Below are 72,089 nucleotides of genomic sequence, written 5' to 3'. Positions count from 1 at the left end.
CTTGCCTAACAATGGTGTTGGGAGCCATCATGATGTAAAATGACAACTTGCGTACACATCATTCATTAATGACGGTGTACCTAACCGGTCAACACCACATATAAATGGTGTACCTACTCGTCACTTTGCGTACACATCATTCACATATCAAGATAGAACAATTGACTCATTTCCTAAGGGGTGGTTTCCCCCACACAAGGTTAGGCACGATACTTACCTCAATTTGACCAACTCAATACTTAATTTTGCTTTTCCTTTACCAATTCACCATCGCTTGGCCCAATCTAGCTAAAGAAAACTTAAATACATCAAACAATGCAAGAGAAAATAATTTCAATTAACAAAGCTATGATCCTTATACAATTTGTAAAAAGTCAACAAAAGTCAACTCCCTGGGCCCTCACCTCGGAACCCGATAAAATTTATAAAACCCAAAGACCCATTCAATTACGAGTCCAACATACTAGTTTTACTCAAATCCGACTCCGAATCGATATTCAAAACTTAAAAATTCACTTTATGAAATTTTAGGCAAAACCTCCAAATTTCACTTTAAAATCATCAATCAAATGCCTAAAACGAAGATGGATTTATGAAATATAACCAAAATATAGTATAGAACACTTACCCTAATCCATATAATGAAAATACAAAAATTGTCCAAATCCGAGCTCCCCAACTCAAAATATAACCAAATGAACAAACTTTTGATATTAAGTATTTTTGCCCAGTTGTTCTGCCCCGATTTGCATGGCAAATGATCTTAAAACTCGCTTTTGGTGCCTCCAATGGATTTCTTGTGAAACTTCAGTCAATTTAGGCTTTTGAATCACTCTATTTAACTTTATAATGAAGGAGATATGTTGGTTTCAATATTTGGAAATAGTGCAGATTTTTAAATACGAAGTCAATGGCAATGTCGTAATTAATCCGAAAAATCAGGCAGCCTACTTCTTAGCAAAATTATCATAAAATCCTCATACGATGTCCAAATTTGAAGTTTCTTTTTGCTATGGCTCCTTAATTACGGTACGGATCTAATGTTTCAATCAAAACATAAATCAGAGATCATTTGTTTAATGTTGTACCATTTATGCTTGAAGAAACGACATCGAAACATAAGAAAAACGAGCGCAACACAACCCAAACCTATCTGAAACTCACTCGAGCCCCTCGAGACCCTGTACAAAAATACCAACAAGTCCCATAACAAAACACGGACCTACTCGAGTCCTTAAATCACGCATAACGACATCGAAACGCACTTCAAATCAAACTTAATGAATTTTCAAACTTTCGACTTCTAAAAACTCGCGCCAAAACATATCAAATCAACTCGGAATGAACTCAAATTTTGCACACAAGTTCTAATACATTATACAGAACTACTTGTGACCCCAAACTATCGAGCGAAGTGCAATTTCTCAAAACGACCGTTCGGTTTGTTACATTCTCTTCTACTTAAATATATGTTCGTCCTCTAAGGTGCTCGGAGTCGTTCCAAAGCCATCAATCGCTGCATGAGCCCACTATACATACACCCAGGGGTGATTCCCCATCACCCAAACCTATGTAGGACTGATAATGAAACTTAATTGAAGGTCCCACCTCATCCTTAGTCCATAACCTTAGGACAGAACCCAAACATCAACATCTAAAATTCATCATAGGACCCGAATCTCGCATCATCTCACTGAATAAACATGAACAAGCTGAATCGAGCCATAATTCCAATCCAGGGTACAAACACACGATGTTCCACATAACTCAAATGCCCATAGAAATAACTTTTGACCACCATAGCTGCCCAAATAACATTCTGGATGTCAGCAATACACTTGACATTGAATAGAACCTTGTTTCGGACCTCCACAATGCTGCCCATGATAAAGAAACATTCAGGGACTCATAACCGCCCATGAAGTGAACAAATCAAGAAGCTCTCTCATCCGTCAAGGTCCATTGCCCAAATCTTAGCAGAAACAGCCTCATACTTCCAAACACTCCTCAGCCCCAATATGATAGTGCGAATCCCAGGTCTAAGAACCTCATTTCAGCCAATATAAGCATTCCAACTAACAACTCATCACGAAACCACATGGATTCTCATGCCACACAGCTCGTACACCAACTCAGCAATAACTTAGTTATGTAGTACAAATAGAAGGAAAGCAAGATATAAGGATTATCTAACAAGTACAACATGTGTAACAACAAAAGTACAATTTCATTAAATCATCCGATATAGGGAAGACAAAACACCAAATAAACACAAGGAAAGGGTATCCCGCATAACATCCGATGCGGTGTGCTGCCCGCTCCCATATACTAATCAAGCCAAAGTGTTAGGGTTCCCTGATCACATAAATACTGATATCAAACATAGTAGAGTGCACAAGTGTAATTGTGGGAAAAATAAATAGAATTAACAAAACATGGAAGAAAGAAAGCACAAATAAGGTGCAATGAACCAATCAACATCACGAGGGCCATTTTGCCCACATCGCCATAAGGCCTGAACGAAATTACAACATGCAAAGAGAATAATCATACAACCTCATAGACCATCACAACATAAGAGAGTATCACATAACATAGGCCAGGGGCACAAATAATATCTATTCTGCCTGGTAACATATCCGTGATAACAATCTCACAAGAGCACACAAACTTGACCTGATATAAAATACATATTCTCGTTGAACTTTCAAATAACCCCCAACCGAATCCTGATCCTTCCCAATTAGGTAAATATCCTTCCAAAATCAATAGCAACCTATCGATAATACAAGCTATCAGTTATCATATTCTCACATTCCTTAACAATTCACAAACAAGAAATAGCCAGCATATGGGGACATCCAGCCCCCCAAAATCTCAGGAATACCAAAATTTTCATACTCAAACTCACCTACGCAAATCAAATGGCTGATACATCACTCACGCCCCCATCATCTTACTGAAGAACCTATATAGATTTTTTGGCCGCATAACAAAACTTGAACCTCAAAAGCCTCAAGACCCAGTAATCACCATGCTAATAGGCACACATCTACAACCCAAAACTCAAGTTCCTTTCCAAAATGCACACTCTTCATATATGCTATCCAATAATGCAACATTCTATTAAATTCTGATATCTATCCAGGAGAAAACCATAATGTACAACATTTTCCTTGTACCCATAGGAGACAACCGACTCAAGCCGTGGCCAATGCCATCGAAAGCTCTCTGAGATTTTCCTGTACGCAACAAAGTCATCAGGACGACACCTCCCCACTCAACCGAGTCACACAAACCATCCAATCCAAGAGTACTGCCACAAATGCTGGTAGAGAATTGCCATTTAAAAAAATCATTTACCTCCATTGCTATGCTGACCCAACACCACAGAGCTGACCTATTTCTTCGGATACTCCTTATCTTTCCGCTAGGATAATACTTCTCCCCGTCAATGTGCAATGGTTCCAATCAAAACCCAAGTGCATATAATCCTAGTACAAACCACGTAGCCTAAAAGCTTATAAACCACCGCATTTCCTTTGAGGAACCCCGTTCTACCGCAAGCACGTTTGCCCATGCTAAATAGACCTTCTGTGAATCTGGAGTTGTTTTTTCAACTCCCTTTGATACTTAAATGTAGATTCATTAATGACGCAGAAAAACCATAAGTCCCAATATCATCCCATGCAAGATCTCAGGCCTTAGTCATATACAAATTTTGGAAACCTTCCAATACCACATATATACATGCCTCAGGCCATAACTGATGTAAATCTGACTCTACAATCTGAATGCCGCTAGTGGACTCATTCTCTTTGCGCGAAGCCATAGAAAAACAGCATCTGATGATCTACAAAACTAACCTTCACAGCTCGCACAACACCAATCACAAGGTACTCCAATACCACCAACTATCCTTAATCAACGTCCACCTCATGACCTTGTCATAATCTCGACGATTAGTCAACCAATTAAACCTTCTCAAGCTCGTACTCATCAACCAAATGTTGGAACCCGGTGCACCTCCATATGAACAATTGAATAGCTTCTCAAGACCTCTGTATCTTCAGTCTGGATGACACGTTGAGACAATATATGAGCATCCCTGACTCCCTCATAGCCCGTCTGGGGCATGTCAGACACTGAGAGCACAATATAATACATGAGTGGATGTAAAGGAACATAAGTTATATGCTTCGAGTTGAATCAATATCGCATGATAAGCAATGGAAGATATGAGATTATCCTAATAGTTCAGTAGCCTCTCGAAAATAAGTACAGACGTCTCCGTATCGATCTACAAGACTCTACTAAACCTGCTTACGGCTCGTAGTACTTATAAACCTAGAGCTCTGATACCAATTTGTCACGACCCAAAATCCCTCCGAAGTAGTCGTGATGAGACCTAGTCTCTAAACCAGGTAAGCCTAGAATTAAGAAAAATAACATTGATATTCACTAACTTCAAATTAGATATTTCTGAACACTTACAATTTCCAAAACCGATAGTACAAATCATAAGCCTTTCTAGGAGTAGTTGGACATAATAAATACATTAATGTTGTAGACATGTGATTTTTGACCCTCCCCAAGATTTTTTATATATTAGCGTAAAATATTTAATTTAGGCATAATATTGATATTTTAAGTAATTTTGACTCTTTTACTTTATTTTATTACAAGAAAACAAAAAATCACAAAAATATGTTCATTAATGTTTTGTAGTCATTTTTAATAAAAACAAATCTTAAAAAAATATATACAACAATAGTATCGTATTTTTATTTTAATATGATATTTGAAAATACCAAAAATAAATTTGTTTTAATGGTTAGTTTTATTTTAATAATTATTTGAATAGTAGGAATAATTAACAAATGGGCCCGTATTTTTAATCTCATTCACAGCGAAAGAATAGAGCTTGGGCTAGAGCAACCCATCTTTAGGCCTGATTTTGGACCTAGCCCACAATTTCCAAGCCACAATTCCTAGGCCCATACCCATTAACCTAAAACCCTACCAAAAACCTAGACTCTACCTATAAATTAGTACCTAAAAATCTAAAAGGGGATGAACACAAAAAGAGGCGGAATAGAACGAAATAAGGTTGAACGAAAAAAACAAAGGAAAAAAGTTGAACGAAGGGGAGGAACAGAAGGTAACAGAAAGGGCTGAAAACGAAAAAGAATGAACGAAAAGAACGAAAAAAGCTGCGCATGAACGAAAAAGGAACGAACAAAAAAGCAAGCAGCAGCTCTAAGGCTGCGCACAAACGAGGCCCCCGCGCGTCTTCTTCTTCGCACCACATCACCCCCTGAAACCAACGACCCCAATCTCCATATCTCCATAGCTGCAGACCCAACCCCATCAGACCTCCATCTCGTCGACACCCCTAAAACCCCAGCAGCAGCCATAAACGGACCCCTCCCCGTCATTCATCTTCTTCCACATAAGAAAACCAAGGAAACCCATCTTCTGCGCGATAAACCTGAAGCAGCTAAACAGAGCTCGACCAACCGACAACATTCAGTCCAAACGGAAAACAAGTCGAGAACAGTAAAGAAAACAAAATAAGTAAAAGCTGAAAACAACACGGGTCCAAAAGCTCATTTCGAGTTCTTTTCCGGCGAGATCTTCGGCCCGTCGAGGTTGCTAGTCTAAGGTCCATTCGTGGGTGACCTTGTTTTCAACGTGAATGATTCGAAGCTATACAGTCTGTTTAATCAGGTCGGTCGCAACTCGTTTGAATTCTCAAAGCATTGAATTTGCATTTTTTCATAAGTTCTATTATGTCGCTTCTAATCTGTTTGAATTTTCATTTTTATAAGTGCTATTATGTCGTCTCTATACACAACCACCTTTATATATATGGGTAAAACTTTTAGAAGTACAATTGCCTAATAATTCTTTGCTTGAGTTTTCCATATTTAAATCATGTTGCCGAGTTGTTACTCGTATTTGAAGTTGGGATATTACAGTGGATGGATGTTTTGGTTTTGGTTTGCGCTAAAAGGAAATTGACTAATTTCAAATAGCCATTTTGTGGCTTTATATTTAGAAAGTCGATTAGTTTTCCTATCAAAATTAGCCTCCCGGGTGCAAAGTTTGAAAGGTCTCGCTACATTTTGTTGATCTTCTGATGGATAAGTCTTATTCCATTGCTAAATCATATATGGTAGTATTGAGTGTTGGTGATAATTGTGAAGATATGTTAAGAAATAGCGCATTAGTATTTGTCAAATTTGACTGTGCTCAATTGTTATAGTTGAATACAAATCTCTGCTTTAAAGAAATCGAGGCGCGCCGTGTCGAGCAAAATCCCAAAATGCATGGCCCTCGCTTAGTTAATATTTTAATCCTTAGAATTCGAGGCGTTCCATTGAGCGAATGCCCTCGCATTAATATTAACTTAGTATAAAATAACCTTAAACACTCGTAGTTTGCTTTAGGCTTAACTTAGACTACTTTTGTGACTGTGTATACGTTCGCGTAACACAGTTGCGAATTTAATTCTAAAACTAACTCGAGGTATGCGTTCGCGCAACTTTGTCCAAATCCTCCTAATAATTAATAAAACGTCATTAATCGTGGGCACGTTCGCGTGACATGATTTTTGATGCGCCAAAGGAAAATAGTATACGTACGCGTAACTCAATTCTTTAATTAAGAATAATCAAGTGATTTAAAAACGGTTAATAGACAAATGCACACAGGATCTAAAATCAGTAACTAAACAATTTTAATAAGCCAAGTATGATCAAAGCGACCGTGCTAGAACTACGGAACTCGGGAGTGCCTAACACTTTCTCCCGGGTAAACATAATTCCTTACTCAAATTTCTGGTTCGCGGACTGTTAAACAGAGTCAATCTTTCCTCGATTTGGGATTCTAAACCGGTGACTTGGGACACCATAAATCTCCCAAGTGGCGACTCTGATTTTTAAATAAATAAACAATCCCGTTTCGATTGTCCTTTAATTGGAAAAACTCCCTTATATTTATACCCTTTACGGGGTGTAGTAAAAAGGATGTGTGACAACTCTGGCGACTCCGCTGGGGATCGAACCCAGAATCTCTGGTTCTGGGTTCAAGAATTCGACCTTGTTAACATGATTTTTACTTGGCTTTATTTATTGTTGATATTACTGTATTATGTGAACCTTTTGTGCTAAATGCTGTCTGTTTACCGCTTTAATATTATTTGAATTGTATATAACTGTCTTCTTACGCCACCCCATCTGAGTCTTCTGGAAATGGTGCATAAGTTCGTGTAGCCCGTTTTTTCTATAGAAATTATACCAAATAGAACGAGGCTGGGCAAGCGACAAGGTCGGGTAGACTTCAGTTCTCCTGGTACGTCGCCCCCTCCTCGGCCTCAGTTGTCCGCTCGGGTACCCCAAGTCTAGACCAAAACCCCAGGATTTAAACCTAGAAAAACACAGCTCCATACCGGATCCCTAGTAGGAATGTTTGTTTGCATCATGTGCATTTGACTTAGGGGACTCAACACAGGGGTTGGGTCCGTCTAGGACAAGTATACTCCAAAAAATAAAAGACCATTCTGATGCATCTTATGTGCTACATGTTGCATTTATTCAAGGGGCAAAGGGTAATTTGGCGGACCAATGATAGCCGAAGGAAAATGAAGAAATGAAAAAAAAAACAAAGAAAAAAGAAAGACAAAAGAAAAAAAAAAGAAAGAAAAAGAGAGGGTGAAGTGTGAAAATAAAGCAAGTAGGCCCCGATTATATTTTCTGTCACATTTTTGTTAAGAAAAAAGCATGAAAAATTCAAAAAAAAGATTTTGAACTTTTTCATCATTTGTCGGAAATCAGAAAATCAAAAAAAGGGGAAAAAGAAAATCCAAAAAAAAATGATTTTGCATGTTTCATCATTTTTCAAGAAAAAGCAAAAAATCTATTTTTTCTAAATTAGTTGTTTTCTTTTAATTCTCATCCGTATCCAATCGGCCCGAACTACGTATACCTGATTCTCGTCTTTCGGGGCGTGATACGTAGGCAACCCACATAGGATCCGGCCTTCCTAGTAAATCTTAGATTCTTGGATTTGCGGGGTCTTATCCAAATTTTGTATTTCTAGCCATCTTTTGGCCAAATAAGCCATTTTGCAAAAATAGCCTAAATCATTTCTTGCATGTTTCCAACAGGAAAGGGTTTTGTCTCACATAGCGTTCTAGGCCTTTAAACTATTTGGTTTTAATTTTCTCATACAGATGTGGAATTATTTACCAGAGTTTGAACATGACAGATACCCCAAGATCACTGCATTTGGGAGTTGCCTGAGGAGTTTTTTATGTTTTAGAGTCTTTTGTTCATGTTTTACTTTCTAGTCCTGTACAATAGTATTCAGTCATTTAGTTAATTTTTGAGTTTGTAATAGTCTAGTTAAATTTTGCCGAGTGTTTTTTTATTGTATTTGGAAATGTGTTACAAGTCAAAAATCCAAAAACAAAAGCAAAAAAAAAAAAAGAGAGAGAGAGAGATGTTGCATTTTATATTTCCGTTAAAAATTTTATTACTTGAAAAAATTTGAGGTTGTTTCTCCTTTAGGCAATTAAAATCTAGAACTTAAAATGAACTATTTTTATGTTTCCTTTAGTATATTAGGACCGAAATTCAAAAAAAAAAGAGAGAGAATTTTATTTTAGTGCTTCTTTAAAAGCTTTCTTTAAGGTGTTAATTCCAAAATCCAAAAAGATTTTCTGTTGAGGTTTTTCTTTGGGAAATTGATGAAAAATGACTTGAAAAAAAATTCTTTTATTTTTATTAGAACTTTAGGACATTGTACATATAAGAAAAAGAAAACAACAATACTTTTTCTTTGGTTTATTTTCAGAGTTTCTTCCTTAGGTAATCAAAAATTCAAATCCAAAAACAGTTTTTTTTTTATCTTTTTCATTTCTTGTTTCGAAGTCTTTTTCTTCAGGATATCAAGTGAAAATTCAAAATATTTTTCTTTGGTCTAGCCTTTAGATTTTCTTCTTAAAAAAGAAAAAAAATCAAAAATATTTTTTCTCTTGTAGGGATTTCCTTAATAATTTCCCATAGAGTATTTGTTTCAAAAAGAAAAATATGTGCTCATTAAGCTTGAGTTTAGAATAAGTTATAGAGCATTCAGTCTAGAAAATTCGAAAAAAAAAATTTGCTTCTTTTATTTCTCTTTTCTCATCGGATTAGTCACTAAGGTAAATAGAAAATAAAGAAAAAGAAAAAAAGAGAACGCTGGTTTGTTTACTTTATTTCCGATATTTCAGAACTACGCAAAGATCTGATTCATGCGGCATCATGATACATATAGGGTTCGATCGAATCATTTTTTTATTATTAAAAACATTAAAAAAAGAATAAAAGGGGTGAAGTCATGGGATGTGAGAAATGAGAAGGAAGAAAAAGAGCGATAATCAGAAAGAAAAGGGGAAGGAAAATGAGCAAGCTAAGAAGTACCAGAAAACAAAGAAAAGAGAGGTTGAAATGAACAAATTGGGATGATGCCAACTGACCTTTTTACCCTCGAAGTCATTCTATAACTGTTAATTGTGGCTAGGTGCATTGCACGCAATGTGATATTTTTACTGTTAAATGCCCTAACGCTAACGTGATGGCCTCATTTTGTTATATTCATAGCAGAAGGGTGGTTGGTTTGTGATTTTTAAAGTGATAACTCTTCTCTACAATACAAAGTCAAAAGGCAATGACAGACAACAACAGAACTGAGTTGGTTGATACCGGTGCCCGAAAGTAGTTGGTTGAACATGACAATAGGTTGGTTGAAGAGGTGAGGATGTTAAGAAAACACATGTCGGACATGTATCAGGCCTGGATGACTGGGAGGGCACCACCCCCGCCACCACCTAGCTTCCTAAATGCTACCCTTACCCAAACACCTGTCACAGTGCCAGATGATCCCCCATACTCTCCAGATTCACCCTCTTACCATGGCTTTCCCAACCACCATAGTAGCTTCGTCACTCATCTTCCAATTACCTTTCCTAAAAATTGTCCTCCTGTCTTTTTCACCATCCCCAACAATGAACACTCACTCAAAGCTCACGATGCCCGATATAACCCATCAGAGGTTGCCAACAAAGTTCCCAACTCACATAAACAGAGTCCTCGGGATAAGTTGCATGTTGAAAATGAAAGGTTCACAGGAAGGGAAAGGAAAGAGGGGATACCCAGGAGGCTGAAAGGCATAGGACAATCCTCGAAGAATAAACAAGGAAGGGAAGATCAGGGTAGCATGTCCTACAAAGAATTATCTATGTCCCCCGACGTTCGTCTGCCTGTGGGGTTTAAAGTGCCAAAGTTTAACTTGTATGATGGGTGTGAGGATCAGGTGGCCCATTTCAGGGATTCTTGCAATAAAATGAGAAGTGTTGGAGAGAAAGATGATTTGTTGATGGTGTACTTTAGTGAGATCCTGAATGGGGCAGCATTGGAATAGCATAATCGTCAAGATGTTGGTAAATGACCTATATTGGGTGACATGGCTCAAGATTTTGTTCGATACTTTCAATACAGATCAGGTGTTACCCCAGACCGCTCCTCCCTATCTAAAATGGAAAAGAAGCCGGAGGAAAGCTTTAGAGAATTTGGACTCAGATGGAGGGAGCAGGCTGCTCGAGTCAATACCCCGATTGGGGAAGAAGAAATGGTTGAGCTTTTCCTAAAAGCCCAGGGGCCCACCTACTTCAGTCATTTGATCTAGGCCTTGGGAAAACCTTTCAATGATGTGTTAAAATGGGGAAGATGGCAGAAGAGGGAATCAAATCAGGTAAAATCATGAGCTGTTCGAAAGACATTCAGAACATCCCAGTAAGCTTGGGAGGAAGAAAGAGAAACAGAAAAGATGATCCGATGGGCTTTCCCGATCAACACTTCCAGCCTCGACATCGTCCCCATGGATATCCTAATGCACCAGATGATCCTCCCCAATCCCACTTCTCTCCATGGAACTCCCAAAATCGTACATCACTCTCTCAGTACCCATCTCCACAAAATGTCTATCCACCCCCACGAGCCTACCGAAAACCCCCTGGATCAGGTTTTCGGCCCAATCAAGCATTTAAGAATGAGAGGTTGCTGAAAAACAAAAGGCTTTCACCCCATTGGGAGTGTCATACGCCAGTTTGTTCCAAAGGTTGAAGCAATTGGACATGTTGAAGTCGATTCATATAAAAATGCCAAACCCTCTGTCAAAGAAGTTTGATTTTTCTCAAAGGTGCGCATACTGCTCAGATGCCCCAAGACATGACATAGAGAAGTGTTGGAATCTGAAGAAAGCAATTCAGAAGCTTATTGATGTAGGTGACATTGTCGTGTAAAATCTAGATGCAGCAGACACTAGCCAAAGTTCATCGCCTGAGACGCATATGGTGAGTATGATTTGTTTTGAAAAGGAATATGAAAATTCTTCTAAGATCCTCGAAGGCCCACGCGCTATAAAGTTTTCAGTGCTATCAGAGGTTGATCTTAAGAAAGAGCCACTAAAGGAACCCAAAAGCAATTTGTTAAGAACAATGTGATGGAAGTTCGTGAAGGTCCTAGTAATATTGATGCAGAATTCAGTGGCTAAGATGCCGAGCTTGGTAGTTTGAAAGACGCTCCTGCCTTGGTTAGCCAAGGAGGAGTTTTGGTGGTTTATTTTGTTGTCATTTCTGTTGTCCGGGTTATTTCAGGGTTGTAATCCAGATATTGTCTTGTGACTCAAACTCTTCTATCCTCTTATTTTGCCTAGTTTGTTTAGTCTAGTAGCCTGTTTAGTGTTGTCTAGGTTTGTTCTAGGTTTGTAGCCCCAGTTTAGTTTGTTTGTTTTGTTGTCCAAACCCTGTCACCATCTGTCTAATGCAACTTTCTGTTTTCAGTGATTTCGAGTCATTTTCGTTTAGTTCTCTTTTTTTTATAGTTCTTTTCCTGTTGACTCTAGTAACATGACATGTATGCGTAATTCTCGGCCTGGTCTTAAAAATTCAATTTAGTCATGAAACAATGAATGAAACAATTTTGAAGATTATAGGGACATTTGAGGGAAATAAGTAAAGACATGTTGAGATTACTTCAAGCCTGAATTGTGTGAAACTGGGGCAGATAGAACATAAAGAACCCCTATTGAAATGCATCCTGCCGCATCAATTTGAAGATAAAAGCAAGTTTGACCCAAATTTGTAGAGGGCCGTTCGTGGTAATGAGAGTGAGAGTATTGTCTAATGGTGCTTTGGATATACCAAATGTAGAAGGCAAATGTGTGGGTGCGGTCATCAAGTCTGGCGCAACCAAAAGATGTTACGAATGTTTTTCTTGGTTTGTTTAATTGTATTGTTTGTACTTGGCATGTTTTGAAGGTTGGAATGACGAAGGCATTTTGTTCTGCTATCTAAACACTTTATCCCTCGTCACCCCTTTTGAGCCTTATTTTTTTTCATACCCCTCTTTCGGAATCAGTAGCGAATATCAGAAACACAAGCATGAAAGATAAGAAAGGGAAGAAAGAAAAAGAGAAAGAAAAGGAAAGAGAAAGAAAGAAAGAAAAAGAGAAAAAAAAAGAAAAAAGAAGAAAAGAGAAAAGAAGAAGAAAAACAATAAAAAGAACGAGAGAAAAGCAAAAGAGAAGAAAAGAGAGAAGAAAGAGAAAAGAAAAAAAAACACAACAACAAAGTAATTTCTATGACATGAACTACGTTCGACCAAATTCCTTTAAAGGATACGTAGGAAGTCTCACGGTTCGGTCCCATCAAAATAAAAATTCAAAAGTCCCCAAGTAAGAAACTGGGGCAGAAGTTATAGTTGTTGTAAGAAATCTGATTCTGAAAGTTGTAATTTTGAACTCATGTGAATTATTTTGAGCCTCTGATATCCTTTATTTTTAACCCTATCCAAAAGTCTACGTTACGGTCCAAAGAAAGACCTTCTTATCAGTCTTTGAGAGATGCCAAGTCAAGCAAGTGGAGGTGATTCATATCAAGGGCAACACTCTGGTCCAAGCGGAAAAAATATTGAAAATGAGAGAGTCTTATTGGTGAAAACCCCCAAGGGCACCATAAGACAACGGGAGCTAAGAGAAATCCAAAAATGAGAGAGTATTATTTGTGAAAACCTTCACAGGCACCGTAAGGAGTGTCACACCTCCTTTTTCACTACACCCTTAAGGGCGTAAAGGAGTTTTCCACTTAAAGGACAATCGGAACGGGATTTAATTATTAGTTATTTAGAGTCGCCACTTGGGAGATTAATGGTGTCCCAAGTCACCGGTTTAATCCCGAACCGAGGAAAGATATGACTCTGTTAACAGTCCGCGAACCAGAAATTCGAGCAAGGAATTCTGTTAACCCGAGAGAAGGTGTTAGGCATTCCCGGGTTCCATGGTTCTAGCACGGTCTCTCAACTGTTGCATTTGATTTTATCTGATTTCAAAACATGTTTTAGCTTATGTGACTTTTATTCGTAAACCACTTTTATCATTATTTTTTAAAAAATTGCAACATTGCGAAAATGCGTCTCGTACCACGTTGCAATCAATGCACCCGTGGTTGTTAACACATTTTGGCTCCGTTGAGATTTGGATTTGGATCGCATCAATGCGCACCCGAGTTTAAGAAGGTAATTTTATTAAAATCGTGCTTAAAGAATCTAACGTAATATTATTTTGGGGAAGGCCGTGAAATTCGCTAAACGGCCTTTCCGAATTCTAAGTATTTTCATATAACATTTATTGAGGGCCCTGCATTTTGTATTTTATTTAAAAGGCCAACCTAAAAGTGACTACGATTTTCTATTTGTCTCTAAAATAAAATAAAATCCTAATTAATTATTGTTATTTTGATGCTACTTTACTCTTTAAAAAAAATCTTGTAATATCGTCAAAACAAAGCACAAGTGGGCCTGGCATGCCCAAACCATGCCCTGCAACTTTGGGACTCAAGTTGAGTCTTAAGAAATATCTTAATTGGGTTGTCAATTGGCCCAATTATTTACAAATCATGGGCAATCACCAAAAGACTAATGTCTGAATTTGAACGGAAAATACAACAAATTGTAAGAATTAAGCTGGTACTACTGAATTGCTACTTCACGGGACCCAGGAATCGATTGCACCCTTTTTATTTTTGAACTTTAACTACAAATTACATCACATTACCAAATTGAGTTTAATTCTCATTTTTAATAACATTTACCAATCCCTTTGAACCTATTCTTCACAATTGCAAAAAACTAACGAGATTCAACTACTGAAACGAACATCTCAAATATGTTCCGTAACTACAAGGCCAAGTGGGATTGATTACTAAACTTGCAACCATTTTCGAACCTGTTTTCACTACCACAGAACTCAAGGAAGTGTTTAACTCATAGTAAAAGTATGAAACAAAACAAGGGCTGCACAGTTTACTGAATTCAATTTGCAAAGTGCTCCAACCTATTTCAATCTCAAGGACTACACAATTATAGATTTCAACTCAATGACTAAAACTGAGGTTCTAAATATTAGTCCACACTACTTAATCACAGTCCAATTACAGTCCATTTACACATGAGGATTTAAAATTCAAATAACGAGCCATCTTATGCATTAAAACTAAACAGAAACAGAAAAATCCTAGAAAAAGAAAAACGACTTTATGCAGCATTTCAAACAGCATTTCATCATGTATTTCCTCAACTCAACTCAATTACATCGATTCTTCAAGGTCATATGAAATCAGAAGGTATACCTGGAAATGGGAATTTAATCAGAAGAAGGAGAAGGAGTCAGCTATGGCAAATAATCAGCAGCAACCACAACAAAAATACAATTTCCAGCAGTAAGAGCAGTAGGAAATAGCCCAGAGAATAAAGTACAACCCAGAAAAGATTTGAAATCAGCCAAATGAGTGGTCAGACCAGAAACAGTTCCAAAAATAGACCAAAATCGCGAATATTACTCAGAATACACTCACACTTCCAGCAGAAATCCAAGCTCGATCACAACCTAGTTCAATTGGACTCAAGCCTACCCAAAATCAATTTGTATACCTGTGAGACCTCAAACACCAAATTTGAAATAGGAAAACTTGAGATTAAACTTGAGATATCAAAGGAACAGTAACTTGTTTGTGGTTTTTTTATGAGATTTCCTATGTTTTTTTTGGGGGGTTTTCTATAGAGAACTAAACAGACACTAAACTTGAAGTTTGCAAGCTGGATCAGATCTTCTAAGGGATTTTTTTTTTGGAGGGAATTTGATGGCTGAAAAAGAAGACCCCCTCCTCAAGGCACTTGATCCCCTTTTATAGGTGACCAAAGAGGGCAAATCAGATTTTAGGTTTTCTTTTTTAGTCCCTCCCTTATTTTCAGTTTAGTCCCTCTATTCTTGACTTGCTAAACAAGTAAATGCATCACAATTACTGAAATCTAAACTTGTACCCCATTCTAGAAGGCCCTAAGGTGTTCTTTTACCTATACAATACCTATACTACCCTTATCTTGGTTTTGAAATTACTATTTTTAATACAACTACCCTTTTCCATGCCTAAATTACCCTTATTCCCTCCCTGAAATTACTACCCAAACAAACTAAGCTTCAAACCTCTAACTAACTGATTCAAACCCTCTGTTAGCCTTAAACGGACCAAAACAAATTAAACTAATTAGAACTAACTAGACGACTAATCCACTGAAGCCAATCATGAACTAATTATTATTTAACTAAAAGAAAAACAGGAACTAATTCAAGCGAAACTTAATAAACTAATTAACAAATTATAAATCGAACTAGTATCATGAATGGGAACATATTCAAACAAACAACTAGACTTAATCAAATCGTGATACAAGATTAGAGCAATATTGACAGAAATTAAAACATAAACTAACTAGACATTTAAACACGGAATTCACACATGCAGAGAATCATAAAAAGAAAAAGAAATTGAAGATGAAAGAAAAATACCAATACGAACCCACTAACCACGAAGAGCTCCGGCCAGTGCTTTTCTTTTACATCTCCGAAATTTCTGACCCTTAACATCCCTAACCATGTGTTCTTATAAGAAAACACCTGGTTAGGGTTGTTAGTGTCCGAAATCATGGAGATCCTGCCTTAGGTTTTTGGTCAGAAAATGAGAAGATGGGGAAAGATTCGAGGGACACCAACGACATGGCTAGAAAGAGGGATTCATGGGGAATCTATGGTGTGAATTTGGGACAGATCGGCGCAGGTTGTGTTCGTCGGCGGTAAGGATTTAGTGGCAGCGCAACTAGGGTTTCATTTGTTCTCTGAGAGATGGGGGGGACGAAGGAGACGAGATGGGGGTGGGGAGGCCGTTCGGACATTTATATAGTTAAGAGTGGGGGCTTCTGGACCGTTCGATCTAACAACCTCAACGGTTGAGATCTGGTGTACTGAGAAACGACATCGTTTTAGTGGCTTAAAGAACGGACCGGGTTGGGGGAACTAATTGGGCCTGGGTATGGGCGAATTTGATTTGGGCCAAGGCAAATTTCGATTCACAAACCAGCCCAAGATTGGTCTTTTGCAAGACCAACTCTTTTAATTAAAAGCTTTTCTTTTATTTCTTTTTATTTCCTTATTTTTTGTTTGTTTTCACACTTTGTATTTTTTTGTATTATTTTTCTGATTTTATAAAGGTGCGAAAAAAATTAAAATAACAATTACACTAAACTAATTAATGCCTAAAATTACTTTAAAAACTATTTTGCGACAATTTCACAATAAAAACAATAAAAATGCTAAAGTGAACTATTTTTGTCATTTTCTTCATATCTTATTCTAAAAAAAATTAATCCCTAATTAATACTAACATATGAAATTTAAACCTAAATGCAAATGTGTATTTTTTGTATTTTATATGAATTGACATGCACAAATAAAATGCAATAATTATCAGAAAATGGCACCAAAATGCACAAAAATTGTAAAAATAAAGAAAAATCATTTTGTTTGAATTTTGGGAATAATTGGCTTAGGGCAAAAATCACGTGCTCACAGCTTCCCCTTTTTGCCCGGAAACACGAAGAGTTTTCGTGCAAAGACAAGTAAGCGAAAATGAGGGATTTTTGCCCATTCACATATTCCGTGTGAAGCATTTTTGAAAAATTTGACCGTACCTTGCTTCAGAGGTTGCCTACATATCCTGAGCTAAACAGGAATCAGGTCAGTGTAGTTCAGGAGTGTCTGACAGCTGGGACTACCAGGTGCTGTGATTTCACTGCGGTTGCTGCTGCTGCTACGTCTCGCTGACCTTCCTTATTACACCATGTCGACAATAAAAGAAGTTAGCCTAAGCTACGAGCTACGAATTACAAAATCCTATCTAAATTCTTCAACCTTGTTCTTGTACTTCCTTGTTGTCTTGTTATCTTGCGTTTTCCTATTGCCTTGTTGCCTTGTGTTCTCCTGGTGAAATCCATTGTGGTTACTTCCAATTACTAACTGAGATGTTGTTCCTTCTCTCTAAATTGCTGAACTTGAATAAACTTGAACTTGAATGTATTCCTCTGTTATCCAGGCGGGATTCTGACTTCCGAAACTTGAAATTGAATGTATTCCTCTGTTATCCAGGAGGGCTCCTGACTGATGAATTTGAGATCGAAATGTATTCCTCTATTATCCAGGCGGGCTCCTGACTTCATAAAAATAGACAAAACAAAGAAAACTTTCTGCCCCAGTTTGGAAACTGGGTACATGTTACTAGATAATAATAAGAATTTGACTAAAACTTGACTTGAAATACCTCTGTTATACAGGCGGGCTCCCGATTTCCGAAACATGAATTATATACCTCTGTTCTTCAGGCGGGCTCCTGACTTCAAAAAGACAAAGAAATCGATTGAGAACTAAAAATTTGAATTGTATCACCTCTGTTCTTCAGGCGGGCTCCTGATTGCTGAAACTTGAATTGTATGTCTCTATTCTCCAGGCGGACTCCTGACTTCTGAATTTTGAAATTGAATGTCTCTATTCTCCAGGCAGACTCCTGACTTCAACTACAACTTAAAATATAACAACCTCTATTCTCCAGGCGGGCTCCTAACTTCGACTACTTAAAAGTTTAATACCTCCATTCTCCAGGCGGGCTCCTGACTTCGACTACAACTTGAATTGCATGTCTCTATTCTCCAGGCGGACTCCTTACAAACAATTTTTCTGCCCCTGTTTCAATCACCGAAAATTTTGTTAGTTTAAAAATGGTGGTTAGTCGATGGCATTCCTGCTGCATCGTCTTTCCATTTCCTTGCTTTGTATTGCCTTACTTCCTGACCGACTTCCACGTTCCCCAATTTCTGACAACCTGAATGCTTTTGTACCCATACTGTTGTTTCACCTTTCCGGCCCTTTTTGCGTGAACCTTCGCATTTCCCACAACATTTCCCAAATATTCTGCCGGTGAAACTTCCGGCGACTTCCTCTATTCCATTTTACATCATATTGTTGTTAACATGCTTTGACCACAATATGCTTTACCATTTTCGGAAGCTGGTAGTAGGCTTTGAAATCCTTTCCCATTTGCATTGAACAAAACTGACATTGGAACATTTTAGACAAACAAACCTCCAAAAGAATAAAATGCAATGATTTTATGAGTTAAGGATAAGAAGAATCCAAAACTAGATGACTGTTAGAAGGGAAAAAAAGAGAACCTATCTGACCGGAACAGCTAGCACCAATGGTCATGACATGCATTTTGGACTAATCGGCCCAATCTGTCCAACTAAACAGCTTTCAATCGCCATACTTTGTTGCCCCAGAATTTCTATCACTTGATTACTTTATCCAAACCTTAACTTTGTTCATTCCTGCGATTCCTTGAAACAATTTTTCACCCACAAACCTTTTGCCAATTAACCACTTCTCAACTCACTTTCTCCTCAAGGTACCCGCGAGGGTTTTCACCAACAAGACTCTCTCATTTATTTTTCTCTCAACTCCCGTCGCCTTATGGTGCCTGTGAAGGTTTTCACCAATAAGACTCTCTCATTTTTTTTGAACCAGGGTGTTGCCACTGCCACGAATTACCGTTACCTGCTCGACTTGGCATTTTCTTAAAAATTTATCAGAAGGTCTTTCTTTGGACCGTAATGTAGGCTTTTGGATGGGTTAGAAAGAAGGGTATAAAAGGCTCAAAACAATTTCAAAATGGGTTAAAACTACAACTTTCAGAATCCAATTTCTTTCAACAATCACAACTTCTGCCCCAGTTTCTTACTTGGGGACTTTTGGATTTTTATTTTGGTATGACTGAACCTCAGAGAGGCTGCCTACGTACCCTTTCGGGATCAAGTCAAACATAGTTTACTTTATCGTAATTACCTTTGTTGTGATTCTTTTTCTCCTTTCTTTTGTTTTCCTTTCTTTTCTTTCTTTTCATTTTCTTTTCTTTCCTTTTCTTTTCCTTCTTTTCTTTCTTTTTTTCTTCCTTTTTTTCTTTCCTTTCTTTTTCTTTTCCTTCTCTTCTTTTCTTTTTTTTTCCTTCCCTTCCTTTTTTTCTTTTCTTTCTTTTCTTTTTCTTACCTTTTCTTTTTTTTCTTTATGTTCAGCACCTGCGTTTCTTGATCGTGCCGTTGATTCCGAAAGAGGGGTATGAAAAATAAGTAAGGTTCAAAGGGGATGACAATGGATAAAAGTGTTTGGATAGCAGAACAAAACGCCTTCGTCATTTCAATCTTTAAGACATGCCAAATACAAACAGATACATTCAGAAATAGAGAAATCATATATAATATCTCTTGACTATATCGGAATTAATGACCATTTTTACACATTTTCCTTCTACATCTGTCAAATATAGTGCACCATTAGACAACACTCTGGTTACAACAAATGGCCCCTGCCAGTTTGGGGCAAATTTTCCTTTTGCTTCAGCCCAGTGAGGCAGAATCCGCCTCAGTACTAACTGTCCGACTTCGAACTTCCTCGGACGCACTTTCTTGTTGTATGCCTTTGCCATTCTTCGTTGGTACAGTTGACCATGACACACTGATTCCAACCTCTTCTCGTCAATCAAACTCAACTGCTCAAGGTGGCTTTTCACCCATTCATTATCATTGATCTCAGCCTCCGCAACGATTCACAGAGACGGGATTTCCACCTCTGCGGGTATTACTGCCTCGGTGCCATACACCAATGAACAATGAGTCACTCCCACCGAAGTACGAACGGTGGTGCGATACCCCAACAATGCAAAGGAAACTTTTCATACCACTATCTCGAACCTTCTACCATATTTCGCAATATTTTCTTTATATTCTTATTGGCCGCCTCAACCGCACCATTGGCCTTAGGGAGGTACGGAGTAGAATTCCTATGGGTAATCTTGAACTGCTCACATGTTTCCTTCATCAAATAACTATTTAGGTTTTCCCCATTGTCTGTAATGATCACTTTTGGTATCCCAAATCGACAAATAATGTTTGAATGCACAAAATCCACCACAGTTTTCTTGGTTACAGACTTGAACGTTTTAGCCTCTACCCACTTGGTAAAATAGTCTATAGCTACCAAAATGAACCTGTGCCCGTTTGACGCTGCCGGTTCGATTGGCCCAATAACATCAATGCCCCATGCAACAAAAGGTCATGGTGCAGACATCATATGTAGTTCCGATGGTGGAGAATGAATCAAATCTCCATGCACTTGGCACTGATGGCATTTACGCACAAAACTGATACAATCCCGCTCCATAGTAAGCCAATAATAACCTGCCCGTAGGATCTTCTTTGCCAGAACGTATCCGCTCATAAGCGGTCCACGTACCTCAGTCATGATAGATGTGGCTTGCCTTGCATCCATGCACCTCAACAGCCCGAGATCTGGAGTTCTTTTATATAACACTCTACCACTAAGGAAAAACCCGCTTGCCAATCGCCGAATTGCTCTTTTCTGATCACCGGTGGCCTGCACCGGGTATACCCCTATTCTGATATATTCCATGATGTCGTGAAACCACAGCTCGCCGTAAAACTCCTCCTCTACCATATTACAATAAGCATGCTAATCCCGGACCTGAATCTGCAAAGGTTCTACATAAGCCTTGTCCGGGTGATGTAACATCGACGCCAAAGTAGCCAAAGCATCGGCGACCTCATTATGAATCCTTGGAATATGCCTAACCTCTACAGACTGGAATCGTTGGCAAAGCTCATACAAACATTGCCAGTACGGTATAAGCTTTAAATCCCGTGTTTCCCATTCTCCTTGAATTTGGTGTACCAGTAGGTCTGGGTCACCCATGACCAAGACTTCCTGGACACCCATATCTACAGCTAATCTCAGTCCCAAGATACACGCCTCATATTCTGCCATGTTGTTCATACAATAGAAACGAAGCTGAGCTGTAACAGGGTAGTGCTGGCCTGTTTCAGAAATGAGTACCGCTCCTATTCCCACGCTTTTCATATTTGCAGCCCCATCAAAGAAGAGTTTCCATCTCGGTTTCTCTACTTGTTCCAATTCTTCAATGTGCATCACCTCTTCATTAGGGAAATAAGTTTTCAAAGGTTCATAATCTTCATCAACTGGATTCTCGGCCAAGTGATCAGCTAATGCTTGTGCTTTCATCGCAGTCTGTGTCACATAGATAATGTCGAACTCTGTAAGCAGGATCTTCCACTTTGCAAGCCTCCCTGTGGGCATAGGCTTCTGAAAAATATACTTTAATGGGTCCAAGCGAGATATGAGGTAAGTAGTGCATGATGACAAATAATGTTTCAACTTTTGTGCCACCCAAGTTAGGGCGCAACACGTCCTCTCCAGATGAGTGTACATGACCTCGTAAGATGTGAACTTCTTGCTGAGATAATAGATAGACTGCTCTTTCCTGCCCGTAACATCATGCTGCCCCAGTACACAGCCGAATGAATTATCCAAAACCGTCAGATATGGAATCAAAGGCCTCCCTGGTTCTGGCGGGACCAACATGGGTGGATTCGACAAATACCCCTTTATCTTATCAAAAACCTCTTGACATTCATCAGTCCATTTAACTGCAACATCTTTCTTTAACAATTTGAAAATCGGCTCACAAGTTGTAGTGAGCTGAGCAATGAACCTACTGATGTAATTCAATCTTCCCAATAAACTCATCACCTCAGTTTTATTTCTTGGAGGCGGCAATTCCTGAATAGCTTTGATCTTCGATGGATCTAGTTCAATACCCCGACGGCTGACTACAAATCCCAACAACTTCCCAGATGGCACACCGAAAGCACATTTTTCAGGATTGAGCTTAAGGTTGTACCTGCGAAGCCTTTGAAAGAACTTTCTCAAATCCATGACATGGTCGGACTGCTGTCTAGACTTTACGATCACATCATCCACGTACATCTCGATTTCTTTATGTATCATATTATGGAATATTGTTGTCATGGCCCTCATGTAAGTTGCCCCAGCATTTTTCAAACCAAACGGCATGACCCGATAACAATACGTTCCCCACGGCGTGATGAATGCCGTCTTTTCTGCATCTTCCTTGTCCATTAGAATCTGATGATAACCCGCGTAACAATCCACAAAAGAACCAATCTCATGTTTGGCACAATTGTCAATCAGTATGTGGATGTTTGGCAGTGGAAAATTGTCTTTTGGACTTGCCTTGTTAAGATCCCGATAATCGACACACACCCTAGTCTTGCCATCTTTCTTCGGCACATGCACAACATTAGCTAACCAGGTGGGATACCGTGTAACCCGAATGACCTTTGCATCAAACTGCTTGGTAATATTTTCCTTAATCTTTACACTTATGTCCGTTTTGAACTTTCTTAGTTTCTGCTTGACTGGAGGGAGTGCCGGATCAATGGGTAATTTGTGAACCACTAAATCGGTACTTAGACCCGGCATATCATCATACGACCACGCAAAAACATCCTTGTATTCGAACAATGCTTTAATTATCTCCTCCTTGAGTCGTGGCTCCAGATAAACACTTATTTTTGATTCGCGAACATTGTCTTGGTCCCCTAGATTAATTGCTTTTGTGTCACTTAGGTTAGGCTTGGGTTTTTCTTCAAAGTGACTTAATTCTTTACTAATTTCCTCATAGGCCTCGTCATCATCACATTCCACTTCATCATCATACTCAATTTCTTGTATTGTTATTTCTGAGTTAGATTGGCTTTTAAAATTGGGCCGAAGATTCCTCATGCATGTCATGCCATTGATATCAGCATAAAAAGAACTGTACAGAAAAGAAAAGAAAAATGAAAGCACAGTAGGAATGAAGAAAGAAGAAAAAGTACATTTCATTGAATATAAAGATAATAGGGTTTTAACTCATCCAAACGGACGGAACATAGCAACTAAATTACAAACCCTGGAATAATCCAGATAAACAAAAGGAAAACAAAACCCACTACCATGACTCCCTCTGAATTGGAAGAGGAGTAGCTTCCCAATTGTTGACATTAGCACGTGGTCCGATGTACTGTATATCTTCTTTGCTTGATCTTTCCCCGGCCTCGACCATTTTCACTTCAGCAAATACCTTCTCGAACACCTTATCCAAATTCCCCTCTGCACCAATCAGTGGACCCGACACCTTTGCCAATAACTGCTTTTTGACACCCAGCCTAACGAAGGACCTAGACAGGCATGGAATCGGTTTGGGAAGAACCCAAGCTTTCTTTTTCAATTTACGATCTCTTCTGACATCTGCCGCTATTGGATTGAACCCCAGTCCGAAGGTGTCCAGATTTTTGGGCAAAGAAACAGGTTGAACAATGCCATGAAGCTCAGCCCCCAGACCTTTTCCTGGCACGAACCCATTACTCAACATTTCTGATACTACCATGACGGTCGCAGCTACCACCCTGGGACATGGAATGCTTTTACCCTCCGGCACTCTATTCACCGGGATCGTGTCGAAGACCTGATAAACCCATGGCCCCTTATCATCATCAGTTCCTATAAAGGGCACAATGGCATAACTTACAGCGCATGTGGGATCTTCCCCATGTAACACGATTTCTTGTCTGTCCTACTCGAACTTGACCATTTGGTGCAGTGTGGAAGGCACTGCTTTGGCCGCGTGGATCCATGGTCGACCCAACAAAAGATTGTAAGACACTGCAACATCCAACACCTGAAATTCCATAGTGAACTCGGCTGGGCCAAAAGTCAATTCAAGTATAATATCCCCCACTATGTTTGTTCCCCCTCCATCGAAGTCATTCTATAACTGTTAATTGTGGCTAGGTGCATTGCCCGCAATGTGATATTTTTACTGTTAAATGCCCTAACGCTAACGTGATGGCCTCATTTTGTTATATTCATAGCAGAAGGGTGGTTGGTTTGTGATTTTTAAAGTGGTAACTCTTCTCTACAATACAAAGTCAAAAGGCAATGATAGACAACAACAGAACTGAGTTGGTTGATACCGGTGCCCGAAAGTAGTTGGTTGAACATGACAATAGGTTGGTTGAAGAGGTGAGGATGTTAAGAAAACACATGTCGGACATGTATCAGGCCTGGATGACTGGGAGGGCACCACCCCCGCCACCACCTAGCTTCCTAAATGCTACCCTTACCCAAACACCTGTCACAGTGCCAGATGATCCCCCATACTCTCCAGATTCACCCTCTTACCATGGCTTTCCCAACCACCATAGTAGCTTCGTCACTCATCTTCCAATTACCTTTCCTAAAAATTGTCCTCCTGTCTTTTTCACCATCCCCAACAATGAACACTCACTCAAAGCTCACGATGCCCGATATAACCCATCAGAGGTTGCCAACAAAGTTCCCAACTCACACAAACAGAGTCCTCGGGATAAGTTGCATGTTGAAAATGAAAGGTTCACAGGAAGGGAAAGGAAAGAGGGGATACCCAGGAGGCTGAAAGGCATAGAACAATCCTCGAAGAACAAACAAGGAAGGGAAGATCAGGGCAGCATGTCCTAAAAAGAATTATCTATGTCCCCCGACGTTCGTCTGTCTGTGGGGTTTAAAGTGCCAAAATTTAACTTGTATGATGGGTGTGGGGATCAGGTGGCCCATTTCAGGGATTATTGCAATAAAATGAGAAGTGTTGGTGAGAAAGATGATTTGTTGAAGGTGTACTTTAGTGAGAGCCTGAATGGGGCAGCATTGGAATGGCATAATCGTCAACATGTTGGTAAATGACCTATATTGGGTGACATGGCTCAAGATTTTGTTCGATACTTTCAATACAGATCAGGTGTTACCCCAGACCGCTCCTCCCTATCTAAAATGGAAAAGAAGCCGGAGGAAAGCTTTAGAGAATTTGGACTCAGATGGAGGGAGCAGGCTGCTCGAGTCAATACCCCGATTGGGGAAGAAGAAATGGTTGAGCTTTTCCTAAAAGCCCAGGGGCCCACCTACTTCAGTCATTTGATCTAGGCCTTGGGAAAACCTTTCAATGATGTGTTAAAATGGGGGAGATGGTAGAAGAGGGAATCAAATCAGGTAAAATCATGAGTTGTTCGAAAGACATTCAGAACATCCCAGTAAGCTTGGGAGGAAGAAAGAGAAACAGAAAAGATGATGTGATGGGCTTTCCCGATCAACACTTCCAGCCTCGACATCGTCCCCATGGATATCCTGATGCACCAGATGATCCTCCCCAATCCCACTTCTCTCCACGGAACTCCCAAAATCGTACATCACTCTCTCAGTACCCATCTCCACAAAATGTCTATCCACCCCCACGAGCCTACCGAAAACCTCCTGGATCAGGTTTTCGGCCCAATCAAGCATTTAAGAATGAGAGGTTGCTGAAAAACAAAAGGCTTTCACCCCATTGGGAGTGTTATACGCCAGTTTGTTCCAAAGGTTGAAGCAATTGGACATGTTGAAGTCGATTCATATAAAAATGCCAAACCCTCTGTCAAAGAAGTTTGATTTTTCTCAAAGGTGCGCATATTGCTCAGATGCCCCAAGACATGACATAGAGAAGTGTTAGAATCAGAAGAAAGCAATTCAGAAGCGTATTGATGTAGGTGACATTGTCGTGCAAAATCTAGATGCAGCAGACACTAGCCAAAGTTCATCGCCTGAGACGCATATGGTGAGTATGATTTGTTTTGAAAAGGAATATGAAAATTCTTCTAAGATCCTCGAAGGCCCACGCGCTACAAAGTTTTCAGTGCTATCAGAGGTTGATCTTAAGAAAGAGCCACTAAAGGAACCCAAAAGCAGTTTGTTAAGAACAATGTGATGGAAGTTCGTGAAGGTCCTAGTAATATTGATACAGAATTCAGTGGCTAAGATGCCGAGCTTGGTAGGTTGAAAGACGCTCCTGCCTTGGTTAGCCAAGGAGGAGTTTTGGTGGTTTATTTTGTTGTCATTTCTGTTGTCCGGGTTATTTCAGGGTTGTAATCCAGATATTGTCTTGTGACTCAAACTCTTCTATCCTCTTATTTTGCCTAGTTTGTTTAGTCTAGTAGCCTGTTTAGTGTTGTCTAGGTTTGTTCTAGGTTTGTAGCCCCAGTTTAGTTTGTTTGTTTTGTTGTCCAAACCCTGTCACCATCTGTCTAATGCAACTTTCTGTTTTCAGTGATTTCTAGTCATTTTCGTTTAGTTCTCTTTTCTTTTATAGTTCTTTTCCTGTTGACTCTAGTAACATGACATGTATGCGTAATTCTCGGCCCGGTCTTAAAAATTCAATTTAGTCATGAAACAATGAATGAAACAATTTTGAAGATGATAGGGACATTTGAGGGAAATAAGTAAAGGCATGTTGAGATCACTTCAAGCCTGAATTGTGTGAAACTGGGGCAGATAGAACATAAAGAATCCCTATTGAAATGCATCCTGCCGCATCAATTTGAAGATAAAAGCAAGTTTGACCCAAATTTGTAGAGGGCCGTTCGTGGTAATGAGAGTGAGAGTATTGTCTAATGGTGCTTTGGATATACCAAATGTAGAAGGCAAATGTGTGGGTGCGGTCATCAAGTCTGGCCAACCAAAAGATGTTACGAATGTTTTTCTTGGTTTGTTTAATTGTGTTGTTTGTACTTGGCATGTTTTGAAGGTTGGAATGACGAAGGCATTTTATTCTGCTATCTAAACACTTTATCCCTCGTCACCCCTTTTGAGCCTTATTTTTTTTTCATACCCCTCTTTCGGAATCAGTAGCGAATATCAGAAACACAAGCATGAAAGATAAGAAAGGGAAGAAAGAAAAAGAGAAAGAAAAGGAAAGAGAAAGAAAGAAAGAAAAAGAGGAAAAAAAAAGAAAAAAGAAGAAAAGAGAAAAGAAGAAGAAAAACAATAAAAAAACGAGAGAAAAGCAAAAGAGAAGAAAAGAGAAAAGAAAGAGAAAAGAAAAAAAAACACAACAACAAAGTAATTTCTATGACATGAACTACGTTCGACCAGATTCCTTTAAAGGATACGTAGGAAGTCTCACGGTTCGGTCCCATCAAAATAAAAATTCAAAAGTCCCCAAGTAAGAAACTGGGGCAGAAGTTATAGTTGTTGTAAGAAATCTGATTCTGAAAGTTGTAATTTTGAACCCATGTGAATTATTTTGAGCCTCTGATATCCTTTTTTTTAACCCTATCCAAAAGTCTACGTTACGGTCCAAAGAAAGACCCTCTGATCAGTCTTCGAGAGATGCCAAGTCAAGCAAGTGGAGGTGATTCATATCAAGGGCAACACTCTGGTCCAAGCAAAAAAAAATATTGAAAATGAGAAAGTCTTATTGGTGAAAACCCCCAAGGGCACCATAAGACGACGGGAGCTAAGAGAAATCCAAAAATGAGAGAGTATTATTTGTGAAACCCCCACAGGCACCGTAAGGAGTGTCACACCTCCTTTTTCACTACACCCTTAAGGGCGTAAAGGAGTTTTCCACTTAAAGGACAATCGGAACGGGATTTAATTATTAATTATTTAGAGTCGCCACTTGGGAGATTAATGGTGTCCCAAGTCACCGGTTTAATCCCGAACCGAGGAAAGATATGACTTTGTTAACAGTCCGCGAACCCGAAATCCGAGCAAGGAATTCTGTTAACCCGAGAGAAGGTGTTAGGCATTCCCGGGTTCCATGGTTCTAGCACGGTCTCTCAACTGTTGCATTTGATTTTATCTGATTTCAAAACATGTTTTAGCTTATGTGCCTTTTATTCGTAAACCACTTTTATCATTATTTTTTAAAAAATTGCAACATTGCGAAAATGCGTCTCGTACCACGTCGCAATCAATGCACCCGTGGTTGTTAACACATTTTGGCTCCGTTGAGATTTGGATTTGGATCGCATCAATGCGCACCCGAGTTTAAGAAGGTAATTTTATTAAAATCGTGCTTAAAGAATCTAACGTAATATTATTTTGGGGAAGGCCGTGAAATTCGCTAAACGGCCTTTCCGAATTCTAAGTATTTTCATATAACATTTATTGAGGGCCCTGCATTTTGTATTTTATTTAAAAGGCCAACCTAAAAGTGACTACGATTTTCTATTTGTCTCTAAAATAAAATAAAATCCTAATTAATTATTGTTATTTTGATGCTACTTTACTCTTTAAAAAAAAATTTGTAATATCGTCAAAACAAAGCACAAGTGGGCCTGGCATGCCCAAACCATGCCCTGCAACTTTGGGACTCAAGTTGAGTCTTAAGAAATATCTTAATTGGGTTGTCAATTGGCCCAGTTATTTACAAATCATGGGCAATCACCAAAACACTAATGTCTGAATTTGAACAGAAAATACAACAAATTGTAAGAATTAAGCTGGTACTACTGAATTGCTACTTCACGGGACCCAAGAATCGATTGCACCCTTTTTATTTTTGAACTTTAACTACCAATTACATCACATTACCAAATTGAGTTTAATTCTCATTTTTAATAACATTTACCAATCCCTTTGAACCTATTCTTCACAATTGCAAAAAACTAACGAGATTCAACTACTGAAACGAACATCTCAAATATGTTCCGTAACTACAAGGCCAAGTGGGATTGATTACTAAACTTGCAACCATTTTCGAACCTGTTTTCACTACCACAGAACTCAAGGAAGTGTTTAACTCATAGTAAAAGTATGAAACAAAACAAGGGCTGCACAGTTTACTGAATTCAATTTGCAAAGTGCTCCAACCTATTTCAATCTCAAGGACTACACAATTATAGATTTCAACTCAATGACTAAAACTGAGGCTCTAAATATTAGTCCACACTACTTAATCACAGTCCAATTATAGTCCATTTACACATGAGGATTTAAACTTCAAATAACGAGCCATCTTATGCATTAAAACTAAACAGAAACAGAAAAATCTTAGAAAAAGAAAAACGACTTTATGCAGCATTTCAAACAGCATTTCATCATGTATTTCCTCAACTCAACTCAATTACATCGATTCTTCAAGGTCATATGAAATCAGAAGGTGTACCTGGAAATGGAAATTTAATCAGAAGAAGGAGAAGGAGTCAGCTATGACAAATAATTAGCAGCAACCACAGCAAAAATACAATTTCCAGCAGTAAGAGTAGTAGAAAACAACCCAGAGAATGAAGTACAGCCCAGAAAAGATTTGAAATCAGCCAAATGAGTGGTCAGACCAGAACCAGTTCCACAAATAGACCAAAATCACGAATATTACTCAGAATACACTCACACTTCCAGCAGAAATCCAAGCTCGATCACAACCTAGTTCAATTGGACTCAAGCCTACCCAAAATCAATTTGTATACCTGTGAGACCTCAAACACCAAATTTGAAATAAGAAAACTTGAGATTAAACTTGAGATATCAAAGGAACAGTAACTTGTTTGTGGTTTTTTTATGAGATTTCCTATGTTTTATTTTGGGGGGTTTTCTATAGAGAACTAAACAGACACTAAACTTGAAGTTTGCAAGCTGGATCAGATCTTCTAAGGGATTTTTTTTTTGGAGGGAATTTGATGGCTGAAAAAGAAGACCCCCTCCTCAAGGCACTTGATCCCCTTTTATAGGTGACCAAAGAGGGCAAATCAGATTTTAGGTTTTCTTTTTTAGTCCCTCCCTTATTTTCAGTTTAGTCCCTCTATTCTTGACTTGCTAAACAAGTAAATGCATCACAATTACTGAAATCTACATTTGTACCCCATTCTAGAAGGCCCTAAGGTGTTCTTTTACCTATACAATACCTACACTATCCTTATCTTGGTTTTGAAATTACTATTTTTAATACAACTACCCTTTTCCATGCCTAAATTACCCTTATTCCCTCCCTGAAATTACTACCCAAACAAACTAAGCTTCAAATCTCTAACTAACTGACTCAAACCCTCTGTTAGCCTTAAACGGACCAAAACAAATTAAACTAATTAGAACTAACTAGACGACTAATCCACTGAAGCCAATCATGAACTAATTACTATTTAACTAAAAGAAAAACAGGAACTAATTCAAGCGAAACTTAATAAACTAATTAACAAATTATAAATCGAACTAGTATCAGGAATGGGAACATATTCAAACAAACAACTAGACTTAATCAAATCGGGATACAAGATTAGAGCAATATTGACAGAAATTAAAACGTAAACTAACTAGACATTTAAACACGGAATTCACACATGCAGAGAATCAGAAAAGGAAAAAGAAATTGACGATGAAAGAAAAATACCAATACGAACCCACTAACCACGAAGAGCTCCGGCCAGTGCTTTTCTTTTACATCTCCGAAATTTCTGACCCTTAACATCCCTAACCATGTGTTCTCATAAGAAAACACCTGGTTAGGGTTGTTAGGGTCCGAAATCATGGAGATCATGCCTTAGGTTTTTGGTCAGAAAATGAGAAGATGGGGAAAGATTCGAGGGACACCAACGACATGGCTAGAAAGAGGGATTCATGGGGAATATATGGTGTGAATTTGGGACAGATCGGCGTAGGTTGTGTTCGCCGGCGGTAAGGATTTAGTGGCGGTGCAACTAGGGTTTCATTTGTTCTCTGAGAGATGGGGGGACGAAGGGGAGGATATGGGGGTGGGGGGGCCGTTCGGACATTTATATAGTTAAGAGTGGGCGCTTCTGGACCGTTCGATCTAACAACCTCGACGGCTGAGATCTGGTGTACTGAGAAACGACGTCGTTTTAGTGGCTTAAAGAACAGACCGGGTTGGGGGAACTAATTGGGCCTGGGTATGGGTGAATTTGATTTGGGCCAAGGCAAATTTCGATTCACAAACCAGCCCATGATTGGTCTTTTGCAAGACCAACTCTTTTAATTAAAAGCTTTTCTTTTATTTCTTTTTATTTCCTTATTTTTTGTTTGTTTTCCCACTTTCTATTTTTTTGTATTATCTTTCTGATTTTATAAAGGGGTGAAAAAAATTAAAATAACAATTACACTAAACTAATTAATGCCTAAAATTACTTTAAAAACTATTTTGCGACAATTTCACAATTAAAACAATAAATATGCTAAAGTGAACTATTTTTGTCATTTTCTTCATATCTTATTCTAAAACAAATTAATCCCTAATTAATACTAACATATGAAATTGAAACCTAAATGCAAATGTGTATTTTTTGTATTTAATATGAATTAACATGCACAAATAAAATACAACAATTATCAGAAAATGATACCAAAATGTACAAAAATTGTAAAAATAAAGAAAAATCATTTTGTTTGAATTTTGGGAATAATTGGCTTAGGGAAAAAATCATGTGCTCACAAGGAGACGGTAAGTTGAGAGAAAGAACAAAATGAGAGAGGCTTAATGGTGAAAACCCTTCGGGCACTACAAGTCGAATAAAGATTGTGAATTAGATTGGATGATCGGAGTATTGAATCCCAGTTTCACGGTTCAGAGGTATAACAGGGGTGGAACATCAGACTTGCTCAACAGAATAGGCTACAGGTGCATGTCATGGTCATTAGAGTTGGTATCCACATATGATAGGCTTCTACTTTGTAGTTTTCTTGTTAGGAATCATCTCTTTCCTTTGTCCTTTACTCTGTTCCTTTTGTTTTGTTTACTTCCTCTTCCTGAGTCTGTTTGGTCAAAATAAGTGAGAAATAACTTCAAAATTTGCCACCAGCTTTTCAATTGCACAAAACAAGATCTATCCAGTACATCAAAGTGTCATAAGTCAGGAAAGAACAACAAGCGCATTTAGCTGGTAATAATCAATATGCTTTGGGATCCTTATGAAATACAAAGGTTTGGTACACATCAATTCAGCAACAATGCAACAGATGGAGGGTGTTAGGTGAACAGATCAAACATATTTTCAGTGAAACACGACGGTTTGGTACATATCAATTCATAAACAATGCAATAAGATGGAGGGGTTTGGTGAACGGATCAAAGGTATTTTCTATGGTAAGATCGACAAAAGGTGTTTAATCAGTGACAAGCAAGGTCCTCCGAGCAGAAATCAAATTTATCATGGCAAGTGAAGGAGCAACAGACCTCAAGGCCAGGGCCAGTGGTTTAAGTCAAGAAACAAAACAACATGCGTGGTGAGTGGGTGGCAATTGTCGTGCTTTGGAATTCATGAGAAACACAAAGGTGCAGTACACGTCAACACAAGAACACGATGCAATAGATGGAGGGTGTTGGGTGGACGGATCAAAGGCATTTTCAGTAAAACACAAAGATTGGTAAATGTCAGTTCATGAGTAGTGCAACATATAGAAGGAATTAGGTCTGAACGGAGAAGGGGCATTTTCTGTGATAAGGATGGCAGAGAAAGTGGCTGGTCCATAAGCAAGCAAGGTCCTCGAGGGGAAATCAGTTATCATGAGAAGTGAAGGAGCAACTGCCCTCAAAGTCAAGGCTACAAACGAACCACCACATTTTTAAAATGATAAGATTTTTCTTTGATTTGAAACAGGGGTAGGAAATTTTGGTTGTTTCGGAGAAACCCTCTATGGAGAAAGGCAGTCACCAAACAGGTTTGATTCTTGATTTTCAGGACCCTCCAGGAAAATGGGACCTAGTTTAATGTTCAGAAATAGCATAATCTAGCATAAATGTATCCCAAGGGAATATAAGTTGGCTTAGAAGTTTGTATGTTTGAAATAAGATTCAATTAGGAGTTTCCATGACCCTCCTGAATAATGAGACTTAGCTGTAAGATTTCGATTAGATAATAACAATTTAGCGTAAACTCTGTTGTAGGGTAATATAATGCAGCCATGAAAGTTGTCACCCTTAAGATAAAAATTGACATTTGATTTTCAGGACCCTCCTGGATAATGGGAAGTAGTTTAAAGATTCTCTTAGATAGCAAGATTTAGTAGAAGTCACACCTGTAGAAGATATAACTTAGATTTAAAATTGTCGTTAAGTTAAGAGTTGTCAAGACCCCCCTTGCATAATGGGACCTAGCTTTCAAATTCTTAGTAATATTTGGTAATATGATTCAGTTTAACACTCATATATGTGCCTAGTCACCAAACTGGGGCAGAAAAATATTCTTTGTTTTTGTCTATTTTGTTGAAATCAGGTACCCGAATGGAGAACAGGCAGAAGACTTTCAAGCGCAGTAGTCAGGAGCCCGCCTGGAGAACAACGGAGTACAATTTAATTTTTAGCTTTCAAATTCTTTGTTTTGTCTATGTTGAACTCAGGAGCCCACCTGGAGAGCAGGAAATACATTTCAAGTTGAAGTCAGGAGCCCGCCTGGAGAGCAGGGAATACTTTCAAGTCAGCAATCAGGAGCCCTCCTGGAGAGCAAGGGAGTACAATTCAAGTTTTAGCTTTCAAGTTCTTATTGATATTTGGTAATGTAATCCATTTTACACTTACATCTGTGCCCAGCCACTAAACCGGGGCAGAGAATTTTCTTTGTTTTGTCTATTTTGTTGAAGTCAGGAGACCGCCCGAAGAGCAGGGAATACATTCAAGTTTAGCAGTCAGGAGCCCACCTGGAGAGCAGGGAATACATTTCAAGTTCAGCGGTCAGGAGCCCGCCTAGAGAGCAGGGAATACATTTCAAGTTAGCAGTCCGGGGCCCCGCCTGGAGAATAGGGTCAGTTTTTATTTTAGTCAAGCTTAGTTTATAGTTTTCCTAGTTTATTCTTTAGTATGATTTCATCATTGCATCAATAGTACAAGTGGTTTACAATTTTGCTAACAACTCACAAATCTTCCTAGTGCAAACTGGGGCAGAAAAATTTCTTTGTTTTGTCTATTTGGTTGTAATCAGGCGCCCACCTGGAACAAGGGGAGACAACTCAGATTTCTAGGGAAAGCAGTTTCGAAGGAAGACAGTTCAAGTTTCAGGGGAAAATGGTTAAAGGTTCAAGGGAAAACAGTGTCAAGTAACAAGAGAAGACGGTTCGAGCTCAACAGTCAGGCGTCCACCTGAAGAAAAGGAAAAGCATCTCAGATTTCAATTCAAGTTAGCAACCAACCAATGTCACAGCAAGAATGCGAGTCAACAGTCCGAGGTGATCAACAGAAGTTAGTCACAATAAAGAAAAAAAGAGAAAGGCAAGAAGTGAATCCAAATGCAGAAGTTAATGAAAGATATGGGCTGTTGAAGACATGGCCAAGGTCACAAGCACTACATGTCCGGTCTTGGTCTAAAAATCTGAAGAAGAACGAGCTAGCACCTGCAACTAGCAAGCGTTAAGGTTCAAATCTAAAGTCTGCATGAATAACCACTCAAGACTCAAGATCAAGCTTCAGAAGACATATAGATAGGAATCTTGTAACTCATAATTGATAGGCTTAGCTAGTCTTTTTCATGTTTTGATTTTGATGTAATAGCAGGACTGCGGACCAGAACCTCGGCGGAACGGCACCTCGACCGGATCTCCACCTCGGCATACTCCATCATCTCACTCATCTCTGAACTACACGTGGCCTGATTCCTTTAAAGCCAAGGATATATAGGCAGTCCAGATACCAGGGCTCGGTCACATTCCCCTCTTTCTCAGTTTTCTCTCCAAATAAGGGTCGGGTCAAAAAACTTGTCTAGTCAGTCTTTGTCTGAAAGCTCTGTACGTTTCCAGTCAAAGAGGGGCAGCTGTAGACGTGTGATTTTTGACTCTCCCCAAGATGTTTTATATATTAGCGTAAAATATTTAATTTATGCATAATATAGATATTTTAAGAAATTTTGACTCTTTTACTTTATTTTATTACAAGAAAACAAAAAATCACAAAAATAGGTTCATTAATGTTTTGTAGTCATTTTTAATAAAAACAAAATCTTAAAAATATATACAACAATAGTATCATATTTTTATTTTAATATGATATTTGAAAATACCAAAAATAGATTTGTTTTAATGGTTAGTTTTATTTTAATAATTATTTGAATAGTAGGAATAATTAACAAATGGGCCCGTATTTTTAATCTCATGCGCAGCGAAAGAATAGAGCTTGGGCTCGAGCAACCCATCTTTAGGCCTTAGTTTGGACCTAGCCCACAATTGTCAAGCCCACAATTCCTAGGCTCATGCCCCTTAACCTAAAACCCTACCAAAAACCTAGACTCTACCTATAAATTAGTACCTAAAAATCTAAAGGGGATGAACACAAAAAGAGGCGGAAGAGAACGAAATAAGGTTGAATGAAAAAGACAAAGGAAAAAAATTGAACGAAGGGGAGGAACAGAAGGTAACAGAAAGGGCTGAAAACGAAAAAGAATGAACGAAAAGAACGAAAAAAGTTGCGCATGAACGAAAAAGGAACGGACAAAAAAGCAAGCAACAACTATAAGGCTGCGCACAAACGAGGCCCCCACGCGTCTTCTTCTTCGCACCCCACCACCCTCTGAAACCAACGACCCTAATCTCCACATCTCCATAGCTGCAGACCCAACCCCATCGGACCTCTATCTCGTCGACACCCCTAAAAACCCATCAGCATCCATAAACAGACCCCTCCCCATCCTTCATCTTCTTCAACATCAGAAAACCAAGGAACCTATATTCTTCGTGATAAACCTGAAGCAGCTAAACAGAGCTCGACCAGCCGACAACATTCAGTCCAAACGAAAAACAAGTTGAGAACAGTAAAGAAAACAAAATAAGTAAAAGCTGAAAACAGCACGGGTCCAAAAGCTCATTTCGAGTTCTTTTCCGGCGAGATCTTCGGTCCGTCGAGGTTGCTGGTCTGAGGTCCATTCGTGGGTGACCTTGTTTTCAACGTAAATGATTCAAAGTTATACGATCTATTTAATCAGGTTGGTCGCAACTCATTTGAATTCTCAAAGCATTGAATTTGCATTTTTTCAAAAGTTCTGTTATGTCGCTTCTAATCCGTTTGAATTTTCATTTTTATAAGTGCTATTATATCGTCTCTATGCACAGCCATGTTTATATATATGGGTAAAACTTTTAGAAGTACAATCGCCTAATGATTCTTTGCTTGAGTTTTCCGTATTTAAATCATGTTGCCGAGTTGTTACTCGTATTTGAAATTGGGATATTACAGTGGATGGATGTTTTAGTTTTGGTTTTCGCTCAAAGGAAAATGACTGATTTCAAATAGCCATTTTGTGGCTTTATATTTAGAAAGTTGATTAGTTTTTTTATTTATTTATCAAAATTAGCCTCCCGGGTGCAAAGTTTGAAAGGTCTCGCTACATTTTATTGATTTCCTGAAGGAGTAGTCTTATTCCATTGCTTAATCGTATATGGTAGTATTGAGTGTTGGTGATAATTGTGAAGATATGTTAAGAGATAGCACGTTAGTATTTGTGAAATTTGACTGTGCTCGATTGTTATAGTTAAATACAAATCCCTGCTTTAAAGAAATCGAGGTGCGCCGTGCCGAGCAAAATCCCAAAATGCATGGCCCTCGCTTAGTTAATATTTTAATCCTTCGAATTCGAGGCATGCCATTTAGGGAATAATCTATGGCCCTCACATTAATATTAACTTAGTATAAAATAACCTTAAACACTCGTAGTTTGCTTTAGGCTTAACTTAGACTACTATTGTGACTGTGTATAAGTTCGCGTAACATAGTTGCGAATTTAATTCTAAAAGTAACTCGAGGTATGCGTTCGCGCAACTTCGGTCAAATCCTCCTAATAATTAACAAAGCATAATTAATTATGGACACGTTCGCCTGACATGATTTTTGACGCGCCAAAGGAAAAGAGTATACGTACGCGTAACTCAATTCTTTAATTACGAATAATCAAGTGATTTAAAAGTGGTTAATAGATAAATGCACATAGGTCCTAAAAATGAATATTTAAACAATTTAAGCCAAGTATAATCAAAGCGACCGTGCTAGAACCACGGAACTCGGGAGTGCCTAACACCTTCTCCTGGGTTAACAAAATTTCTTACTCGAATTTCTGGTTCGCGGACTGTTAAACAGAGTCAACCTTTCCTCGATTCGGGATTCTAAACCGGTGGCTTGGGACACCATAAATCTCCCAAGTGGCAACTCTGATTTTTAAATAAATAAACAATCCCGTTTCGATTGTCCTTTAATTGGAAAAACTCCCTTATATTTATACCCTTTTATGGGGTGTAGTAAAAATGAGGTGTGACAACTGTTCCAGAACAAAAGGAACCAATAGAAATAAGTAAAAATGAAGGTGACTCCGAGGCCTGCGAACGCAACAACAAGTTTACCTTGAGTCTCCACCGCGACGATCTGCACAGCTACTATCGATCAAATACCTGGATTTGTACAAAAACGTATAGAACTTTAGTATGAGCACACCACAGTGGTGCCCAGTAAGTATCAAGACTAACATTGGTGGAGTAGTGACGAGAAATAGTCAAGACACCTACTGGTCAAATAAATTGAATAAGATATGATAATAAACTATCAAGATAAAGATAACAAAGTAATATCAACAGCAGAGAGAAATCAAACTACAAATAGTAGAGACAATAAAGGAAAACACGGATGGAAACGAAAGATAACCAAGTAAATTAACACCAACATAGCTTGGACACAAACAAGTAAAAATGTGCTCGGATAAAGAAGGTGATGTTAACTCAATCAATCACATCATTTCTGAGACACAATTCTGAATCCCCGATGTCTCATATATAACCTCAATTTCCAAACCTTTAGCACACATGGCACCTTGTGCCCATATATTTCTATCTCACTTTGCACGACAACAACCTCGTGCTACCCAATACATAATGTCCGTAATAAATACAATCAAGATGTCAAGGAGTCTCATTTATACAACATGAGGTAAATTACAGTTTCTAAACCAATTAGGAAATCAACGAGAAATGTGAAGTTAATTTTAGAAATCGTTTGAGTGAAGAAAATACTCTTTTTAAATAAAAATACAATATCGAATAAATTATTACCTTTATATAGGTTTTATTAAATTAACACTTAATAGAAATTCCTTTTCAAATAATATACAACCTCAGACGGTTTAAGAAAATTTAATTGAGAAACTAATTGAAATAAAAATATATAACGATTATTGGAATTTGAAATATTGAAATGTATATATAATACGAAGAGTTCAAAATTAAAAGTCATACAAAGTAGTGTAATATTTACTTTATTTTAAATCACTATATTACTAACAACTTAGTAGGACAGGAGGAAATGATTCAACATAGTAAATTTACTTAGAAAATTAATTCACTAGAGTAATAGTTTTAGGGTAAGAATTCAAGAAACAACGGCAAATCAATAACTCAATGTCAATAACCCGATCCTTAAAACTCAGTGGAACTAGAAATACAAAGTATCAAAGTCTTGAACAAATGAACTAGGGTCTTATCAGTATCCAACTATAACCAATCCCTAAGTAAAATGTAAAACTACCGAATAACTTACACAGTCAGAGAGGAATACATAAGCACATATATTGATGCGGCGCGCATCCCGATCCCACTAATCCTCCGTGATTCCTCCATAATAATTACAACAAGAGTAAATAGTATATATATGTTGCGGCGCGCAACCCGATCTAACAAATCCTCCGTTATTCCTCCGTAACAATTAAAATAAAAGTAAATAATATATATATATTGTGGTGCGCAACCCGATCCCATTAGTCCACCTTTATTGCTCATCAATACATCACCTTTATTTCTCCTGTTGCGGCGTGCAACCCGATCCCACCTGTCCACCCTTATTACTCCTGTTGCGGCGTGCAACCTGATCCCACCAAACAATATCAATTCTCCCATATTCCTCATCAATATATCACCTTTATTCCTCCTGTTGCGGCGTGCAACCCGATCCTACCAGATAAAAGCTTAATTCAACAACAACAACACCTCAACAACTCAATTACAAGAATTTCTACTATCAAGAGTATGAGTACACGACAACAAGAGAATCACGTAAAAATCAAAGGAATACAACAGCCTTTACAAAAACAATAAGACATGTAGGGCACGTGACAACTACACAGGTAATCACAACAATTTAGACAAGTAGCATATATGCACAGAGTCATAGAGGAACTCACAATTAAGAAGTAACAAAATAACTAGAAAGACAATAACTTTAACTAAGGCAATTAAGGCCAAACAACGAGCAAGAGATAAATAAATGCTAACAACAACATATTGAGCATGTAAGTGTAGCCTAACAACAAGATACCACATATTATGAGAATTTGATCAAACGCATGAAAAAAAAGACTAGACAATCTAACCGGTCAACACCACCTATAAGCTGCTTACCCACTCGTCACCTTACGTACACAACTTTCACATATCAAGATAGCACAATTGACTCAATTCCTGACGAGTGGTTTCCCCCACACATGGTTAGGCAAGATACTTACCTCAATTCGGCCAACTTAATACTCAATTTAGCTTTTTCTTTACTAATTCACCATCGCTCGGCCCAATCTATCCAAAGGAGATTTAAATACATCAAATAATGCAAGAGAAAATAATTTTAATTAACAAAGACATGATCCTTATACAATTTGCAAAAAGTCAATAAAAGTCAACTCCCCGGGCCCGCACCTCGGAACCCGATAAAATTTATAAAACCCGAACTCCCATTCAATTACGAGTCCAACCATACTAGTTTCACTCAAATCCGACTCCGAATCGATATTCAAAACTCAAAAATTCACTTTATGAAAATTTAGGCAAAACTCTCAAATTTAACTTTGAAATCATCAATCAAATGCCTAAAACGAAGATGGATTTATGAAATATAACCAAAATCTAGTATAGAACACTTACCCCAATCCATATAATGAAAATCACCTCCAAAATGGTCCAAATCCGAGCTCCTCAACTCAAAATATGACGAAATGAACAAACTTTTGATATTAAGTATTTTTGCCCAGCTGTTCTGCCTCGATTTGCATGCCAAATGATCTAGAAACTCACTCTTGATGCCTCTAATGGATTTCTTGTAAAATTTCAGTCAAGTTATAGTTTTGAATCACTCCATTCGACCTTATAATAAAGGAGAAATGTTGGTTTCAATATTTGGAAATAGTGCAGATTTTTAAATACGAGTCAGTGACAATTTTGTAATTAATCTGAAAAATTTGGCAGCCCAATTTTTAGCAAAATGACTTTAAAATCTTCATACGATATCCAAATTTGATAATTCTTTTTTCTATGGCTCATTAATTACGATACAGATCTAATGCTTCAATCAAAACAGAAATTGTAACTCATTTGTTTAATGTGGTACCATTTATGCTTGAAGAAAACGACATCGAAACATAAGAAAAACGAGCGCAACACAACCCAAAGTTATCCGAAACTCACCGAGCCTCTCGAGACCCTATACGAACATACCAACAAGTCCCATAATAAAATATGGACCTACTTGAGGCCTTAAATCACGCATAACAACATCGAAACGCACCTTAAATCAAACTTAATGAACTCTCAAACTTTCGACTTCCAAAAACTCGCGCCAAAACATATCAAATCAACTCAGAATAACTCAAATTTTGCATACAAGTCCTAATACATCATACAGAGCTACTTGTGCCCCCAAACTATTGAGCGAAGTGCAAATTCTCAAAATGACCGTTTGGATCATTACAATGAATTCATTGTAAATGTAATAAATACAGACAATGAATTATAAATAGATAAAGAAAAGTTCTAAAACGCTGTTTCAACAAAAATGGCAGTCACTAAGAGAAAATCAATAGTAAAATATACTGCAAATTATAAAAAATGAAGAGTAGAATAAAGAATAGAAAAGAAAGGAGCGCACATGTAGCAGGAAGAAGGTGGCGCCTGAAGTTGTAAAATTAAGATATAGCTTAAATAATTTTAAAAATATTGGTATAGGTTAAATGAGGGCTACCAAATAGGGCGCCCCGTGCAATTTTTACAAAAAGATTTCCTCTTCTCATTCATCAGAAATAGATTTTGGGCCACATTTATTTGAAGTCCAGGAAGAAATTGATTAATTACTTGAAATAAGAGAAATGTATATTTTTAATCGCTCCTAAAAATAATAGCCAACAATATATATATATATACATACTTTATATACTTTTTGATTGCCAAATACAATTAATTTCGACTAATCGATAAATTTTATTTTGCCCCAGGAACAATTTATATCGGCCCAAATAGTTGCTTTGTTTGTCCTATCTTTTACACATTTGCCGACACTTGAAGATAAATATAGACCTTCCAAAAGAAATAGGATACAAGTGAGATTCACTTTGCATGACAAGTAGTGGGAAGAAAAGTATTTTCTCCAATTTTATATGACGCTTTCTTTTTTAGCCTAATTCACGTCTTTTTATTTCTGACAATTCTTTAGTCTTAACATTTTTCATATTTTCATTGATGATATATTCTTAAAGGATTGACATGGCATGTTACCTTGTATTCCAGAAATCTTTCTTTTTTTATTAAATTATGTGTTCGGTCAAATAATGTCATATAAAATGAAAGGAATGAGTATTACGTACTATCTATTTCTTATATTTTATATGATGTTGTTTGATAAGGCTACAGAAGCGTACCTTCCATTTATGTTTATAGAAATCCTTGGCCCTGCACAAGGATGACATGTACAAATTAATTAAAAAACAGAAAGTTTGTGTGATTAATTTTGTATAAGAGAATTTGTTTTTTGTTATTTTGTGATACTGTTTTAGGAAAATAAAAAGAAACTGAACCATGGTGGTGATAAGCACATTTGAATCTTTAAATTTTATATTGAAAAAAATATAGCACTTAACCAATTGTTTACCCGTAAAATGGTACAGTTGAATTTATCCATTTACTCATAAAATAGAATATTTGAATTTATACGTAGTTTATGGACAAATGAATCGATTTGATCCTAAAATGATAAATAAATTAAACAAGAATGTAAAACTTAGCGTTGAAATCAAGGTAGAACAAAATAAATCTTGGCACCGGGAGCTGAGCTTTCGGAGGCAGTAATGACAATATTAATAAGCAAAAAGATAAAATGGTATCGAGCTTTGAACAGAGTATAGTATATGCTAGTCAATAAATTCGTGTCCACAATGGTTCTAGAGCTCACTATTTATAGTTGCACCTAGGGAATAAACGTCCTAGGATCAATCCCCTCTTTAATGATAATTATGAGGGACATTGAAAAATGTGTAACGGTAGACATTGAATGCCATATTTTCTATAACGAACCGAGTACTTAATGCTAAAGAATATTTTTCATTAAACGCTACCAGGTGACAGGCATTTACTTCGCCTTTATGAATATCATTCTCTTAGGTAACAAACGAGATCGTTGCCTTCAGACCCATTGTCTTCTGTATTCAGCTCCACGCGTTGCTTTATCATGCGAGCATTTAATATGAACATATTTTACCCCGTACAGATAGTCTCTCTGCTTTCAGTGGCATAATCTTGTGTCACCGGGAAGTTTTGAAGATCCCTTTCTTGGCGAAAAATTCTTTAACTCCATCTGAAATGCTTTTGACGGTTGATTACACGTACATTTCTCCGTATTTAATGCTCCGAACATATATTATCCCACGATTTAGCAATACTTTTGCCGGTTATCGAGGTAATTATGGACACGATTTTAGCCGTTTATTCTTTTACTTATACGTATCAACCTTTTTCTTTTACACTTCATAACTTTCCAAACTCTCTCAAACTCTCTTTACTCAACTTATACTTGTTTTCCACTTCCTCTGGTCTTCTTCTTCTGAGAAAATACCCTTATCATCTTCTAAAAACAATGGCCTCTTCTTCTAAAAATTTCAGTTCTTTGAAAAACAAAGAAAGTGCTGATGATGCTGCTCCTCCCACGATGAGCACTATCATTCCCAGAAAGATTATTACAACTAAGGACTTCAAAGTGAAGTTCCCATCTGCTAACTCCCACACTTGAGCTATTGGCGTATATCATTATTCCACCAGCCCTTCTAGTACTCCTGCTGTGAAGGAAGACTGTGGTTGTGAGGATTTGAACATCTTTGTTATTGACCTAGTAGAGCGGGTAACCTTCTCCAAAAATAATTTTATGTACGTTTACACATACCCCTTCACTTTGGGTCCGTTTTCATTGAGCCGAGGGATTGACTCCGCTATCTTGGAGTTTTGATTCCGCTACCAATGCTGGCACATGTGAGTCCTTTTGTGTGGCGGGCGGTAGCATGTCTTCGGCAGCTATATATGCCAGGAGACGGAGGAAGAGATTTCCTTAGCTTGACTGATGAACCTTTATTCCCCCAAGATTTTTCATTGGAGAATGATAAACTTCAGCAAACATGGTGAGCATACTTTACTCACCAGTATGAATGATGAAAATGATCGTGGGTGGATGGAGTGGTTCATTATAGTTTCCACCATGGACATCATCCCGGCCACGATTCCATCCTTTCCTGAATGTTAGAATCGTACATGTAAGTTCGAAATATACCTTTTTCTATGATTAAGAATTGTTCATGCCGTTCCCGACTCTTCTTTTTTGTTATCCCAACATTTAGGTGGACACCTCTAAGGGTTGAAGGTTTAAACCAGTGGGTCTGGAAGATTCTGGGTATTACCACGCTCGAGAACCACTGATGGAAAAAAGGCCAAAAATCATGGTAAGCTGATTTCCAAACTAACTTGTTTTTTCTTTCGTGAAAGGATTTTTGGCTAACTTCTTTTTCTACTAAATTTAGGTCTACCGCAAGGCTCTATTTTTTTCCCCGAGAAGGATGTTTTGGTCGATCCCTCAGACGTGGCGAGTTTGTTGCAGGAGGACTTTGCTCGAATGGGTATTGTCGGACCAGTTTTCGGTGCATGTGCTTCCTCTCCGAGTCCCCGGCCAGAGAATAAGCAATCAAAAAGGCAACACTCCACTTCAGCCGAGGGAAAAAATAAGAAGGCGAAGAGTGTCTCAACCAAGACAGCCGCAAATACTATGGTGATCGATGATGATGGAAAAGCTAGTGATGATTGGGATTCTCTACATAGAAGACGACGACCTTCATCAGCTCAACAGAATGCTCAATCTATTGAGTTAATTTTGCCAACCGAAGATGATGCCCCGGCACTCTGGAGGGAATATGAAATGGTGAAAGATGTTAACTCTCGCTTTCGAGTCCTAGTCTCCGCGTTCGATACCGTGAGGCTGGGTAACATGTCTCTTCCATCTTCAGTTGATGAGCAACCATCAACTAGCACTGCATTTTCGGCAGCTGCTTGTCAACTTACAATGCCATTAACTTCATCTCTTTCTTCTCCAACCTTATCTTCGCCACCAGCAACTACTTCATCGGTCACAGCTGTCCGAGAGAAGGATGTCCTTCTTCCCGAGTCCCCAGTTCATGGGAATTTGGGGCATAATTATTTTGTCCCCTTCGAAGATCCACAGAGGAGGAGGAGTGTCAACCTCTGGGTTTCTATTGGATGCCATTTGTTGTCCCGGCTAGTGTAACTTGATAATTATCTGAAGCCAGTCCTAGCTTCAGAAAAGTATAGGAATAAGATACAAACTCTCTCGGGAGAGTGTTTGTTGAACAATACTATGCACAACACAGCGGCGGTATAATCTTTGTTTTCTTTGTTATTTCTTCTCTCTTATGGCAGGGTCTTTAGTTTGTATTTTTGTTTTCCAAGCTAAATTTCTTGGTTCTGAGAGCCTTCAAAGGTTAATTCTTGAAAAGGAGGAACTCACCTACGAGCGGGATCAACTGTTGGCCAGGAGAAATCAAATTGCTGCCCCTCTCCTGGAATTGGAAGCAAGAGCTGCTGAGGCTGTTGAGTTGGAGGCTTAGTTGCAGCAAAGCGAGCAAGAGGTAGTGGCCCTTGACTAAGAGGTTGCCCTACTAAGGTTACAATTTCAAGAAACTAGGGCAAAGTGGGTTGAGGTCCACAATGCCATTCTTACTGCATCCGATCGCACGATTACCTTTACTGAAAGATGGAATAACTTAGAGACAGCCTTGAACTTTAAAATAGAAGAAGTTGATGTTACTGAGGAGACGTATGTTCGGCTGGAAGAGAGGCATAAAAGATTCATGGAGAAGTAATTTTGGTTGGGAGGGGTCTCCCGGTCCAGCCTGATGCTACCAAGTCTTTTGGTTCCGATTTCGAGTTCTCGGAAACTGAAGAAGAACCGGAAGGTAATGATGCTGAAGGCCAATATGGCGAAGGCCAAGATGGTGAAGGCCAATATATTGAGCTGACGGTGGATCCACCTACTTCTCCTAGGGGCGCAAATGTTTCTCTTTCTCCGTATTTTGGGGGTGCAGTAGTTTAGACTTTTGATTTCTTTTCTGTACTTTTATACTCGTGCTTCTTGGCACATTTGCTATAAAAGAATTGCTTTTTTGTTTAAGTATTATACAAGTTTTTCTCTTTGAGTACTTTTTCGTTTAAGTATTTACGCAATTATTTCTCTTTGCATCCTTTTTCATTTAAGTATTTGCATAAAACAAAATTTCTTTGCATCAAATTATGCAAGGTTTCAGGTGTATTTTTCCTCGAGAGCATTTGGATTACGGGCATAAACACTTCCGAAATCAACCCTTTAATGTGAGGGTTTCATAAGAGGGGGACCTCTTATGTTTACAGTGCTCTTGAAGAGGATGTCTCCTGTTCGTTACGTCACTAGCATTTGAAGTACTTTTTCTTTCAAATGATAAAATTAATTCATCGATAGGACAAGAAACAAAATAAAAATAAATAGGACTTTACTTTATTCCATCCATTTTCAGATGTTCATAGACATTCGTTGTGCTAAAAAAATTACCATTACTTGAGGCTAACTTGTACAACTTGTTTCTACGGGGCTGACCATGCAGTCACTGTTCTTCGATGATATAACTTTGTTTTCGGGTTATGTGTTCCCGGTCGATGTTTCAAAGATTGATAGGGAGATTGGCTACTTTGAGCGGATTCATTTCCAAATCTTTGGAGAAATGCCATCATTTCTTTTCACTACCTAAAAAGAAGAACAACTTTGAATGGACTCCAGAATGTCAACATGCTTTAAAGAATTTGAAAAGGTATTTGTCAAGTCCTCCATTACTATCAAAACCTGAGGAAAGCGGACAACTGTTGTTCTACTTAGCGGTCTCGGAGGGAGAGGTAAGTGCTTGTTTAGCCCGTGAGGATGAAGGTATGCAATCTACTATTTATTATATTAGTAAAATTTTAATAGGAGTAAAAACTCGCTACCCACATCTAAAAAATTAGCCTTAGATCTCGTAGTCGCTGCTCCAAAGCTTAGGCCTTATTTACAATGTAATCCGATAGCAGTGGTGACCACCTTTCACTTGCAAAATTTCCTTCAAATACCTGAACTATCATGTAGTATGGCCAAGTGGGCAGTCTAAATGAATGAATTTGACTTCGAGTATAAACTTAGGACTGCGATTAAGTCACAAGATTTGGCTGACTTTGTGGCCGATTTCAGTCCGGGACTATTACCTTTGGCTACCAAAGAAGCAGTGATGGTGTCAGAATCGAAATCAGGAGTTTGTACCTTGTTCACGGATGAAGCATCCAATGTGAAGGGGCCCGGGCTCGGCATAGTGTTAACCACGCCCTCGTGAGAAATCCTAAGGCATGCCATAAGAACTGTTCCCTTGACTAACAGTGAAATAGAGTATGAAGCTATGATTGCAGGACTCGAGCTGGCCCGAGGACTCGATTCCGAGGTCATAGAAATCAAAACCGACTCGCACTAGGTAGTAAACTAAGTATACGGGATCTTTGAAGTTAAAGAGGAATGCATGCAACAAAACATAGTGAAAGTCCAGACACTGCTCCCACGGTTAAGGGAATGGTCAATTATGCACATCCCAAGGGAAGGGAATGCGGAAGTAGATGCACTAGCCAATCTGGGATCGTCCAAAAAATAAAGGGATCGGACTCCAGTACTGTCGTACAACTTATGCATTTGGTATTGGATGAAGATAGCTATCGCGAAGTAAATGCTACCAACTTAGTCTGGGACTGGAGAAATGAGATAATAGATTATGTTGAGCATGTAAGATCCCAAGGAATCTCTGGCGCTGCGCACTAAAGTAACTCAATATAGCTTCAAGGGAGGTCAATTGTATAGATGATCTTTCCAAGGCCTATTGGTCTGGTTCTTGGGAGCTTCCAAAGCTAACTATGTAATGCGAGAAGTCCACGAAGGGATCCTTAGTGTTAAAACTAAGGCAAGATACTATTGGCCTCGAATGGAACAAGACGCTAAGGATTATTTTCAAAATGTGATAAATGTCAACGCTATGCACCGTTGGTTCATCAAGTGGAAAAGCCACTACACTCGGTTTGTCGCCATGGCCGTTCATGAAGTGCGGGATGGACTTCGTTTCCAGTGGCCGCCGGTATGGTAAGATTTCTTTTGATTTTAATTGACTATTTTTTCTAAGTGGGTTTAAGCGGGTCCAAATCAGAAGATCGACGAACGCGAAGTGGTAGATTTCTTGTGGGAGAATATATTTTACAAACTCAGGATACCAAAAGAGACAGCTTGCAACAACATGCCATAATTTATAGGCGCAAAGGTCACAAAATTCCTTGATGACTTAAAAATCAAAAGGATCGCATCGTCCCCCTATCACCCGATGCAAATGGTCAAGCAGAATCAACAAACAACATGGTTACATAAAATCTCAAAAAGAGATTGGAAGCGGCCACAAGCAAATATCCCAAAGAGCTACCAGGAGTACTATGGGTGTATCAAACAACAATCGAATCATGCACGGGGGAGACTCCTTTCTTTCTTGTGTTCGGAGCAGAATCCCTTATCCCAGTGGAAGTAGGAAAACCTATCTTGAGATATTTTCGGGCAGACGGAGAATCAAACAATGAAGCAATGTTGGTCAATTGGAGTTGCTCGACGAACACAAGGACTTGGTGCACATAAGGATGGCAGCACAGAAGTAGAGTATGGAAAGATATTAAAATCAAAGAGCCAACCTCTGTTATTTCAAAGTAGGGGACTTAGTTTTAAGGAAGGTAACTCAAAACACTGGGAGCTCAATGCATGAAAGCTAGGTCCAACAGGGGAAGGCCCCTACCAGGTTTTAGCTGTCACTGGGAAAGGGTCATACAAATTGGAAAAACAAGAAAGAGTAAAGTAGCTGAGAAGATGGAATGTGGCACACCTCAAAAGATACTATTGCTTATGAACCTTGCCTACACTAAAAGTATGTACTACACTCTTTTTTCCTCTATCCAGTTTTTGTTCTAATTGAGTTTTTCTGGTAAGGTTTTTAACAAGGCAGCAACAGAATATATACTATGAAGAAAGTTTCGTCAACAGAGATAAGAGCTTTAAATGACAAGGCGTGCGAGCAACAAGCCACTACTGAGCGGTTAGATAATTATTTCTTGGTAGCAAAGTTCCTACCAAAAAATAAATTTTGCTGTCGGGCAAAAATTACGCGGTTGTTCACAGGTGTAAGCCACTAGGGGATTGTTAGATATTCTTTGGCTCGATAGCAAAAGTTCCTAAGGGGAAGTGAGATTTTCTTGCGAACTAAAGATTATCTAACCATTCAATAGTGGAACCTTCAAAAGGAGAAAAACTTTCAATGTTCCAATTCACATTCTTTGCATTCGAACACTGGGGCACGCTTGATAGCTGGTCCAAAATGTGTTCGATGGCTTTAATTTTATGGGGGTTAATCTGGATCCCCCTTTGCGACATCAGGAACCCTAGGAACTTAATAGAGCTGACCCCGAACACACGCTTCTCGGGGTTAAGCCTCATGTTATGCTTCCTTAAGATGTCAAAGGTTTATTGCAATTATTTAAGATGATCACATGAGTTCAAAGATATAATTAACATATCATCTATGTAACATCCATAGTTTTCCCAATTTATTTTTCAAACATTTTGTTTACGTGCCGTTGATAGGTGGCTCCGGTGATTTTAGCCTGAAAGGCATTGCATTATACCACTATGTGCCGAAGTTTGTTATGAACGAAGTTTTTTCCTGATCCTTCGGGTTCATCTTGATTTGGTTTTACCCGGAGTAAGCATCGAGGAAACTCATCAATTCGTGCATGGCCGTCGCATCAATTATTTGATCAATGTTTGGCAATGGGAGCTAGTCCTTAGGGCACGCCTTGTTTAAATCCTTATAGTCTACGCACATGCGAAATTTATTCTTCTTCTTTAGAACACTACTACGTTAGCTAGACAATCAGGATACTTCACCTCTCAGATTAAACCGATATCATACAGATGAGTTACCTCTTTTTTGAAGAATTTGTTTCTGACTTCTACGATAAGACATATGCCTTACCGAATGGATGTTAGGATCCAAACTTAGTTTTTGCATGACCACTTTTGGAGGGATACCCATCATATCCGCATAAGACCACGCAAAACAGTTAATGTTAAACTTAAGAAATTTTGATAAATCCAAGCGTGAGCTCAGGGATCAGTCCTGTCACTAAGTGGAATTTTCTCTCTAATAATTTCTCGAACAACATGACTTGCTCAAGTTCTTCCGTCGTGGATTTTGTTGCGTCCGATTCTTCTGGTACCTAGAAGTATCGTGCTACCTGGTAGGATTCCGATGACTCCTCTCCCTGGTTGACTTCACTCAGCTCGGGAGCAAGCGTCGGTTCTTGTAATTGCTATGTTGCATGCTCCTTCCTTTTGCTATTGTAAACTGAGATTTCTTTCATCTCATTTGCGTCTAGTTGGTCTCCTCTTATTTGCTTAATCCCCTTGGGTGTCGGGAACTTCAGAAATTGATGATATATAGACGACACGACCTTCATCTAGTGTAACCGTGGTCTCCACAGGATAATATTATAGCCTATATCGCCATCCACTACCTTGAAGAGAGTCATTTTCATCACCCCCTCCACATTTGTGGGCCGCAGGATCTCTACTCAGGTTGTCACGATTGCCATATTAAACTCGGCGAGGAGCTTTGTGGCTGAGATAATACTTCCAGTCAGGTTGGCTGGTTCCAACACTCTCTACTGGATAATATTGGCCGAACTTCTTGGGTCCACCGAAACACATTTAATTTTAAAATCTAAGATATTTAAAGAGATTACATTTGGCGCCTCTTTTTCTCGTGAAAGCGGGCTTCAATATGTGAAAACTCTTTTAAAGGAGGTATCAAAAGAGAAGAGTCGCCAACTAATGATTTTAAGGCGTGTTAGGGCACTTATTTACAAATAACTTTGTTTTAACTGGTTAGTGTCACCAATAAGCTCTCAAATTACCTCAAAGAGACGGCGTTAGGCACTCTTCGAGTTAACTGTGGGTCCCGATCAAATTTTAAACTATGTGGATTAGATAGTTAAGCAAGGTGCTCATGTATTGTCATATAATACATGATGCTTAGATGAGCAATTAGTAAAGACATGTACTATCATATCCTGTAGGCATGCGGTCTAATAATTAAACAAGACCCTTGATTCCTATAGGCATGTTGTCTAAGAGCGCATAGTAGTAGGCATGAAATTAAGTATAGAGATTAGTAACATGTTTGAGATAGTGTACGAGTATTAATCAAGTTAGGTGAGGTGTGTGGGATTCCTATAGACATGATTTCGATTAGTGTACAGAAGTAGAGAAAGTTAAACAAAATAGCAAATAAAGCATGTAGACCCTATAGGCATGTTCTCTACCTTTTACACAAGAATAAAGCACACCCATTCCTAAATTTCACTAACGCTCCAATTATTTGTTTACAAATTATTATAGGCTAAAAATAAAGAATACAAGCTCAAATGTTATAAACTAAAATGAGTACATACCCAATAAACAGAGAAGTCCTAAAGAGGAATAACCCGACAACTTCAAGGTCTTCAATGATCTCATTCTTCACAGGAAATATTAAACCTAGGTCTAGGTACACCCCATGACATTAGAGTGTATTAGCTGCATGACTTGAACACATACCCATACCAAGTTTGAAGGGGGGACTAACTTACCCAGCGATGCCAAACATAACCATATGGGTAATAACTTATACATAAATTAATCAGACCATTTGAAGTCCACACACTTAGTTCTTAGGACTGCAACTAACCGTAGTTTAAACCAGAGCAGATAGACAAGATCATATAAAGCTATATACAAAAGATGCAAGAAGTTCCAAAAATAGGGTGCAACATCACAAACTAACATACAATACCTAAGCATAGTTTAAGGATATAATATGATCTAAGATCAACTTAAATATAATCTTGACAGGGGAATCTTGCGGAATAACAGATAGAAGCAAATAAATTTCTAGCATGAGGGTCTAGTGCAAGTATGCTCATATCTTGAGGAATTTTAACATTATCAATCATACATAAAGGTTTAAATGGTACCAGGACTCATGATGGGCAAGAATATGTCAAATATAGGTTAATAGGACTAGCCTGCACTAAGTTTAAACGCATATGGGAGAAGAGGCCAGATATGAGGTTTAAGGTCTCAAACGGTACTCAAGAGCACATAATTGCATAAGTCAAAACATACATTAGAACTTAAATGGCATGGAAATAGGCCTTAGCTAATCAGTACAACCTCAGGAGCTTAGCAGGTTGGACATGAATGACTCAACAAGGTCTAAAATACATGCATGATTTATTACAAATATACAGGACAAGCCAGGGAACACATATTAGTTTACAAGTAGCATGAAAGCATGTATGGGCTAATGACATGATCAGGAGTTAACTCTAGAAAAGTATTAAGTTGCACATGAATGACTCAACATGAATTAGAATAGGTTCTGGGCATGACTCGACTCATCATAAGAGTACAGAACAAGGCAAGAAACTAAACTCTGAATAAGCAACAACAATAAGTATTCGAATACACACATTAGAGCAAACAAGCTTAAGAAAATAAAATCAAGGCAACAAATAGGCAAGTTCGATTACTAGAAGGCATAGAGCCTTAAGAATAGCTTTGGAGAAGACAATAGCACGTTGGTTCATACAAATCTCAGATATATAGACATGAAGAGCAGGAACTCAAACGAAAAGAGAATGAAATTGCAAGAGTCATAGGTACTTACTAGTTACAGATTAATGAACAAGTAAACAAGAAGAATAATTTCAATAACACTCCAATGTCAATAGCAAAAATGAATAGTAGAACCCAGGAATCTCAGTACGTCAGAGTTCCCAAGGTTTTCGAATGAACCTCATGTAGTGATCACACTAGAAAAGTCCGATAATCGAATTTCGGTGGCCTTGGCTTTCAGCTGGCCAAGTGATTGAGCCTTAGAGTTATATAAGACGAGTAAGAAAGAGAAACTAGTAGTAATTTCAGTGATTCAGGTGTCCTCTAAAGGGGAAATTATGGAGGGGTTATATAGTGGTAGAAATCAAACAAGAAAAGAAAAATTGAAGACGATATTGGTGAACCGGTAATCAAACCCTAGTTCAACAGAAATCACATGCAATCAATAATAGAATCGGTAAAGGAAAAATTGACATTTCAAACCCTAGTTCAACAGAAATCAAAGTATTGACGAAAGATCTTGGTGAACCGACCTCATGTCACGTTGCCATGAATGTATACAAACGAAATATCATCCAGATCTTGAAGATTGAAGACGATTGCACATGCCTCAAGGCCAGGTATTTGCCAAAAATAGGCAAGTACTAGGTGATACTATAATCGTGCAAGTAACAAGGTGACAGAACATATAAGGTAAGGGAATCATGGATTGATTTTATTTTGGGGCCGGATTTGAAGAGGATTTAGAGATACGGCGGCTAGGGATTTTCAAAAAAGAAGAAAGTATAGAGTATTCATGGGTGGTCGTCTGAGATGAATGGGGCTAGGGTTTCAGCGAGCATAATTAAAAAGGGTGGGTTCATCGTTGATCTTGAGAGATTAACGGTCAAGATTAATGAATAGGTGGGTTGTTTGAAGTGGTTCGCGATCGGTTTCATTAGAGAGGGTCATTTGGTTTGGGCTTTGGGGTTATTGGGTTAGCTTAGTGTGGGGGGTGATGGGTTGAGTCCGAAATTTGCTCCAAATTGAGCTACAAATTAAATACACGAAATTCATTAAAACTAAATTATATATAAAAAATAAAAATATTATTCATGCAGTAAAATGCTTGAAAATAATAGCCTAACATTATAATTATTAAATATAAGAAATGCTATTTTAGTATATATGATAAAATAGATACAATTATGTATAGAATATAGGCTGTTATTGAAGAATTGTGTAAATTAGCTTCTAAAAATACAAATACAAATACAATTATATAAAATATAATAAAATATTATGAAACATATATGTGGATGCAAATAACAAAATTGGATGATTAAGTCATCACCAAATTAATTTAAAAGGGTAATTAATACATATTCAAATTATTTAAATGCAAATCTATTTTAAGGCTTTAAAATTATGGAAAATTATAGAAAATACTTGTATAAATCTTGTAAATTGGTGATGATGTAGGAATGATATTTTAAAAGCATATATGATATTTATAAAAATATAAGGGCAAAAATGGGTATCAACAACTACCCCTCTTTACCCGAGAATGATGAAAGAGTTGTCGGGTAAAAAAGATGATGGCCAATTTTATCCGAAGTGAGCGAGGAATGATGTGTTTTGAAAAAATGGGGGTCGAACCCTGGTTCTTGAGTTGCCTACATATCCCTGGTGTTGCGAAAATTAGGCCATGTGTAGTTCTAGATCCAACGGTGAACGAAACCGATAGAGTTATTGTAAGAGTGTTCGCGTGTTTCGAAAAAGATCTTTTGGATGTGATAGTGTCGTGAGTAACAGATAAGTTCAGGTGAAGCTATGAATGTGAATTTGATCGTTACAGATGTATAAGGCAAATATTTGAACGATTATAGAACGAAGGGTAATCAATTGTTGATCATCGGTTATGTTTGAGGCCATCGAAGGATGTGAACGTCGTGAATGGAAACTGGAGTGAGAATTGCTCCATTTTGTGGAACGGTTACTTCCTGACTTACCTACAAAGCTTAAAACCCGATGCACGCGAATATATGGGGTTATTGCGAAAATTTAAACAAGATACAAATTTCCTTCGGACCATGAGAGTTGTCTTTGGATGATGATGATGGTGTCCTTAGGCTATGATGTCCTGGGCCATGAAGCATATGATAAGGGATCTACAGGCCATGAAATGGTGTACTCGGGCCATAAGAATAGTGCCTCTAGACTATGACGCCTTTGAATAATGATAGGCAATCTCGAGAGATCCTCCGTCCATGACATGGTGTGTTTAGGCTATGAGGATGGTGCCTTCAGACTATGACGCCTTCGGATAATGTGGCGATATTTCATCCCATGAAATGCTAGTATGTAGTAATATCGATCGTTTGATAGAGGAAATAGGTGATGCTTAGTCATATGCGAGAATGAGACAAGACAGAGCTTAGACTTGTATGAAATGAGGATAGTGTTTTAACCCGATGCAAAGAGTGGAGACAATGCTTAGTCTCATGCAAGGAAAGGAAGTACTTAGCCTTATGCAATGTTGAGGTACTGCTCAGCCCTATGCAGTATGGAGGCAGTGCTTAGTCTCATGCAAAAAATAGAGATGGTGCGTACTCTTATGCAAATAAAGGCAATGTTTAGCCTTATGCAATAGTAGAGGCAGTGCTTAGCCTCATGCAAGCAAATGGAGACAATGCTATTATCATGCAAGGTAAGGGTAGTGCTTAGCCCTATGGAAGGAGTAGAGACAGTTCTTAGACTCATGCAAGAAAGGCAGTGTTTAGCCTTGTGTGATAATGGAGGCAGTGCTTAGTCTCATTCAAGGTGAGGGGAGTGTTTTGCCCTATGCAAAGAGTAGAGACAATGCTTAGTCTCATAAATAAAAGGCAGTGCTTAGCCTTGTGTGATAATGGAAGCAGTGCGTAGCCTCATGCAAGGTGAGGGCAGTTTTCAGCCCTATGCAGGAAGAGCAACGACTAAATACGAGAAGGAAAAGTGATTCTTAGCTTGGCGCGTTTGTGTTTGGCGACCTCTGTCGGTGTGAAGATAGTGATCTTGTTGTATGTGTATATTTGCGGACGTTCTTGTTATGTCCATGGTGCCTGTATCCAAAGAAAAACTATGAGTTTAGAGGGGGGAAGGTTGGTTCATGCTCTCGATTTCTTGCTTTGCCTTTGCTTCTCTCTTGAGGTCATGTTTGAGTCACCCCAGGTAACGTATGGCTACTATAGAAAGGATGAAATTTTCGAAAACATGCTTTTGTGATAAATCATTTATTTAAAAGTTAGTTGTTTGAAATATGTGATAATGCATGAGACAAATAATTTTGTCGAATTGGTGACTGTGACACGCTTTTGAGACATTGCAACCTCCTTAGCTCAGTGCCCCAGTTTAAATGCACATCTTCTCGCGATACATTCCATGGCTATTCTAAATATGATGAGATTGGGCAAACTCGAGATCTTGTACTAGTTTCTGACCATAAGGGGGAATGAATATTTTATTATGATGTAATCGAACCTACTGGGTTGCCGACGTATCCCCTCTTAAACGGGAATCAGGTCAAGCATAGTTCAGGTTACATCAAATAGAAAGTGCACTCATAAGCTTAAATAGAGTATCTCTTGACTGCATCTGAATTGATATATTTTGGCCAAATCTCTCTATCCATCTCTACAAGTATAAGTTCTCCTCCTGTTAGTACTCAGCGAACCATGTAATGGCCTTTCTAGTTGGGTGAGAATTTCCCCTTTGCTTTATCCTGATGTGGGAAAATTTGTTTCAACACCAATTTCCCCAGTGCGAATTGCCTTGACCTAACCTTTTATTAAAAGCTCTTACCATTCTGTTCTGGTAGAGTTGACAGTGACACACTGCGTTCATTCTTTTACCATGGATGAGAGATAGTTGTTCATACTGGTTTCGTGCCCATTCCGCGTCACTAAGCTCAACCTCTTGTATGATTCTTAAAGAAGGAATCTCCACTTCAGCAGGGATACCAACATCAGTACCATATACCAGTAGATAGGGGGTTTTCCTAGTTGATATGCGAATGGTGGTGCGATACCTGAGAACACCAAACTGTAGCTTTTCGTGCCATTGCTTGTAGTTTTCTACCATTTTCCTTAATATTTCTTGATGTTCTTGTTGGCGGCTTCTATGGATCCATTAATTTATGACCTGTATGATGTAGAATTCCAATGCTTGATCTTAAATATTTCGCACATAGCTTGCATCAGTTCACTGTTAAGATTGGCAGCGTTGTCAGTAATAATTGACTCGGGTACTCCAAATTGACAAACAATGCGGTCCAACACAAAATCTACTACGACCTTTTTAGTTACAACCTTATAGGATGCGGCTTCGACCCATTTTCTGAAGTAATCTATAGCCACCAAGATGAACCTATGTTCGTTTGAAGAAATAGGTTCAATTGGTCCGATAACATCCATTCCCCACGCAGCGAAAGGCGAGGGCGAACTTATTGCATTGAGTTTGTTGGGCGATACTCGTATCATATCAGCATGTATCTAGTATTGGTGACACTTTTGAACATATTTAAACATGTTTCACAAAAGTCATGCAATAATCCGCATCCTAATTTGGGGACCTCACTGTGCCTGAGATAGGCCTAAATGACATATAGACTTGGAGAAAATTGATGCCAACGTTTGTTTTATTTCATTAATGCAACAAATAAGCCAAAACAATCTTATACTAAATCAATCATAATAATAAAATCACTAATGGTATTAAGCTTTATTAAATCGAAATATAATCTAAACTAGAAATCAGTAAAGAACATCATTTCCTAATTTACTTGGTCCTTGAAGGACCTTCTTCATGCTTCGTTCTCTTCACCCCGTCAATCATGTTCCCCAGATCGAGCATGTCCAGCAATAAGTAAGCAATTGCCAGCTTTCCTCCTTCATCGTCGTCCATGCCTTGAAAATCCCAAAGTCTCTTTCTCACCTTTCTTTCTAGCTCTATCAATCCTTGATCCAAGTATTCTAATCTCTCCGCCAACTTAGTGGCAATCTCTTTTCATTCCATTACCGCCTTCATGTTTAATTTGTGTTGCTCCAGATGCTTAGCTTCGAACTCAAACACACTTTTGCGTAGCCTCTTGTACTTCACCTGTACCTCAACCACTTTATCTATGATTCTATCTTTCATATTGACTCCTGGCTTGACGTCCTCAGCTATGTCGTCTTCTAGCCATGAGAGATAGTAATACATATGACCAGCGTGATACTTGTCTGGATCAATAGTTTCTCCTTCCACAATGATCTTTTAGTTCCACATGTGTTGTACTTTGACCTTGAATGTGATGACATCTCCTTTGAAATCTGCCTTGTACTGGACCATGTTTGAAACCCAAGGTATGACTTGTTTTCTTCGAACTTGCCTCATTACCCTTATAGGAGCATACAAGTAGATGCCTCGTAGCCCTATCAGTACCAAATGACTAGTCCCTTTTGTTCTAATGAGGAACTCACTACTAGGAAACCATACGAACATCCAATGCACCTGCTCTTATGTCATATTGCTGAAGAAACGCACCTAACCTATATCATTTCCAGGCTTTGCAAACCTATCTGGAATAAAAGTCATTTTTTGGATGATGGTTGGCTATGTAGTCATTCAGTGGCCTTTGCAAAAACTGTTGACGATACTCACCCCTCTGAAAGTGTTCCAGCAGCCAGACTTGTAGCAATAAGTTATAACCTTCAAAGTGTCTGAACCCATGCTTGCACTGATCTAGAGCACGACATATCCCAGCTAAGATTATTGGGATGATGGTATAAGTTTGTCCTTCAATGCCATCCATTAAGGTCCTGGCGACCATGGCTAAGAGAGTATGAATCCTTCCTCCTTGCATTAGAAAGATCAACAACCCCAAGAAGCAGATAATGAACACATAAACCCGGCGATGCACCCATAGCACTCGTAAAAAAACTCAAAAGGGATGTATGATTTATTTAGACAGATCAATTCATCATTTTTCTTAAAACCTAACATCTTTAAAAAACCACGCGGAGTGCGATTTTCTGACACTAGCAGTCCCGGACTATCCCATGATAATTTGGTGAAACCCTCTATTTCTTCTAGGAGAGGAGTCGTTTCTATATTTCCAAATCAAAAATTAGCTCTTTTCTCATCCCAAAACATGGTGGCGGCCTCGATTAGTTACCTATTTGGTCGAATGTTCAGCAAAGATGGCAAGTCACCGAGTACTCTCCTCACATGATATCTATCACAAGGTGCAAGGTCTTTCCACCAATCAATAAGCAAAGGCGGGATATTTTGGACCATACAGAACTTGGGGATCTCGTGCTTCATTTTCTGGAAACAAATAAATATTAGCCCTTCCCCCTTCAGATTTCACTACTTAGGCAATAATGTTCAACATGTTGGAACATTTTCGCCAAGTAATGCACGTAATATAATGGTAACCATTGGGATTGTTGAAATCCCGTCGGACTTTGGATAGGGTTTATCTAAGAGGGTTGTTACATCGATGACGTCTCAATCTGTACTAGGTTTATCATGATGCATGTACATTTCAAATCGGAGTGTAGTTTCTATAAAGGTCTAGACTGGTATTCTCAAGTGGACAGCTTGAGAAGGAAGGAACGGGACTGTCGACCACACTACTGATCGACTAGTCTACCGCAAATAAGCCTTTCCAATTTAAAAAGGTGATTTCAGTAAGGCGCGGACACACATAAAGTGCCTGTATGTTGATAATAGGCACGTGTAGAGGCGCTCTAGTCCAGTTCTAAACCGTATCCTATGCGTACACTATCTTTCCTATGCCTATGGTCTGGGAGGATTTGGACCTGCTATGAGGTGGTTCTAGACTCAGCTTAGGTTGCTCAAAAGCATAAAACTAATCGACATTCAAAATAGATATGACTTCATATAAAGACAATTAAAGGCCTAAGTTAGCCTCTACACATAAACAACAAATGCACGCGAGCAGTTTAGGCAGTACATGGAATTAAGAATTAGAGTCATATAGGCACGGTTTCTAGATAATTCTGAATTCGAGTATCATATATGCAACATTAGTGTTCTCTCTAAAATGGTTTAGGCGAGGAGGCAGTAAACTATTTACAAACTCAAAATTATTAGCGTTGATTTTATAAATATGAATCAAAATTATTAGGCATGATTTCTAATAGTAGTAATTAGGAAATTAAATAGCTTTGAGAGTACGACATTAATAATGTTGATCTCATAAATAATTCATAAGCGAGTGACAACATCTTATAGGCAGAATATTTAACAATTGACAATGAGACTTGATTTTATAACACTTTATTCCTATAGGCATGTTATCTAGGTGGGGCAGTGCAATGAAAACAACGAAAGTAGCCGATTAAATTCCTATAGCCATGATGCTTAGATGAGAAATTAGTAAAGACATGTATTATCCTATCCTACAGTCATGCTGTGTAATAATTAAACAAGACGCTTGATTCCTACAGGCATGCTGTCTAAGAACGCATAATAGTAGACATGAAATCAAGTATAGTGGTTACTAACATGTTTGAGATAGTGTATGAGTATTAGACAACTTAGGTGAGGTGTGTGCGATTTATATAGACATGATTTCTATTAGTGTGCAGAAGTAGAGCAAGTGAAACAAAGTAGCAAATAAAGCACGTAGACTCTATAGGCATGTTCTCTATCCTTTATGAAAGAATAAAGTATAGTCATTCCCCAATTTCACTAACGCCCCAATTATTTGTTTACAAATCATTACAGGCCCAAATAAAAAATACATGCTCAAATGTTACAAACTAAAATAAGTACATGCCCAATAAGTAGAGCAGGCCCAAAGAGGAATAACCCATCAACTTCGAGGTCTTCAGTGATCTTATTCTTCATATAAAATAGTAAACCCAAGTCTAGGTACACTCTAGGATATTAGAGTGTATTAGCGGCATGACTCGACACAGACCCATACCAATTCTGAAGGGGGGACTAACTAACCCAACAATGCCAAGCTTAACCATATGGGTAACAAATTGTACATAAATTAATCTGACAACTTGAAATCCACACACTTAGTTCTTAGGACTGCAACTAACAATAGTTTAAACTAGAGCAGATAGACGAGATCACACGGAGATATATACATATAATGCTAGATGTTTAAAAGACAGGATGCAATATCACAAACTAACATATAATCCTTAAGTAGAGTTTGAGGATATAATATGATCCAAGATCAACTTAAATACAATCTTGAGAGGGGAATCATGCAGAATCATAGACAAAAGAAAGTAAAATTTCTAACATGAGGGTCTAGTGCAAGTATGATCATATTATGAGGAATTTTAACATCATCAATCATACATGAAGGTTTAAATAGCACCATGACTCATAATGGGCAAGAATATGTCAAATATAGGTTAACAGGACTAGCCTGCACTAGGTTTAATCGCATATGGGAGAAGAGGCCAGATATGAGGTTTAAGGTCTCAAACAGTACTGAAGAGCACATAATTGCATAAGTCAAAACATACATTAGAACTTAAATGGAACGAAAACAGGCCTTAGCTAATTAGTACAACCTCAGGAACTTAGCAGGTTGGACAGGAATGACTCAACAAGGTCTGAAACACATGCATGATTTATCACAAAGATATATGACAAGGCAGGGAAGACATGTTAGTTTACAAGTAGCAGGAAAGCATGTTTGGGCTAATGACATGATCATGAGTTAACTCTAAAAAAGTATTAAGTTGCGCATGAATGATTCCACAAGAATACAGGTTCTGGGCATGCCTCGACTCATTACAAGAGTACAGAACAAGGAAAGAAACTAAACTCAGAATAAGCAACAATATTAAGCAATCGAATACACACATTAGAGTAAACAGGCTTAAAAATAGAATCAACCTGAATCACTGAAATTTACTATTATTCTCTCATTCTTACTCATCTTATACTACGTTGAGGCTAAATCTCTAGGCCGACTGAAAGTCAATGCCAACGGAATTCGATTATCAGACCTTTCTCAGTGTGAGCATTGCCCGGGGTTCATTCAAAACCCTTTGGAACTTTGATGCATTGAGATTCTTGGGTTCAACTATTGATTTTTGCTATTGACATTGGAGTGTTGCTGAAATTATTCCTTTTGTTTACTTGTTCATTAATCTGTAACTCTTAAGTACATATGACACTTGCAATTTCATTCTCTTTTCATTTGAGTTCCTGCTCTGCATGTGAATGTCTCTGAGATTTGTATGAACCAACATGTTGTCGTCTGCTCTGAAGCTATTCTTGAGGCTTTATGGCTTCTAGTAATCTAATTTGCCTATTTGTTGCCTGTCATCTAAAGGGGAGATTGTGGAAGGGTTGTATAGTGGCAAAAACCGAACAAGCGAACATGGAAAAAATTAATCAAACACAAATAAGGAAAGAAAATATCACATGCAATCAATAATAGAACTGGTAAAGGAAAAATTAAAATGTCAAACTCTAGTTCGACTGAAATCAAAGAATCGACCAAAGATCTTGGTGAATCGGCCTCATATCACCTTGACATGAATGAATATAGACGAAATACCGTCTAGATCTTGAAGATTGAAGATGGTTGCACATGACTCAGGGCCTGGTATTTGCCAAAAATAGGCAAGTACTAGGTGATACCATAATCGTGCAAGTAACAAGGTGATAGAACATATAAGGTAAGGGAATCATGGATTGATTCTATTTTGGGGCCGGATTTGAAAAGGATTTAGAGATACGACGGCTAGGGTTTTTCAGAGAAGAAGAGAGTATAGAGAATTCAAGGGCGGTCATTTTAGAAGAACATGGATAGGGTTTGGGTGAGTATAATTAAAATGGGTAGGGTTATCGTGGAGCGTTGATCTTGAGAGATCAACGGTCTAGATTAAAGAATAGGTGGGACGGGTCGTTTGAAGGGGGTCACGATCGGGTTCTTTAGAGAGGGTTGTTTGGTTTGGGCTTTGGGGTTATTGGGCTAGCTTGGTGTGGGGGGCTGATGGGGTGAGTTCAAAATTTGCTCCAAATTAAGTACACAAAATTTATTAAAATTTATTTATATAAAAAAAAATATTAGTCATGCAGTAAAATGCTTGAAAATAATAGCCCAACATTATAAAATATAATAAATTCTATTTTAGTATAAACAATAAAATAAATACAATTATGTATAGAATATAATCTATTATTGCAAAATTATGTAAAGTAGCTTCTAAAAATACAAATATAATTATATAAAATAAAGTAAAATATTATGAAACGTATATGTGGATGCAAATAATAAATTTGGATGATTAAGTCATCACAAAATAATTTAAAGGGGTAATTAATACATATTAAAATAATTTAAATGCAAGAAAATTAATTTTAAGGCTTTAAAAATTTTGGAAATTGTAGAAAATACTTGTACGACTCTTGTAAATTGATGATGATGCAGGAATTATATTTTAAAAGCATATATGACATTTATAGAAATATGAGGATAAAATTGGGTATCAATATTACCAAGACATCATTGTGCAGTAGCAGTAGTCCATCTGCATTTTCCTCTGTGAAAGTTATGTCGTCCTTAGTGATTTCCCAGAGTCTTTTATTGTGGGTTATTGATACCTTCGTCTTTTCTACTACCGAAAATGTAACACCATTAATCTCATTCCTACCGAAAATCATGTTGATCGTCAAATGTGGAGGGTTTTCTCTTGCTTTCAAAGGTTCCGCGTTATCACGATTGTGGCCGCAACTGTTTTTAGCCTCCTCAGTTAAGAATTCTCTAAGATGGATGTTTTTAGAAAGGTTGCCACCTCCTCAATACTGGTAGTCCTCAGTTTGGTGACCATTGGTCCCGTGGTATTTACACCACAAATTAGGATCCCTCTTACTAGGATCGTGTCATGACCCGGATTTACCACCCTCGAGAGTCATGATGGCGCCTACTAATGTGAGCTAGGCAAGCCAATTATTGAACCATCTACCTTTTTAAAAATTTTATTTTCTTTAACTATTACGAAGAAATAATATTTAAACGACGGAATATAACATAAGCGGAAGAAAACAATAAGCCATCAAAACATGAATATCTATTACAACTGTTTGAGTTTCGACTACCTAGAACTGGTGTCACAGTTTCACAGACGATCTAAGAATTTTACAAATAAAGGTCTGAAAGAATTAAATACAACACTGTCTCTGGAAATACATGTAAGAAACAAGAAAGTAGATAGAAGGAGACGTGAAGGCCTACGAACGCCTGCAGGGCTACCTCGGGTCGCGTGATGAACAAGATTCAGCAATCTCAATGCGGTCCAAAGTCTACAACATTGGGGTCTGCACAAAAGAGTGCAGAGTGTAGTATCAGCACAACTGACCCCATGTGCTGGTAAATGCCCAGCCTAACCTCGACGAAATAGTAACGAGGCTAAGACCAGACTATCAAATAAACCTGTGCAGTTATATAATATACAGCGGAAAGTAAAACAGGAATAAGCAAGTAAAGATGGGAGAGGGAAACATGTTGCGGAGGCATACTAGTATTAACAGTAAATCTAGAGTAACAACCTAAGGGCAACTTAGAATTCACAGCGAAATAAAGAAACTAATATCCAAAATAAACATACTTGTATCAATAATTGTTGCGGCGCGCAACCCGATCCTAATATGTATCAACGCTATTATGGTGTGCAACCCGATCCATATCATTTATCATTGTTGCGGTGTGCAACCCGATCCCGATATATATCAACACTGTTACAGCGTGCAACCCGATCCATACCATTTATCATTGTTGCGGCGTGCAACCCGATCCCGATATATATCAACATTGTTGCAATGTGCAACCCGATCCATATCATTTATCATTATTGCGGCGTGCAACCCGATCCACATATAATATTGTTGCGGCGTGCAACCCGACCCACATATAATATTGTTACGGCGTGCAACCCGATCCACATATAACATTAACAAAAATCATAACAAGAGTCCCGATAAGGGATCAATAAGGTCTACACTATCCCGTCAAAGGATTCGACAACATAAGTAATCACGTCCCGTAAAGGGAGAAACAACTATAACCAAACCTGTTACAATACCTAACTACCTCAGCTACAACCAAACTTGTTACAATACCTAACTACCTCAACTATAACCAAACTTGTTCTGACACCTAACTACCTCAGCTATAACCATAATCCCTACCCAACAAAAAGAATCATCAACCTAAGCATCTGTAATATCAATTAAGAACACAATGCAAGGGAACCACAACTCAACAATAGCCCGGAAAGGGGGCAACATAATGATCTCTTCTCTTTCTCACTTTTACTTCACAATTCACACCACAACTCGAGCCAATGCTCTAGAGTTTCAATTATCACTTATACTTTCACAATTCGTTATACAACTGGAGCCAACGCTCTTCAATGTTCATAAGTCACAAATTCTTTCACAAACTTTACACAACAATTAGAAACCACCACTAAGGCATGAAAGTTACAACGAAGTCATGATAATCACAATATAAAGACTCACGGGCATGCTAGATACCAACGTATAGATACTCGTCACAATGCCTATACGTCGTACTCAACAATTACCACATAGAAAATAGGACTCAACTCCTAATCCCTCAAGCTAAGGTTAGACCAAGCACTTACCTTGATGCCACGAACACAATTCACGATTCAATTATAGTTTTACCCCTAGATTCCACCACCAATTCGCTCGTATCTAATCACAAGTTACTTAATTACATCAATAAACGCTAAATGAATTAATTTGAATGCATGAAAATGAATTTTCCAAAGTTATACCCAAAAAGTCAAAAATCACCCCCGGGCCCACGTGGTCAAAACCCGAGGTTCGAACCAAAACCCGATTACCCATTCCCCTACGAACTCAAATATATCGGACCTCAAATCGAGGTCCAAATCCCCAATTTTTGAAAAACCTAGTTTCTACCCAAAATACCCAATTTTCCCCATGAATATCATTGATTTTGAGTTGAAATCATGTTAAAAGATGTTAAGGAGTGAAGAAAATGAGTTAGAAATCACTTAGCAACGTTTTGGAGAAGAAAGGTTGTTTGAAAAATCACCTCTTATATTTTTGGGGTTTTGAAAAATAAAATATAACTGAAAATCCCGTCTAAATATACTACTCTCAGTTGTGCGGACCGCACAAAATCAACAGCGGCCGCACAGTCACCAATGCGGAAAGCACAAAAACAAATGCGAACCGCACTAGCAGGTTCAGAGATTTGCACTTCTCTGAACCTCCAATAGCCATGTTTTAAGCCTAAGACTCCCCAGAACCTACCCGAAACTGACCTGAGCCATCGGGACTCCAAACCAAATGTGCATACTAACTCAAAAACATCATATGGACCTACTCGTGCGATCACATCATCAGAATAACATGTAAAATCATGAATTAAAGCTCAAAACTCAACATTTTCATCAAGAACTCTCAAAGTTCATAACTCTTTAATCGGAAGTCCAACTCACGTCAAATAAACTCCGTTTTCACCAAATTTCACAGTTAACTTTAAAAAACTATAACAAGTTTGTACCGGGCTCCGGAACCAAAATACGGGCCCGATAACAATGGTTTCAAACATTAATTCTTTTCTTCATTTCTTAGGTACTTCAGTAAAACAATTTCTTTCAAAAATTGATTTCTAAAGCTTGGGACCTCAGAATTCAATTACGGGCATACGCCCAAGTCCCATATTTTACTACGGACCTCTCGGGATTGTTGGAACACAGATCCGGGTCCGTTTTCTCAAAATATTTACCAAAGTCAACCATAATCAAATTTTAACTCTAGAAATTTCTATTTCTCATATTTTCACATAGAAGGCTTTCTGGATATAGGTGCGGACCACGCACGTAAATCAAGGTGAGGTAAAAAGGAGGTTGTTAGGCCTCGGAACACTGAATTCACTTGCAACACAAGTGATGATATTTTGTGTCATCACATTCTCCACATCTAAAACAATTGTTCGTCCTCGAACGGATATAAGAAGGGAGTACCTGAGTTGGGAAAAAGATGGGGATAACTGCTCTGCATATCTGAATCGTACTCCCAGGTCGATGCCTCGGCGGGCTGACCTCTCCACTGAACATGAATAGAAGGAAAACTCTTCGATCTCAACTGACAAACCTGCCGGTCTAGAATAGCTATCGGCTCCTCCTCATAAGACAAGTCCTTGTCCAACTGGATAGTGCTAAAATCTAACATATGGGATGGATCTGCGTGATACTTCCGAAGCATGGACGCATGAAATACTAGATGCACGGCTGACAAGCTCGGCGGCAATGCAAGTCTATAAGCCACCTCTCCCACTCGATCAAGAATATCAAACGGGCCAATGAACCTAGGGCTAAGCTTGCCCTTCTTCACAGATCTCATTACGCCCTTCATAGGCGACACTCGAAGCAATACTCGCTCACCGACCATGAATGCCAAATCACGAACCTTACGGTCGGCAAAACGTTTTTGCCTGGACTGAGCTGTACGAAGCCTATGCCAAATGATCTTGACCTTGTCCAAGGCATCCTAAACCAAATCTGTACCCATTAACCGAGCCTCTCCCGGCTCAAGCCATCCAACCGGAGACCGATATCGCCTACCATACAAAGCCTCATACAGAGCCATCTAAATAATCGATTGGTAGCTGTTGTTGTAGGCAAACTCTGCTAAAGCCAAAAATTGATCCCACAAACCTCCAAAGTCAATGACACAAGCTCGGAGCATATCCTCCAAAATCTAAATAGTCCACTCGGACTGCCCGTCCATCTGAGGATGAAACGTTGTGCTCAACTCAACCCGCGTGCCCAACTCTTACTGAACTACCCTCCAGAAGCATGAGGTAAACTGCACACCTCGGTCCGAAATGTCAGACATGGGCACAACATGAAGGCGAATAATTTTCTGGAAAAAGATCTCAGCTAACCTCTCAGAAGAATAGAAGACTGCCACAAGAATAAAATGCGTTGACTTGGTCAGCCTATCAACAATACCCCACACTGCATCGAACTTCCTGCGAGTCTGTGGGAGTCCAACAAGAAAATCCATAGTGATTTGCTCCCACTTCCACTCGAGAAGATCAATCTTATGAAATGAACCATCGGGCCTCTGATGCTCGTACTTAACCTGCTGACAATTCAAACACCAAGCCACATAAGCAACGATATCCTTCTTCATTCTCCGTCACCAATAATGCTGCCGCAAATCCTGATACATCCTTGCGGCGCCCGGATGAATAGAGTACCAGGAGCTATGGGCCTCCTCTAAAATAAACTCTCGGAGCCATCCATATTAGGTACACAAACTCGACCCTGCAATCTCAAAACTCCATCATCACCTCCTCTGCCTCAAATTCAACTCCTTTTGTTTGAAAAAATACTACAGACTCTTATGATCCGTGAACACTCGATTTATCAAATCCATAAAAGCTACTGGGGCATTTTTCAACCCGAGTGACATAACCAAGAACTCATAATGCCTGTAACGAGTGCGGAAAGCTGTCTTAGGGACATCAGATGCCCTAATCCTCAACTGATGGTAGCCAGATCTCTAGTCAATCTTCGAAAATACCTTGGCACCTTAGAGCTGATCAAACAAATCATCAATCCTCGGCAATGGATACTTGTTCTTGATTGCAACCTAGTTCAACTGCCGGTAATCAATACACATTCTCATCGATCCGTCCTTTTTCTTAACAAATAGCACAGGTGCACCCCAAGGCAAAACACTCGGCCTAATGAAACCCTTCTCAAGCAAATCTTGCAACTGCTCCTTTAACTCTTTCAGCTCAGGCAAGGCCATACGATACGGCAGGATAGAAATGGGTTGTGTGCCTGAAGCCAAATCAATGCAAAAGTCAATATCCCTGTCGAGTTCCATACCCGGTAGGTCTAAAGTAAAAAAAACTTAGGAAACTCACGAACAATGGGCACAAAATCAATAAAAGGAACTTCAGCACTAGAATCACGAATATATGCCAAATAGGCCAAACACCCTTTCTCGACAATACCCCGAACCTTCACAAAAGAGATAACACTACGGGTAGAATGAGCAGGAGTCCCTCTCCACTCTAAACGAGGCAACCCCCGGTAAAGCTAAGGTCATAGTCTTGGCATGCCAGTCCAAGATCACGTGGTAAGGTGATAACCAGTCCATCCCCAATATAACATCAAAATCGACCATGTCCAGAAGCAACAAATCTACATGAGTCTCAAGACCCCCAATTACAACTATACAAGAGCGATGTACTCGATCTACCACAATAGAATCACCAACTAGTGTAGACACATAAACAGGAGCACTCAATGAATTACTAGGCATGACCAGATACGGTGCAAAATAAAACTGAAGCTTCTCTACCACAAAACAGAACAGTACCTGCACCTCTACCTCTAATACCTTTACCTCCACCTCTATCATCTCTACCTCCACCTCTAATACCTCTACCTCCTCCTCAAGCTAACTGTGCGGGTTGGACGAGTCCCTCAATGAACCTCCTCGCTCTCTCTCTCTCTCTGTGGGAAGCATTATAAGAGCATGATGAGCCAAGTCAATGAATCTGATCTCGTACTGAGTAACAGTCATAGAACCCCATTGGAGTCGCTCAAACTGCCTCTGATAGACCTCTCTCTGAGTGATGGAGAGAAACTTCTCCAGAAATAGTTGTGTGAACTATTCTCAAGTTGAAGATGACCTAACTAGTATAGTCAATCAATAATCTCTCCAACAGGTCTTGGCGGATCCAGACAAGCGAACGGTAGCAAAATCGACCACATTGGTCTCCACGATCCCCAAATTCCTGAGAACCTCATGACAACTGTCTATATAATCTTGGGGATCCTCAGTAGATGCACAGCTAAATGTAGTAGTGAAGAGCTTGGTAAAAATTACCCAACCTCCACAAAGCCTCTGAAGATGTAGCTGATTTATCCTTGGTCTGTGCTGCTGCTCGGCTGAAGAAGCAGTACATGTGCAGTTATATAATATATAGTGGAAAGTAAAACAGGAATAAACAAGTAAATATGGGAGAGGGAAACATGCTACGGGGGTATACCAGTATGAACATTAAATCTAGAGTAACAGCCTAAGGGCAGCTTAGAATTCACAGCAAACAAAAGAAACTAATATCCAGAAGAAACACATTTTTATCAATAATTGTTGCGGCGCGCAACCCGATCTGAATATGTATCAACACTATTATGGCGTACAACCCAATCCATATCATTTATCATTGTTGCGGCGTGAAACCCAATCCTGATATATATCAACACTAGTTGCGGCGTGCAACCCGATCCATATCATTTATCATTGTTGCGGCATGCAACCCAATCCACATATATTATTGTTGCAGCGTGGAACCCGATACACATATATCATTGTTGCAGCATGCAACCCGATCCACATATAATATTGTTGTGACATGCAACCCAATCCACATATAATATTGTTGCTGATTGCAACCCGATCCATATATAATATTGTTACGGTGTGCAACCCGATCCACATATAATATTGTTGCGGCGTGTAACCCGACCCACATATAATATTGTTGCGGCGTGCAACCCGATCCACATATAACATTAACAACAATCATAACAAGAGTCCTAACAAGGGATCAATAACGTCTACACTATCCCGACAAGGGATTCGATAGCATAAGTAATCACGTCCCGGCAAGGGAGAAACAACTATAACCAAACTTGTTACAACACCTAACTACCTCAGCTACAACCAAACTTGTTACAACACCTAACTACCTCAGTTATAACCAAACTTGTTCGGACACCTAACTACCCTACCTATAACCATAATCCCTACCCAACACAAAGAATCATCAACCTAAGCATCTGTAATATCAATTAAGAACACAATGCAAGGGAACCCAAACTCAACAATAGCCTGGAAAGGGGAAAACATAATTATCTCTTCTCTTTCTCATTTTTACTTCACAATTCACACCACAACTCGAGCCAATGCTCTAGAGTTTCAATTATCACTTAGACTTTCACAATTCGTTATATAACTAGAGCCAACGCTCTTCAATGTTCATAAGTCACAAATTCTTCCACAAACTTTATACAACAATTAGAAACCACCACTAAGGCATAAAAGTTACAATGAAGTCATGATAATCACAATATAAAGACTCACGGGCATGCTAGACACCAACGTATAGATACTCATCACCATGCCTATACATCGTACTCAACAATTACCACATAGCAAATAGGACTCAACTCTTAATCCCTCAAGCTAAGGTTGGACCAAACACTTACCTCGATGCCACGAACACAATTCACGTTTCAATTATAGCTTTACCCCTTGATTCCACCACAAATTTGCTCGTATCTAGTCACAAGTGACGTAATTACATCAATAAATGCTAAATGAACAATTTGAATGCATGAAAATGAATTTTCCAAAGTTGTACCCAAAAAGTCAAAAATCGCCCCCGGGGCCACATGGTCAAAACCCGAGGTTCGAACCAAAACTCGATTACCCATTCCCCCACGAACTCAAATATATAATTTGTTTTGAAATCGGACTTCAAATCGAGGTCCAAATCTCCACTTTTTGAAAAACCTAGTTTCTACCCAAAACACCCAATTTCCCCCATGAAAATCATTGATTTTGAGTTGAAATCATGTTAAAAGATGTTAAGGAGTGAAGAAATGAGTTAGAAATCACTTTGCAACGTTTTGGAGAAGAAAGGTTGATTGAAAAATCGCCTCTTATGTTTTTGGGGTTTTGAAAAATAAAAAAATAACTGAAAATCCCGTCTAAATATACTACTCTCAGATGCTATGTGCGGACCGCACAAAATCAACTGCGACTGCACAACTCTCCAGGTGGACTGCAGTGACATGCTTTAGTATTTTGGCCAATGGACCTGTGCGGACCGCACAAAATCAAATGCGGCCGCACTGTCACCAGTGCGGAAGACAAAAACCGGTGCAGACCACATTAGCAGGTTCAGAGATTTGCACTTCTCTGAGTCTCCAATAGCCATATTTTAAGCCTAAGACACTTGGAACCTACTCGAATCTCACCCGAGCCCTCGGGACTCAAAACCAAATGTGCATACTAACTCAAAAACATCATATGGAACTACTCGTGCGATCACATCAACAGAATAACATGTAAAATCATGAATTAAATCTCAAAACTCAACATTTTCATCAAGAACTCTCAAAGTTCATAATTCTTCAATCGGAAGTCCAACTCATGTCAAATAAACTCCGTTTTTCACCAAATTTCACAGTTATCTATCAAACACTATAACAAGTTTGTACCGGGCTCCAGAACCAAAATACGGGCCCAATAACAATGGTTTCAAACATTAATTCTTTTCTTCATTTCTTAGATACTTCAGTAAAATAATTTCTTTCAAAAATTAATTTCTAAAACTTGGGACCTCAGAATTCAATTTCGGGCATACGCCCAAGTCCCATATTTTACTCTGGACCTCCCGGGATTGTCGGAAAATGGATCCAGGTTCGTTTACTCAAAATGTTGACCAAAGTCAACCATAATCAAATTTTAACTCTAGAAATTTCTATTTCTCATATTTTCACATAGAAGACTTTCCAGATATAGGTCCGAACCAAGCACGTAAATCAAGGTGAGATAAAAAGGAGGTTTTTAGGCCCCAGAATACTGAATTCACTTACAACACAAGTGATGACCTTTTGGGTCATCACAGATCGGATCTCATTGGTATCGGAAACCCTGCTTCTTTAATGCTTCTCACAGCCGACATCATCTCCACCATGCTAACGTTGAAGTTGTATTTGGA

General features: G+C 38.6%; 1 long non-coding RNA gene across 1 annotated transcript; it reads left to right on the top strand.

Annotated features, from left to right (window-relative positions):
- The first annotated feature begins 35,460 nt into the window (after positions 1-35,460).
- On the top strand, positions 35,461-45,655 carry LOC107782507 (uncharacterized). The gene is made up of 3 exons (XR_012711513.1): positions 35,461-36,119; positions 43,815-43,916; positions 43,995-45,655. It is a non-coding gene; the product is annotated as an uncharacterized LOC107782507 (long non-coding RNA).
- The last annotated feature ends 26,434 nt before the right edge of the window (positions 45,656-72,089 follow it).

Source organism: Nicotiana tabacum, chromosome 7 (genome assembly GCF_000715075.1).
Source record: "Nicotiana tabacum cultivar K326 chromosome 7, ASM71507v2, whole genome shotgun sequence".
Taxonomy (NCBI): Eukaryota; Viridiplantae; Streptophyta; class Magnoliopsida; order Solanales; family Solanaceae; genus Nicotiana; species Nicotiana tabacum.
The sequence above is the reverse complement of the archived record's forward strand: the minus strand, read 5'-3'. Positions and strand labels throughout refer to the sequence as shown.